Source organism: Papaver somniferum, chromosome 11, assembly GCF_003573695.1.
Source record: "Papaver somniferum cultivar HN1 chromosome 11, ASM357369v1, whole genome shotgun sequence".
NCBI lineage: Eukaryota > Viridiplantae > Streptophyta > Magnoliopsida > Ranunculales > Papaveraceae > Papaver > Papaver somniferum.
In genome coordinates this window covers 129519202-129586133 of record NC_039368.1, presented here as the reverse complement: position 1 = coordinate 129586133, position 66932 = coordinate 129519202, and the positions used below count along the sequence as shown (strand labels likewise).

Below are 66932 nucleotides of genomic sequence, written 5' to 3'. Positions count from 1 at the left end.
GATCAACATACTTATAATCTAAGTCCACGGTTCAACTACCCGTTTGAGGTGATCAACAAATGCACTATCTCCCTCCCTTTTATGCTACACGAGTCGTTTATCCAACTACTAACAAATGAACTTGGTTCCTTTTATGCCATCTCACCCATTTGTACTCGGAACTAGACACTTAATAAAAAGATTGAAAAAGCAGGAAGAATGTTAACCAAACTCACCACGTCAGGCCAAAGCTTAACACTTCTCGTCATTCTCTCGAACAACATCAAAGCTTCATCTGAGTCCCCAGATTACTAAGCAGCAACAATTGAATTACATGAGAATTTATCAGTCACACCCCTATGACACATTTCATCGAACATCTTCCGAGATTCTTCTAACGCACCACCTGGCATACATTGCCACCAAAGAACTACAAACAAATACATTCGACTCAAACCCATTATTACAAATAACAGCATCAACAATTCTACCTCTACGAATATCAGAAATCTCACTGCAAGCTTTAAGAACAAAAGGATATGTATAATGATCAGCTGTCCATCCAAGCGCGGTCATCCGAGAAAACAAACTCAAAGAATAATTATTCAATCCTAAATGCACTTCTATTTTTATATGACCTTTCCACCAGTAAACAAGAGAAGCAGATGGTTGTTGATGTTATAAGACAGTAAATGCATAACTAGGACATTCACATTATGAAGGAAGATGATGATGAAACTGTAAAGAATCACAAAATCTCGATTACTCCATTGAATGGAGCAGCTAATAATCTTTTTCCTCTTCTTCTCAATACAACGGCATCCATGGAAGACGACATAGATGGGAAACTCCTGTTCTTTCCTCCTCTCTATGGAAAAAAAAAAAATTCTCGAGGAAATATGATTTTAGAAAATAATGGGTTTCCAGGGAATTTTTACACCAAAAATGGGTGCGCACTTGAACTTCTCCGCCCGTGGGTTTCACGGTGGAAAAAAACTGAAAAATGGGTCTCCCTGTAGTTTTCACTTCTTAGAAGTCATAAGCAATTTCTTTTTTGCTTTACAAGAAAAAGTATAAGAATTCTACTAACTAATGTCGTATAGAACTAGTGTTGAAGCCGGACATTTTTTTCATGTGGGGAGCAAAATTCATATGATAGAAATCAACGCATACATTTGATAAGCGGCCGGAGGCCACGAAATTTTTTTCCGCATTTTAATAGATGTTCTAGTATGGTTATCGAATTACGAATCATTTTAATTAAGTTAAATATGGTGTGTATATTGTTTTTTTTTTTAATATTTAGGTCATACATCTGACATTTTTTTTTGTACCAGTTTTTATAACTTAGACCCCATTACCATGATTGCTAAAAGAGTTACTAGGATTAGCAGGGGTACAATTTGAGTGATCATCCAACAGTTAGGATCAGACGTAACTCTTTTGTCACATATGAAATGGTACCCACTGCTAATTGTGATAATCCCTTTAGCAATCATGCTAATTGTGATAACCCCTTTTTTTAGCATGCTATATTTGTTTTGTTTTTTCTGGATTGGACAATATCTGACTGAGATTGCCTGGAGCCAGACGTCTGATTAAGGGGAACTCAAAAATTTACCAGGAGGTGCAAGTAAGATAAACAGGCTTAGAAATATTAGGCTTATAATTTAGTTGGGTGGGTCTGCAGATGCAAACTATGCTTTCTCAACAGGCTCCGTCCCTACTCACCACCCCAGATTGAACTTCAAACTTTGCAACTCTTCCAAAAGCAGAAATAGGTTTCGTAAAAGTTATTAGCAATTTTTCTTTTGTTACAAGAAAAAATAAAAACTAAACTAAGAGCAGTTCCTATGGAATGAATAAACTTGAAGTTTGTTCATTTTGCTCCCACTATGGACTCAACAAATATGAAAAATGGATATTAAAACCAACAAATTTGTTGGTTTGTTCATTGATTTAAAACATGTAGCGCCTTCTTGATGAAAGGTCGGCGCGAGATTGGCACCAACGCTGGCGTTTGAGCCAAAAACGCTGGCGCTTCTCCTTGCCACGCCTTTTCTTGTTTCATGTGTCGACGTTCTTCCTTAAAGCGCTGAGTTTTACATAAAAGCGCCAACAGCTGAATCTGGACGGCTGAAAACTCTTGTGATCTAAGGGCTATAATTTTTGAGTTCTATAAATACTCCTCATTTCAACTCTAAATGCACATATTCTACACATTATTCACTCTCAAATCATCTACAAAAATGCCTCCCAGAGTTCGTGGTGTTAGATTCACTCAACAAGAGGATTTAGCTATTTGTAGAGCATTTGTTTTTCACACAGAAGATGTTGTCATGAGTAATGTAGACGATTCGACGTTGACTTTCTGGGAGAAAGTTTACAGAATGTTCACCGCTGAAACAGGGAACATCCATGGGCGTGATTCTCACGGATTGTTGCATCGTTTTAGTTTAATTAGTATGAATGTATCGGAGTTCGTCGCTCAACTAATGGAGAATCACAAAATATCAGAAATATATCGGAGTTCGTCGTTTTAGTTTACAGGAGCCAATGACACTATATGATACACGACCCCATAGTTATTCTATATAAATATCAGAAATGGCTCATGTAATTCAGACGTATATAGTTTTGGAATGTTGTTAATCGAAATTGCAGGTGGAAGAATTTTTTTGAAAAATTTATCAGATAAGATAACATAAGCAAATTATATTTCCAGTCGTGGATTTACAAATAATTGAACCAGGGGAACAATATCTTGATAGAGGATGCTACTCAAGAAGAAAATGAAATAACAAAAATAAATAAGCATAGTTTTTTTTTCAATGGTGTATACAACTGAATCTTATCGCTCATCCTTCCATGACAAAAGTTATAGTAATATTAGAAGGGAATTGAAAATACGCTAGATTCCAAATAAGTCGCATTCCATTGTAGATTTCAATGAAAATGATATGTCGACTTCACTTTTGTGGAGCGGAAATAAGTGGGGTGTTTTTTTCTTATGTTGAATAAAACATTAAAATCTTTGTATTCAATAAAAATCCTTGAAAATAAAAATTAAAAGAATAATCTTCACAATACTAATGTTTCATCTTGTATTGGTTATAAATGTTGTGCCGTTTGTTCCCTTTATTCTAATGGAATTAGGTTTTTTCTATTTAGATCAGAAAACACCATTAGTTCTCACGATGACATGTAATAATATTCCGTTATTTATGATATATGTGTATCTAGAAAAGGATTTATAAAAATATTTTCCGTGACAAAAGTCGTAGAAATGTTAAAGGAGAGTCGGAAATACGGCTCCGAATAAAAGGTTTCCAATGTAGATTGTGATAAAGATGAATATCGCACGTCAACTTCACTTTTACAAACTGGTATGTTTGAGCTCATGACTAAGCCGAAAATTTTCTGAAAGATACTTAGACGCCTCAATCTGTAAACTGCTGCAAGCAAATGTTTATTATCAAGAAAACAGGGTACCCTAATTTGGGATGTAAAGTGAAAATAAGATCTTTATTTTATTTTTTTTGTTCGACACCATGTTAAATAAATACAACACACAGTTTTGGTTTTCGATGGTGCAGATATTGCATGCACTAATTAAGCCACTAAGGAATTTTGTGAGACTAAATAAGCAAGAAGCTTCATGAGTCACGACCTCTTGTGTTTGTATATAATTCCTGATATAAATTCTGTAAGACTTTTATATAATTTATACATTTATGATTTTTAGAGTAAAAAATAAAAATACAATAGAAGAATTGAGGTGTTTGAGAAAATTGAACTCAATAATGGTGTGATCATTCTTGTAATAATCTAAATATGTCGGACGTATATCCGGTCCACTCTCGCCTTAAAAAACAAGATGTTAACATGAAGAATTAAATCAATATTTACGAAATAAAATATGTAAGGAAAAGAAGTAATAGTCAATTGACCACGCAAATACAAACGTAAACGCTTGTAGGAGCAGAGCTCTTAAAAAAATAACAAACAATGGTGATTCTTCTTTATTTTTGGAATTCTTCTTTCCTTTTGCACTTAGTAAGTAGTGATTTTTGTATCGATCAATATGGTGTGTGTCTTAATTCTTATCTTACTCATCTGGATCTGTGTCACATGATTTATTCTCAATAAGCCGAATGTAATCCAGTGGTTTATTCTCAATAAGTAAATTAAAATAACCACCATAGCCTCATCCACGATAGTTTTAAGAAAATTGTTTATAACGAGTATCGTAAATAAATAGTCACCGAGTATATAGAAATCTAAATACTGAGACCTTAATCCGACTACAAAAAATGCAATCAAAAAAATTAAACACCATAATATCCTCATTAGTGAGGGTTAAGAAAAAAATGTATCCTTTGCCTCCGGCTATTATAAAAGAAATATAAATCAAAGACTGGGTCAACCAATGGGAATGAGGCAATTACCAACCCTTCAGGGATAGATTCCAAGCCTAAACACACCTAAAAATGAGCACATTTACCTCACTATTCAATTAATCTCAATAATCTACGACGAGTCGCATGTGTAATCCAATCAAGGCAAAAAAATTCTTGATATCTGTATGAAATAATGACACGTGATTCGAGTTTTTTTGCCCTAACTTTTGTGAACTTGGCATTAGTCATACACCCTTGCTTAGAACATTTTTTTGTGTGAGATTAAAACACAAATAAGATTTGTATAGATACTTTATGCTATATCTCTTTTTCCTTTTTACAATAATATAAAATTGAAAAGGCTAAACTATCAATTTTCTTGAAATGAAGGAAATATATCTTATATATTATTGATCTACATTGTTAATTAAAAAAACCAAAATACTGATAAACTACAAATCTGTCAGTGCATTGTATATCTTATGTACTAAATATATAATAATTTTTATGTTGATGTTGAGATTTATAAATTAATAAGATGTTCGAGGACACTAAGTCGATGGAGCATGGTTTCCTTAGCCTTCGTTGCTGGGTAAATGAATGGAAATCAGACGTGCATATCTCGCTTCTACTAATTAATAAGAATTAAGAAGCAAATTTTCTAAGCGAGAAGTTCTACTACTAGTATTTAATGAAACACAAAAAGAAAATTAGAGTTATGTGACTGTCGTCTTAAAACTAATGCCGTGAGTATGACACAGGATGTTAAAAGCATACGAAAAGATATTACTATTTGATAACAAATTGTATACTTCAAATAATTACTTTCTTCTGAAATCTCAATTATGAGTTTTCTCCGGGCAGTGTATTCCCTTTTAATTTTTTTTGAAGCATTCCATGATTTTGCAATCAGTTTAGTGAATTTGATTTTGGATATAACTATTGTACAAAAAGAAAAATTCCTTGATTTTAAGAGTTTTATGCAATCTTGTTGTTGTTTAGACATGATAAATTCATGAACTTCTCACACGTAAATTCTGTTTCTTTTGGTATGCCCTAAGCCAACGCACTAAACAAATGCCTTGAACGAGTTACAAAACTAATAATGAAGAAATTTCAAATCATATTCTATATGTATATAATGAATAAAAAAACTCTCATACGCTCTGTAAAGTTTGCATTATATAGATTTCAGGAAGAAGAAGATATGTTCTAAATGTTCAGATGTTTGAGGAAATTGAGATGAATTACTTTTAATTTAATAATATGGATGGCGACTTTAAAGCGCTCGTTCTTTTACAATGGCTCAAAAAAGCTACGAAGAGAATAAGCACACATTGCTCATTGAACCACTGGTAGCTAAGACAAGTGATATACCTTCAAACACAAAACTAGAGCATAAAATTGTCCGAAGACACCTCCTCCTGTAAGCTGATGCAAGCCCGAACCACTAACCGTTAGCTGAATGACTACCCACCGCCTCAGTTTAGTCTTGCACCTTTGGAATTCTTCCAAAATAAGTAGTAAATTTAGAAGTCAGGAGCATAATTTTACTATTTAACCGCTTTTTTTTAATTATAAAAGTCATTTTGAAAGTCGATTTTTAAACTAACTTTTAACTGTTGACTTGTCTGTTATAGAAGATTCCAAATATTCCCTTATAACTTTTTGGCAATCAGAAACACATTAAATTATACTCTCTCCCTTCATCAAATAAAAAGTGAGCAGTTTTCTTTATAATTCGTTTAAAAAAAATAATATTGATAACTAATTTTCTATCATGCTTTCCTTAAAATTTTTGCAAATACTAAGAAGCACACAAAAAAAACAACAACACTAACATCTGCCCAGTTGGTCAAGGGTCGAACTCCCAAGTTATAGGTTTTTGATTGTTCGATTCCCATGCTGTCTGATCAAAGAAAAAACTAAAAACTCACTTTTTGTGGAACGGAGAATGCATTTCGAAATATAGTTTTTTTTTCTTTTGGCTTGTAGAAGTTAATATGAAATTCAATCGAATTTCTGACTGTTCAACGTAATTGCGCTGAAAGTGTACCCAAACACCCGTTTAGACCATCTCCAATGATGGTCATGTACTATCCCACCCATAAATTTACACGATCTGAGTTGACCATCAACTCATCCATCCCAATGAAACAGTCTTAAAATCTGTATTGTCTTGTCTTGCTTTCCAAACCTAACCCAATTTTTACCACAACCACCCCTTTTACCGAGGCAGGGAGGCGTTGCAAAATACATTTATTATGCAACGCGCTTTCCCAAAACCACCAATCCCCTATGAATTAATATATCCAATTCTCTTCCAGAATTGACAGTGACTTCTTCAAACAAGATAACATTTTTTTCTCTCATAATAATAGCCTATTTGGATCCCACTTTAAAAGTTATTTATCGACTTTTATAAGAAAAAGAAAAAGATCAAAAATTAGTGTGGGAACATGAAAATGATTTTTGGAAGCAAAAAGAATTAAACTTTTTTTTTCCGCTGTGATTTTTGGATAGCAGAAGCTCGAGCACTTTATGCTTCTCTTGAAAGTAAAAATCAAATCCAAAAATTTGAATTAAAAACAATTTCTAATAGTCATTATGAAATTGTGCTCACAATTAACTTCTAACATTTTTTTTTTTTTTTTTGCTTTTAAACCGAAAAATAACTTCTTACGTGATATCTAGACATGCATCAAGTTAGCATCAACTCATCCATCCAGCTCAATCTTACAGTCTTACACTCTGTCCGGTCTGATCTTTCTTTCCAAATCCGACCTGAAATCAATTTTTACCACAACCACCAACTTTTTACCAACGCTGTAAAATATACTTATTACGCAACGCGTTTTCTAATAACTCCCCCCTATAAATAAATAAACCCAATAATTCTCTTCATTATCTCATCTTTCCCAAAAACGAAAAACCCCTAATTTTCTTCTACTCTCGCCTCTCAGAAATTTGCCCTAAAATTTTCTCAATCCAAAGATTAATCAATCCTCCTTCCTTTCAATCAATCAATTTCTCAAGTTTTTCAGCTCATCTAATCGGTATGTAGTTCGAATTCATCAAAAAATCGATTTCTTTATTTCTTCGTTCTCGTTCTTTTCTAGGGTTTGTTCGTTGATATTGAATTTTTGTGATTTTGTTTGATGTTTGTAGATGGCGGAGACTTTAAAACCACTTACAAGTGAAGCGATTGCTCTTACAGAGAAGAAGATGGATATGACATTAGATCAAATTATCAAGATGTCCAAGAAACCAACACAGAGAGGAGGACTTAAAAATCACCGACTTCCTGTAAGTAATAATTTTTCGATTGTATTGGTTTACTGTATGTTTGAATGGAATTGGGTTTTAGTGAGATGTTGTGTGGGTGGTGGATGTTAGTGTGGGTGGGGATGAGAGTGGAGGTGGTTGATTCTGGTGGTAGGAGTGGTGAAGGTGGTGGTGTTGGATGCTGATGTGGGTGGTGAGAGCTTTCTGAGTTGTGTTGTATTTGTGTTGTTATACTTATGTGGAGTAATATGGTGGTTTGCAGAATAAAATCCAGAGATTTGGTCTTGGTAGTCTCCAAGGGCATGGTGGTAGAGGGAACCCTTTGAAAGTGAGGCAGTTCATGGATTCTAGGTCATCTCTTCGACAGGTATTGTGGAAGATGGGGCTTATTTACCCTTGTGTTTTTGTATTTTTGGAAAGTGTGTGTGTTGGGTTTGGGTTTTGTAAGGGGGTGCTGAAATTTGTTATCGTAAACAGGGAGCACTTGCTCAGAGAAGGTCAAGTTTCCAAGGGAATAACCATTTTCCTTTAGCTGCTGAGGTTGCGAAGAAAGCTGTAGCAGCTCCTGCTCGCAATAATAGACCTTTTAACCGTACCAGGCTGGGTAACTGGAATAAGCCAAGGTAAGACAATGTTCCTGGGGTTGTCTAGTTCGATATATCATGTAGTAGTTATATAATGGAAATTATTGGCTCGTCTTTTACACAGGTAATTGTGGGTTCCTTTTGCCACTGATGATATTATATCGTGTACTTCCGGTTAATATAGATTACTGAGGCTTTAAGAAGCCTTTTTAGCCACTGTGGTTTAGTTTGGGACCGCATGCTACATGATGATGGGATATTGTTATGACAAGTTTATGGGTTCAGGATATGATTCTTTCGCTACATACTGTGTATATGCAAAGAGATTCGATTCCTGTTTTTTTATTATTCTGGTGTTTGTGGCATGGAAAGTGATTATATAGTCAAGATTGCATGATGCTGTTTAGTTGTCTATGGAGTTGGCCGTTTTTAAGCAGTATATTATTGAGGTTCTTCGGGTTGATGGTACATCACATCATGGTTTTGCTAGGCCTGGTTTTTTAGAAGTCACTGGATGTTAAGATTTGCGGGTACCTTTAAATGGAATTTCAACATGATGCATACTAGGGTCAGCATTGCACATATTATTCTACTAATGCATCTGGGTTAAGTTAAATACTGGTGCTAATGTGAAAATTAGTTCGGTCGAACCCTGTGGTTGAGATATTGTTTGTCAAGCTTTATGTGTATGGAGTGTCAACTACCTTACTCAGCTGTTGGAACTGCTATTTCTTGCTCCCAGAAATTATTTACACACCATTCTCTTTACGGAGGTTTCCAATTGAATCAGTTTACCCCCCCTGCATTTATACCACAAGATTTCTACTCCTAACCACTCCTGCTTTCCCTGTTGGAACTGCTATTTCTTGCTCCCAGAAATTATTTACACACCATTCTCTTTACGGAGGTTTCCAGTTGAATCAGTTTACCCCCCCTGCATTTATACCACAAGATTTCTACTCCTAACCACACTCCTGCTTTCCAGTTGAAAAAATCCATCCTCTTTTTTCTTGGTTGTATGATTATATGTTGATCCCATCGAAACTTTTTCTGGTTTCTTCATACTCCCCATTAAGTTCAGTATCCTGTATGGTTGATCTTCGACATGGAAACATAGACAGCCTTGAATAGATGGACTTAACTACCTAAGCAGTTGATTAATTGATCTTAACAAGGATAAATGGGCAATCTTGAGTAGATGGGCACCTAAGCAGTTGGGTAGTATTTGGGCCTATGTCAGAAAACGAGTGTGAAGTCAGAGATAACTAACACAAGTTGATTTGGGAGATGGTTGTACTCACTAATAACGAACGCAAACACGTGGATGGCAGTTGGTCTGATTTCTTTTCATCAATCATGTCGGCGAGCTGTACTTTTAAAGTTTTCTTGTACTCTTGGGTCTTTTTTGCTTAAAAAAGTTCTAGTCAATTGGATCCCTTGTGAGTCCTTGGCTGATTTTACTTTAAATCACTGGGTTATATATGTTACCTGGATGGAGGATCCTGTTTAGTTCCACGTGGACAAGACGGCGTTCTCTCAGAGTTTATATTGGTCTGTGTAGTTTGTTTTTAGTTTTGAAGCTATATAACGTCCATTGGTGAGTTTGTTCCAAGCTTTGAACTGCAGTATCCTACAGTCGGAGGTGGTTCTGTTCATGTTATGCAGTATAAAAAGGTTAGTTTCCAACGACAATTTACTTCCTGTGTGCAGGACTGGAGCTCCACAACCAATTCAGAGGACTGCTGAAGTAGGCTTTGTCAATAAGGTACTAATTCTATCATGTTCTGTATAGATACTTACTGGTGATAGTATCTCTATATCCTGATTTGAAGTGCAAAAAGTTTAACGGTTGGTGCTATTGGTGTTTGGTGCAGCAACACCAAGGACAATTCCAGTTTCAGGCAAGGATGGTTGCGCAACCAAGGCAGAAGGGTACTCTAGACTCCTTGTTTGCAAACATGAAGGAACAGAGGATGAGAATACAGTCTCGGCAGAATAATACTGCTGGAAGGCGTGGAGGATTTGCGAGACGTTCCCCACAACAGCAGCAGTGGTCAGGCCGTGGGAGGAATTACTATGCCAACTGATTCATTCGGCCCAGGAGAAAGCTACACTTAAATAGGTTATCCTGCAGCAATTCAGTTGATTATGAAGGATGAAAACTCTAAAAGAATATTGCGGTGCGAAAGCATCTGATGGAGAAAAGCGATTATTTGGAAATATGTCTTTTTCAGTTTCAAAACTTTAGCAACGAGTTTAGCAACATGTGATATTCTTCACTTACCATATTAACGAATGATTGTAGTTGGTAGTTTTAAATCTCGAATCTGAGCCGCATCTCTGGGAATATATGTAAAATAGCTTGAGACATGAGAGTAAATACTTTCTTTTCTGTGGAGTAGAGTTGGCTGTCATTCCTTGCACCCCTTTCAGCTATGGTACAGTGGAACACTAATTTCCTTGCAATTCCTAGTTCGTGTTTCTGGAATATTAGCTATCTAGTAGCTGCTGCTGTGGAGGGTTCGAATCCTCGATCAACCTCCCAAGGAATCTATAAAACATATTACATGTGTTTCAGAAAAAGTGATACTTCCTTTTTTTTTTTTTTTTTTTTTTTCATTTTTGCAAAAATAGGACCAATTGGAAAAGTGAATCATTTTTTCTGAAACGGATGGAGCATTTATAGACATGTTGTCTTTCATTTCTCTCAAACAAACAACAATGTTTTTTCTCTCTGGCTCCTCAAAACCTCTGAAACTTAAGACATTTCTCTCTTCATCATTTCTTCTTAATCCTAATCAAGTTCTTGGATTCCTCAGAGGGATTCATGGTGATTCAAGCAAAAACACACACCCAATTCCTCCATATTGTACTAGGAATGATAAAGGCAGCAGCAGTAATAATCATCAACAAGACATTGATAAACTCTGTAAAATCCTGTCCAGGAATCAATACAACTCCCAGCAAAGCATTTCATTCAACAGGTACACTACACATTCATTACTAGATGATTCAGGTATCAAAGTGGTCTCAGTTGAATTAGTTGAACAAGTTTTAAAGAAACTAACCAATTCAGGAGCATTAGCATTATCATTTTTCCGGTGGGCTGAACACAAACAAGGGTTTGAACATACAACTGGAATTTACAATGCATTGATCGATTCACTAGGTAAAATCAAACAGTTTCAGTTAATATGGGACATTGTTTATGGTATGAAGGTTAGAGGGATTTTGACTAATGAGACATTCGGATTGATTGAGCGGCGGTACGCTAGAGCAAGGCGATCGACTGATGCGATCGATACGTTTGAGAAGATGGAGAGGTATGGGTTGAGACAGGAGTTATGTGATTTGAATTGTTTGTTGGGTACATTGTGCAAGTCGAAGAATGTAAGGAAGGCGCAGGAGGTGTTCGATGAAATGGTGAACAGAAGAAAGAGGTTTGTGGCGGACTTGAAGACGTATACGGTGCTTTTGGAAGGATGGGGTGAGGAAGGGAATTTGGTTATGTTGAAGGAAGTTTATAGGGAGATGAGAGATCAAGGTGGGTTCGAGCCGGATGTTGTGACGTTTGGGATTTTGATTGGGGCTTATTGTAGGTGTAAGAAATATAATGAAGCGTTGGAGTTGTTGCGGGAGATTGAAGCGAATGAGAAATGCAAGCCGGGTGCACATATTTACTGTACTTTGATTAGTGGATTAGGAAGTGGGATGAGATTGGGCGAAGCATTGGAGATTTTTGAACGTGCGAAGGCAGCTGTGTCTCCACTTGGAATACCCACTTACAATGCAGTTGTGGGTTCTTACTGTTGGTCGATGAGATTAGATGATGCATATCAGGTGGTGGAAGAGATGAGAAGAACAGGTGTTGGCCCGAATTCGAGGACGTATGACATAATAATTCATCACTTGATACGTTTAAATAAAACGGAAGACGCGTACTTTTTGTTTCAACGAATGGCGAGTGGTGATTTTGGGTGTCAGCCAAATCTCAATACTTACGCGATGATAGTGAGGATGTTGTGTCAAGAGGTTGAGAGAGTTGACTTGGCGATAAAAGTATGGGATCAGATGAAGGATAAAGGAGTCGTTCCGTGTATGCATATGTTTGCATCTTTGGTTAATAGCCTTTGCCATGAATATATGATGGATGATGCCTGCAGGTATTTTCAAGAGATGCTGGATTTGGGCATAAGGCCTCCAGGGAAATTGTATGATAATCTTAAAGAAGCTCTTCTTGTTAATGGAATGGTGGATGAAGCTATAAGTATCGGTGAAAAGTTAGATAAGATAAGGAACTGCCCATGGACAGGGTGAAAATAGAGAAGTGAAGGTGGTTCAGTGGTTGTAGCAATTTCCCATGGAGGAAATTCCTGGCAGTTTAAGAGCTTCCTCCTTTGGTTCACATGTTTGTGTACGAATATTAAAAAACGGAATTGCAGCTCCGGCTAATATTGGGCAACTTGGTGGAGGAGAATGTAAATCACAGATTCCTCGTTTTTCATTTACTGTGATGAGCCAATCCCAGATTCCCAGTTAATATGGTGCATTTTCCTCTTTTCTTTTGCATGACACCACCGAAATTTCTAATAATCCACACGACGAGCATTTGCTCTCTGCTTGAAGCATCTTTATTCCCAGGTATTTGTCTTAAATTGTCATCTTCGTATTGAAAACACAAAGTAGTGAGAATTTCTTCTTGTTTCTCTGTTACCACAGTCTTACTAAATAGAATTGCTGATTTGTTGCAGTTCACCTGTTGCCTGAACGAAGCTGAGTAGTCACGAACGATTCTAGAGATTGATTCAATTGTGGAGTTGTTCGGAATGCCAAACTGAGCATAACGTCATCAACAAACGTGAGGTGAGTTGCCACCAGTGCCCATCTATTTAGTTTATACCTCATATAAAATCGTTGGTTGATTGCAAGAAACAGTAACTGCGCTTTCTTCGATGTAATAAACACTCATAAAAGATTGAACCATAAAATAAAAATCAACAAAGTACTGCCTTAACTCTTTAACTCTCCTTCTCCCTATAAGAAATGAATTTTCTTTCCATTTGATTCTTCAGAAAAATCTATCCAGTTTCGTTTCTCTGGGTATACATAATTTTTTTTTCATTCGAGCCTTAAAATTGACAGTTCTTTTAAACTTTTTCTCTGTGTAGTAAAATTGGTCCCCCTCTATCCATCTATTCTTGTTTTCTTCTTTTGGTTGTTACAGAATGGCATTCTCTGGATTCCTTCCTGTATATACTAATGGATTCTGATTATATGTTTTCGGGTTTGAGGGTCCATCTCTATTTCTGCAATTCTTTAATCATATAAAGGTTCTCGCTAGTCTAGCATCCTTCCTGCCTTCCTTCTCCCCTCCCCAACAAAATTGTCGGTTTTAGACTTCTGATTGGATAGAGAAATATTTCCTTCAAGAGAAGCTTCAATTAAGTAATCATTTCGTATAATTTCGTTTTGTGATAGACTGAGACACCAGAGTTTTGCATTCTTCAACTAGAGATGCATCAAAGCCAGTTAACTTCCCAGGAAGTAGTAGTAATTCCTCCTGAATTCTTCTTCTATCTCAATTTGTTTTTGTATAATACTGATGATGTGGTGCATAGCAACAGAGATGCATCATAATAAGAGGCTATAAACCGGCCCTTGTCCAAATAGTAACACTCTTTTATGTACTTTAGAGTGTTTGGAAGCCAGAAATTAGTTTATAAGTACGATTTCAGATAATTTGACCTCAGCTTCTTAATAACAGTATTTCTTATTCGTACACTCTATAGTGACTTCTAGCACACACTTGTCTCTAGCTCACGGGTTGCTCTGCTTTTATTCTCAGTAAGAGATCACTACTGTAGTGTAAGGTTATGAAGATGATGGTGGTGATGGTGAGGAAATTGCAGATTTAAATGGCAGAAACTCAAAGAAACCCTTTTATGCCAGGTACTCGTCTTAAATTTCCACTTTCTTAATTAACACTGTAAGTAGTGAGGATTTCTTCTTGTTTTGCTTTTGCCACAGTCTTACTAGATAGAATTGCTGATTTGTTGTAGTTCACCTGTTTCCCGGACCAAGTATAGCAGAAGGATTCTCGAGATTGATTCAGTTGTGGAGTTATTCAGAGTGCCAAACAGCATAACACTGTAAACAAACATGAGGTGAGTCTCTCCGGTTTCCGACCTATTTAGTTTATGCCCCATGTTAAATCATTGGTTGATCACAAACAAAAGAAGATGCATCATAAAAAAGTTACGTACTGTATATTCAATCAAAATTCGATTTACATTTTTTTTCTTACATGAAGAAGCATCTCTCTATATGAAGTATAAAAAACATCGTAATATAACAATCCATAGAACTTTATTAGTCACAATGTCAAACAAATTGTTTCTGAACTAACCGTAAGAATTTCCACATTTGATCTTCTTTTTTTGATTACATTAGACCCAAGGAGGGTTAACCTAAAACTTTTGCCTTAACTCCACACTTGCTCGAAACCAAAGCTGAATTGACCTTTAACCCACTCTTTGAAACATCGCAATGAACTTTGAGAGTAATTATCCATGTCTTGATAGAACCAACCTTGACCTTAACAGGCACATTCAGATCTAACATAAATGGAACATTACCTAGTTCCTGGTGATCAATTAGCGATATGCGAGTTTCGTTTGACATCTTTACTCCGCTATTACTTTTCAACGCCATCTCAATAACCTTTGCATTTTTTGTAGGCTGGTAAAATGTTTCGAATGTACCAGTTGATAATTTGACATCAGAGTATGAAACAGTAACTTCACTTCCTTCCATATAATAAAAGAAACTGATTTGTCCATTAGGATTCTGGGATTTCACGGTGACGTTAAACTCCGGTGAGAGTTTCAGACTTGAAGATGATGATGGCAAAGTAAGGTTACCATCAAGGCCTTTAACGGAGAAATTCTCTACCGAATACTGCAAAGCTTTTGGGCGGAGCACGATGTAGAAGATACCTGAAGCGATGAGTGCAAGGAAACCAAGAAAGAGGAGGATACCTATAATCCAGAAGAGGCCACAACAACAACAGCTCGGGCCGCTTTTCTTCTTCCCCTTGCGCGTGTAATTCTCAAAGCGGCGAGCGTTTTCTGGCGGTGGGATGCGATAAATCTGATCTTTAGGGATCTGAACAACGTAAGTGCCAGGTGGAGCAACATGTTTTTGATACATTGGTACTAATGCTTGATTATTGTTCACCACAGGGACTAACTGGTTTTCTTCTTCGTGTCTGTTTCCAGATTCTTCACTTGAATATGAGTATCTGTGTTCATGTCTCCCTGACATGGTTGCTGTGTAAGGTATATGCAGATCTTTCTGATGAAACAAAAAAGTCAATTACCGGTAAGAAAAAAAAACGGTATATATACTTGCAGAAGGTATTGTTAATCAAGAAGAGTTACTGACAGACCTGAAAATTTGGCGATCGATTAACAAGAAACTCCGGGTCGATTTATCTTTTGATCTTCAGACTGTTTATCACTCCCTCAACAGAACTTGTGCTTGAATTTCTGGAATTCTGCCTGAAAAACTCTAAAAGGCAGAATTCCTCCGTGTTGTTGTATATTTTGGTGGATAACGCGGTTAGACTGTTTTTTTTCCTTTTTTCTTTGAAAGGAAATTTGGCTATGTTTTAGCTGTCGCATTGAGGAAATGCACTTACTTACTCTGATTGTGACCAACGTGACTTCCATTAAAAGTTTGTATTGTGAGATAAGAAAGCAAGAAAGAAATGGTCAATTGTGGAATTGTTTTTTGGAAGACTCTTTCTCTTCAAACTTGATTCCATTTGGTTGTTTGCCGTCTTATAGTTTTACCTGTGTCACAATTTATATATTAGACGACTCCAAATGCTCCGAGTCAGATTATAAGCCGAGACAGATCTGGAGTCAGATATTAGAAAATAAAGATAAATAAACGATACTCAAACGGAGTCACATGCTTGGTCACGTGACTCCGGACTACGAGTCAGACTATAAGCCGAAACGGATTTTAACGATACAACAAGTTTAGTCAAATTTAGATCGCTAGTCAGACCCAATCAAATGTGGAATTGTTCAGAATCTCAATCAGCCTTCCATGTTATGGATATATTGGATGCCTCTAAATAGATCACGCACCGAGGGATGTGCACCCTAGTCGTAGCCCTTGTATATTTTCAGTTGGATGTTGTCACGTTTTCTTACCACCAGGGTCAATAGGCAAAATGTCCCAAAATGAGGGGTCACCTTGCCAAAATGCCCGGTCATTTTGAAATTTGCCAAAACGCCCCAATCGGTTAGTTTAAGTAGTTAAAATTGGGCATCATGACCGGTCAATGGTGTTAGGAAATGACACTTTTACCCTTATTATAGATTATTAAAACGGTCCGCGAGTTATAATCCCAAAGGTGTCACCGTCCTTCCACAAAAAACCCGTCAAAACAAAAGTAACACAAACCCCATCAAAACAAAATTAACACAAAACCCCAAATTTAAATGTTGGTTTCTTCAAATTTTATTTTGGTTTCATCAGATTTTATGATGAAACCAAAATAAAATTTGATGAAACCAACATTTAAATTTGGGATTTTTGTATCAATTTTTAAAAATTTGGAGTTTTTGTATCAATTTTGTTTACGGTGGAGTTTTAATGGATCCCAACATTTGAGTGGGGTTTTTCTACCACAAGTTTGGTCACCTTGGGTTTTTATGACTAGTTTTTTTATTAAAAAGAGGGACATATCTGTTAAGATCATAGTTGATCACCACCACACCCCCACTTCCGCAGCCACCACTGCCACCACCCCATCTCCGTCGCTGCCGACACCACTGCCACTACCACCACCTGAGAAACCACCATCGCCGCTGCTACCACCACCCACTTGAGCCAAAGTTAGAGAGATAGTGTGGTGGTATTATTTTGAGCTCCCACACTATCGGCATGGGTTCAAATCCCACCCCATACATTTCCATTAGGGTATAAATATTATTTACTACATACTTATATTACATTAGTCCGACAACGGGGCCTTGGGAGGTCTGCTGATCCAGAAACTTTTTTTTTTGCCGTTTTTTAGCTTAAATTTTCAAAACGTATTTTAAGTAATTACTTTATCAATTAATTTTGTTAATTAAGTAATTATATTCTGACCGTTTTCTTTGTAACTGGTGCGAGAATTTTATGTGTGCATTAAAGCCTGATTTATTCTCATTAAAAATGTATTGATTATTTTCTGAGTTATAAAAGACAATTTCTGGAGAAGATGAAAATATATTGTTTTTCATCTATTGAGTTCTGAGAAAGTGTTATAAAGAGTAAGAGTTGGTTCGATTTCTTTACACCAATCGAACAAAAGAGTTATCAGCTGTTTTATTCCATATAGGGTTTTCGACAAGTTTTGACTGCTAGCACAATCAAGAGGCAGAGTCCTGAAACACCTTAAAGATAGCGACCCAGTCCGCGACTCAGCTGTTTGAGATTTATCTTTGTGAATTTTCTATATTGTTTCTAACAGTGTTGTAATGTTTTCTTACGACCAGGACTCTATGCGTTTATTCACTCAAGTTTTCAACGAGTCAGGTTTTGCTTTTGAGGTGGTTTTTTTCTATTTTTTTCTCTCTTTCTAATAGATAGCTTAAATGAGGTGGTTGATGGATCAACTGTTAGGTCTGTTAGTATTAGATACACGAGTCAATAGGCAAAATGCCCCAAAATGAGAGGTCACCTTGCCAAAATGCCCGGTCATTTTGAAATTAGCCAAAACGTCCCAATCGGTTAGTTTAAGTTAAGTAGTTAAAATTGGCATCATGACCGGTCAATGGTGTTAGGAAATGACACTTTTATCCTTATTATAAATTATTAAAAAGAGGGACATATCTGTTAAGATCATAGTTGATCACCACCACACCCCCACTTCCGCAGCCGCCACTGCCACCACCCTTATCTCCGCCGCAGCCGCCACTGCCACCACTATCACCAGAGAAACCACCATCGCCGCTGCCGCTGCCACCACCACCCACTTGAACCCTGAACTCTAAATTATGAACCATGAACCCTTTGAGCCTTGAACCTTAAATTATGACCATGAACCTGAAGAGAAATTTTGTCTTTTTCTACATCACAATGTGTGCCCAATTGACTACTTAACTGTACTTAACGGAATGGGCCATTTTGACTAATTTCAAAACGATGTGACATTTTGGCAAGGTGACCCCTCATTTCGGGGCATTTTTCCTAAGTTTCCTAGATACGAAAACGAAACAGGATTCATCAGATATGTGACAATTTTTAATGCAATGCCATGATTTCTTCCAGTTCGGGTTTTGTATTCATGTGCCTACTTGTATGAATGAGATGTAAGCCCAGTTCCTATGGGCACAACAAAGTGCCTTCTTTGCACCATTGTGGGCATGACAAATTGGCATATATACACAACGATCTACACAACTGGTTAAGTCGTAAATGTATCACTTAACCAGCTACGATAAAGTCTCCATCATACGATATTGATTGGTAAAGCAATCAAATATCCATCGCTGATGATGAAAACTTTATTTCCAGTTAAGGTTTTGGAGTCATGAATCACGAAGCGATTTTCCATTTTGAAAATCGAATCGTATAATGAATCGCGAATCGTAAATTCATGGCCGTTTTTAGTTTTACCCTGGAGAAAAAAGTGAACAAGTAATATTGGTATATTAGTCGCATTTCATAAAGTCACTTAAAAATGTATAAATAAAAATTTGCATGAATTATAAACAAGAGTCACCATGCCATAGTATCATGGTTTGCTACCACCAAAATGAACTATAGGTCAAGTGTTAAATTCCTTTAATTAGGATCCCACCATACACAAATAAATATATTATTTTTATCCAAGGTCCCACCAAACACAAATAAATATTCCCTTCATTTTGGAAAAAAAAGAAGATATTATCGGTTATCCAATTTAATCTATTTTATTATTTTTATTTAAATTTGTGAGGTTTACCATGACGGAGAAATGCATGTGGCATGGAAAAATAAATTCTATAACTCCTCAGAATAACCAGCTCAAGATACATAACAAAGCTCATGGAAACATCCATCACGCATGAAACAAACCTCTAAATAGTAAAACCCACTTGCATAATTTACCTCGCTAATTAAATTAGGGAATACCCATATAATTAGGGCTTAAGGATTTTTAACCTATGTAGGAGACTATGAGATCAAGATATGGAGCGTCTTTTGTGCATTAAAAGGCTTAAATATCCTCACTATTAAAACTCATTAATCTAAATTTATTCTCGTTTTCTCTCACAACAGAAACTAGCCATTTTCATCAGTCGATTAAGAATTTTATTCTTTCGTTTTACTTTTCAAACCAAATATTGTCAATCATTTCTTCGATTACAAATAAAAAAAAACTCATCGATAGATTATTCAACATAAATTGGAGATTTCATTCTTACGTTTTTCTTTCCAAACCAAACATTATCGATTATTTCGTCAATTACGATTCAAAAATAAACTCATCGATCGATTATTCTACATAAAGATGATAATAGAATTAAGCAAACAAATAAGAACCCTAGTCAAACCGGTACACGAATTGGCTATTTCAACAATCTAGAGAGCCGAATCGACGTTAATAAATATTGAAGAAGAAAAAGAACAATCTCAATCAACACCATCCGCCAGTATTTTAAGTGCTTTACGCGCTGAATGTTCCACATACACGATGGACACATGAGTTCTTCATGTACCTTCCAATTATGGTTCAATATCTTTGGGATAACTAGAATGAGCATGTGGATACATCCATATCTGTTGATTAATTATGAGTGATACGAAGTACAGAAAACCACGAAAAATTGATACTAGTGTAAAATAAAATCTATCTACTATAACCCCAAATTCCCTATCACTAACATTAACTTAATTTCTCTTATTTTCCCCAACTAAAACTTAACTTTTTTATTTTCTCCATCTTCTTCTTCTTTTTCGAACCTAAAAAAAAATCGCTTTTCGTCGATTACAAATAAAAAAAACTCATCAATAGATTATTCAACATAAATTGGGGATTTCATTCTTTCGTTTTTCTTTCCAAACGAAACATTATCGATTATTTCGTCGATTACGATTCAAAAATAAACTCATCGATCGATTATTCTACATAAAGATGCTAATAGAATTAAACAAACTAATAAGAACCCTAGTCAAACCAGTCCAGGAATTGGCTAAAGCAACAATCTAGAGATCCGAATCGAGGTTAATAAATATTGAAGAAGAAAAAGAACAATCTCAATCAACATCATCCGCCAGAAGTGCTTTGCGCGCTGAATGTTCCACATACACGACGGACACATGAGTTCTTCATGTACCTTCCAATTATGGTTCAATATCTTTGGGATAACTAGAATGAGCATGCGGATACATCCATATCTGTTGATTAATTATGAGTGATACGAAGTACAGAAAACCACGAAAAATTGATACCAGTGTAAAATAAAATCTATCTACTATAACCCCAAATTCTCTAACACTAACATTAACTTAATTTCTCTTATTTTCCCCAACTAAAACTTAACTTTTTTATTTTCTCCATCTTCTTCTTCTTTTTCGAACCTAAAACAAAATCGCTCTACTACAACTCTTAACTATAACTTAAATCTACTAAACTAATCTAACAAGTAATATAATTAGTTAACATCAAATAAGCAGAGGTGTTTTCTCCATAAAAAAAGAAAAAATGATACGGGATTTAGGAATTTCTATAAAATTTCTTTTGTCTTATTTGTGCTCTAACCGATATAGCAGGATGATTTAACTTTTACTTGTTTAACTTTTCTTTTTTGAATAATATGTTTGAGTAAATTAGCTTTTTTGCTCATGTAATGGATTATAAAAATTCAACTTGATAAGAAATAATTATTTTGCAGAAGTATTTAAGCATGTCCTGAAAGACATGAATCGAGTTATCATATACTTCTTTGTGTGCTTTCAAAAGAACAAAATCATAAATTTTTTAGATTAGAAATAGTCATAAGACTTAAATTAAAATTATCTTTTACAACATATCCGAAGTAATTTTTAAACATGTTCCAGTTGATCATCAAATGTTTTCAAGATTGGAAAACATTTGTTCGTCACTAAGCTTTGTGTTTGGGTTTTGGATCCTTAATCCTTTTTCATTAATAATCTCTTTCTTCAAATAAAAAAAAATCGTCCTTGAAGAAACAATTCAAGTGGCAACTAACTATTAATACTAATAAGATACTTAAATTTTGACGTAATACTAGCTGTAATTAAAAATAAAAATAAATTCAGCTTCATCCAATGAGGGAATAGGTGTTTACCCATGTTATAAAATCTAAATTCTTGTTTCCATATTAAAATTTTTTTATTTAACATTTACCCAAAATTTTTAAAAACCTAAACTTACTTTTAGTTTCGAATGTGCAGGAATCCGAATATGTCTAACGTTTTCCCACTAAAATTTATGATGCAAAATGATACACTAGGTTCTTAGTTTATATATACGAACTTTATGATATGAATACTCTTTTTTGCATATAATTTTTTTCAAATGAACATTTACTTTTTATATAAGTTTTCATAATGATATATACATTTTATTTTTTTTTGCATATGATTAATTGATGATAGTATATTTGTCATTATATAAATACTTTAAGAAAAATTATATCATGATGAAATATTATAGTGCTTTCATAATATCTTAAAGTATTTACGTTCTATATTAATACTAACTTAAATATGAAAACGTCTCTCGTCTTCTAAATAAAGAGTACAATACTTGTATCAAAAATATAATAAAATGAACAAAAAAGTATTTGTAATTATTACAAATAGATAAATAGTAATAAAATAGCAAACGTGGAATGTTATTTGGTTGGAAAAACATATATGCCCACACATGTAGTGATAACTACAACGATGCTTAAAACATAGATAAAAACATAGTTTGAAATTTTTTATATGTAGACTTACATGTTTTATATATGTGTAAACACTTTTTACTTTCCATTTTCAATACACAGACTACTACTTCCAACAACTCTAATAAAATAGTCTTAGATGATTCTGACAAACCTATAATTGTTCATTTAGTTGTAGGTTATGATTTATCACTATTAGGATCCATTTTCACAGAAACAATTGAATGAAATTGAGATCTTGAATATGGAGGCGGCTTTCTTTCTCAATTGCATATATATGTCGCCTCCCATTGCTAAAACACAAAAAAGGGGTATTTACATGATAAAAGAGGATTAAGAGACTGTTAAGAATAATGGTGATTAGAGTTCAGAGAAAGACTATTTGAATTACAAGTCTAATTCCCACTAACCCAACTTACATAAAAATCCATATTACTTAATTTCCCCTCACCAAAAAAGTTGTCCTTACTCTTTAGAAACCCTACCAACTTAGATTACCAGAATACCCTCAGTTGTCCGGAGTCGGTTGGTTTTGCTTGCACCCACACCCTCCTTTGCATATCGTAAGAATTACTAGTTAATCCACTATTTCCGACCCAGTTACTATTTCCAGAAAACATTTACTCACTGGTCCAAAAACATGTTTTTGGACCAGATTATTTACTCGCTAGTCCAAAAACTTTGTGGAGATTATAAAGTGTGTTTTCTAAATGCCTAAAACACCCTTCCAGATCTAATTAGTATCAACACATAATTGATATGTAGTATCATATCAATATTGTTACTTAACAATATCAATACATAACATATTAATATGTAGTAACACATGACATATTAATATGTTTGTACATATTAATATGTAGTAACATATGTAGTATTAATACATAACAATATTGATATGTAGTATCAATACATAACATAACACATATTTGTATGTAGTATCAATACATAGTATCAATACATAACATATTGATACTACATATGTAGTATCAATACATAACATATTAATATGTGGTAACATATGTAGTATCAATAAATAACATAACACATATTGGTATGTAGTGATGTTTATGGAGAGCATAAAAGAGGTTTTTACATAGTACTATATCTTAGGATTAGCAGAGTAATTTTACTCTTTTTAAACATTTTTTGGACTAGCGAGTAAATATCTTTTCTCACTGGACTAGCCATTAAACCGGGTCAGGTTTAGTGGACTAAACGGCAAAGTTCCCTTGCCTATTTCCTATTGGGCTTGTTAAGAATATGTGGTCCTAAATCACTGGCATGTATCCAACAAATAATTTCTGAATCTCATATGGTTGTGACGAATAAACAATATCCCCATATAATCATCATGTCGTGTAATAAGATGTTAATTTTTATTGTGCCTCATTCATTTGTATATTCCATAATCATTTTTCACGTTGCTCACATTCTTACTTTATTTTTGCCCATTTCCTCTTGCGGTGCTGCACACGCTTGTTAAGTATCAGGGGATTAAAGATGTAGAGGGAAATTTCAAGAACAAATCACGAATATTTTTTTAAAATCCGGTATTAGAGAAAGAGTGAAACCAATAACCTGATAGCTCATTAGCAACACCCCAAATGGCTAAAAAATCTGAAACAACTATGCATTGGACCGAGCATAATATATTTTGCAAGCAGACATTATTTTTAGAATACTTTTAGTTACAGCTTCGCAAAGCAACATTGAATGTGTACACACAATGAACTATTAAATCAAATGTTTCGGAAAAGAAAACAAACAAACAAAAAAAAGGCCTCTCGATTGAATTGATGTAAAAATGTTCCGCCGGTTAAATTTATGTCTCTCAATTTTAACTTTATTCCATGTTTATGAATTCTTTCTGAATCTAATTTTTTTTTGGTTCGATCCCACGTTGATTTCGCAAATTCGTGTGGGCTCATGGCACATCGATCGGTTGATTCGTCAAGAATCTCAACATGGCAAAGGTGTATAAAGCTAATCACTCTTTGGAATATGACTTTCTCCACAATCTCTGTTGTTTGTCGTATAATTTGTGTGGATACTAATGCTTTCTGAATGCATATCAATATAATGAAAATCCAAACGATAATGGCCTTGACTAATCTTACTAATCAGACTCGCAAAATCATTTCAAACTAGTATAGCACGCATGCGCGATGTGGCTGCCCTTTCGTTCATTCCGTAATTTGGATTTTTCGTGTATTAGCCAATGGTCAAAGTCAACAACATGTCAATGGTCAAAGTCAACGATCAATGCAAATGGTGAAAACTAATTTCACGCTAATCAGCAAAAATTAATTACGACTAAACTTGAATTTTTCATTTAATAATTTTTTCATAAATTTCCTTTTACGTCAAGAATGTGTATTCATAACTCGTATTTTTCCAAGACAGAAAGACTTCTTTATATACATCATTTTTCATGTATGTTCCCTTCTTTTTAGCAATGGTGCCTTTAGTCACTAAAACTTCATGTTTCTACTTGACACTCCTCTCGAGAGAGCAACATACAGTTTGTTAGAGCATAGCTCGGTCAGCCTCGCATGCGTTGCTATCTCAAGCATGTTTGTCAATGTTAGTGATCAAAACTATGAGTCTTGATTTCTGTCCTACATAACTAAGTCTCGGACTAGGATAGAAAAGTATGGTTGAGCTCAAGGACTTCATGGCGATTCATCATACAACGACGAAGATCTATACAAGGAACCATGGAACTTCATCAACAAAAAGGTATGTGGAGACTTGAACTTATCTATCACTCAAAAGTCTATCTATTCTATCTCCTACTTCTTATGAGACAAAAGTCTTATGCTATATAGACTAGATCATACACATTTAACATTTCGAGCTGAGCATTCATTGCTTATCCTTTTCTCGAAATCGTGTGTTGGTAAAGCATTTCGCTTTGATAAAGTTTATCTTCACCTAGTGACGAAAGTCATGAAAAGTTTCAATCACTTTGAGAATTGCTCTGACGTGAATCAGTCTGTGAATAACGGCTACATAACGTCCTCTGAGAATGTCTCAATGATTGAAATGAGAGTTTAGATTACATAACCATGTATTCCTTGAACCGAAGTTTTCGAACTTTATTGATCAAGAGAAATCGGAAGGATTGTGGAATTGGCTTGCCAAGTCCGCGAACTGTCGGAAGTTCTCGATCGGGAATTTCTGCTGGATTTTCCAAAACTCGTTTGTGTGCTTAGTCCGCGAACTGGCGGAAGTTCTCTTTCCGAGAATTTCTGTTGAGTTTGGAAAACTCAACCGATTAACTTAAGTCCGCGAACTTATTTGTGAAATTAAGAGGTTATGATCTAAAGATGTGCTCTGAACATGAAACATTAAATTACTAAGGAATGTTTTATGCAAACCGTGGCTATAATGTTCATGAGCCGATTCAATCGAATCGAATCATCTTTGTTTCAATTGTGTCTTGTGTTGTTATATAAGATCTCATAGCAATTGAACAACTCTTTAACTAGTTCATTTGAGTCAATTGAACTAGTTATGGTGAAGAAGAACAAGGTTAAATGCTCATATGGTTAACCTTTTGGGTTACTATGTTGAGCCAACATACACGTACACGTTTGGGCATGGTTTTTGCAAACCCCGTAAATGTCTACGCAAGTGTGTGTGACAAGTTAAGTTTTCGATCTAACGGTTGAGAAATATTAGCTTGATCTAAATCAGGTTTCATCTAACGGTGAATAAGGATTGCTTTGTAACTAAGGCAAAACCCTGATTTGAAGGCTATATAATGGAGACATCTAGCTTTGAGCAAAACTACTCCCCACACGTCCGTGTGATACTAGTGCGCTCGCTAGAGTCGATTTTCTTTTAACCTTTGGTTTTCTTCTCTAAAACCAGGTTAACGACTTACAGACTTCATTGGTATTGTGAAGGCAGACCGATAGTACTTTATCGTAGTTGTGTGATCTGATCTTGCATCTTCTATCATACGAGTACAATCGATTGATTGGCTTGAGATCGTGAGAGTTCTCCGATAGGCAAGATAAAGAAGTCACAAACATCTTTGTCTCATTGTTTGTGATTCCTCGACAAACAGCCTGTGTAGTCAGGAAGGATTGTAGAGAGGTGATTAATTAATCTATGATGTTCGTAGGGAATATAAGACCGAATTATCAATTATCAGAGGCGTAGGAGTACAACTGTACCTTGGATCGGTGGGAGACTGATTGGGGTTCAACTATAGTCCCAGTCCGAAGTTAGCTTGGAGTAGGCTAGTGTCTGTAGCGGCTTAATATAGTGTGTATTCAATCTGGACTAGGTCCCGGGGTTTTCAGCATTTGCGGTTTCCTCGTTAACAAAATTTCTGGTGTCTGTGTTATTTCTTTTCCGCATTATATTTTATATAATTGAAATAATACAGGTTGTGCGTTCGTGATCATCAATTGGAAATCCAACCTTTGGTTGTTGATTTATATTGATTGATAGTTGGACATTGGTCTTTGGTACCGTCCAAGTATTCCTTGTGTTTTGATTATGACTCGCTGATTTCTATTAGCTTGAGTAATATCAAAAACAAGAGAGAGATATTAACTCCTTGAGATACTTTTATCTAGATTGAGTCTGACTGTCCAGTTGATTCTCTAGCAAAGTATTTCGGAGTTAGTCCATACAGATTGCTAATCGAAATATTGGGTGGTGTTGTTAGACCCCCACTTTTTCAATTGGTATCAGAGCAGGCAAACACGTTAAAGACCTAACAAGTCTGTGTTTGTAGCGATCTGACTCTATGGATAGAGGTTCTATCTCTATTAACGTACCACCAGTCTTTGATGGATCAAAGTACTCAGCATGGAAAATTTCAATGTGTGCTTATCTTCAAGCATGTGATTTTCAAACCTGGATATGTATTGTTAACGGCTATAATCCCCCGGTTAGTACAAAAGACGATGTATCTATACGAAAGGAAGTTTGTAGTTATAGTCCTGAAGAATCTCTTGCTGCATTGCAAAATTCCTTCGGATTAAATGCTATCAGACAGGCTGTTACCTCAGATCTTCAGTAGTATGTTGCTACTTGCACTAAGTCTAAAGAAGTCTGGGATATCTTAGAAACTGTATTTGAAGACAAGAGATACGTTTATAAGAAACAAGCCATCAATGGAGGAAACAACGTCAACACTCCTTCCATGAATACCTCCTGCGGACAGGTGACAATTCGTGATCCAAATTCTGTTCAAACCTTTGCTTTCAACGTTGTTTCCGAGACAAGTAAATCCTCTAACTTATCTTGGGCTGATGAGTGTTGTTCATATGGTTATCGGTTCAATAAACTGTTGTTAACAGAAAGGATCAAGAAGTTCATAAAGAGGAGCGTTAGATGTGATAAACATCCACTGTCAGCTATTGCTTCTAAAAATTCTATGGAAGATAAATCTCCGTGTGTCGACGTTTTGAATATGTCTGCTGAATGTGAAGTTACAACTCTCGCAGCAGAAACCTCCATACACTCAAAATCTGATTCGGAAATTGAGTCTGACACAGAGATTTTCGATTTCTTGAACAAAGAGGTCCTTCAAGAAAATCTTCAATTAAAAGCTTTATTGAAGAAACTGGAATCTTTAATCCAAGTGAAAGATCTTGAGATAGATTGTCTTAATGATCAACTCACCAGGACCATTGTTCTAAAGGAAAAAGAGATTAATATTCTCAAAGATGATCTTCAACGATTATCTGGAAGTTCTGATAAAATCTCAGCAATGTTAATTGGTCAGAAATCCTTTGGAAACACCAATGGTTTAGGATTTAAGAGCAAGACTGCAGGTATCGTCAACTATGTTCCTAAGTGTCATGGGAAAACAAAGGCTGGCAGTTGTAATAAAGCAGAAGGTACTTCAACAAGACAAAGGACCGCCGGGTTGTTGGTTTTGTGGAAATGCAAATCATGTTCAAAACACGTGTTGGAGATTCAAGCAGAGGAACAAAAGAATTTATAAACTACAAGAGAACATGCAAAAGTTGAATATGGATAATCAAAGGTCGTGTAATATCAATGCTTCCAGAATCAGAAGAAGGAGGAAACCTGTTTTTGCAACAAGTTTTGACAAGCAAGGGGAGCATCTGGCTCACTTTGTCTCTGGTTGATCTCGGAGACGCCTGCATCCTCATTCTTAGCTTGAGAAGATTGAAGCTCTGCATCTTGTGGCTCAAGCATGTATCTTTAAATATCCTGCTAACAATATTGTTTTGTGGATCCTTAAACTTTGGAAGACTGTGTCAAGGGTTAGGGTTTGACACTTTTAAATCTTCTTATCTTCTCCTGTCTTCTCATACGTTTTCATGGCTCCTGTAACTAGAGGCACTTCTAAAAGTAATGCAGTAGACGAAGTCAACGTATATCTATGCAAAGGAATTACTTCCTCAAGGATGATAAAGAAGAAGTCTACAATCAATAAAAAAAGTTCTTCCTCTAACTGTCTCCTTTGTGGTTGTCGTGCTGATGATCATTTTAGAGAAATGGTGAAAGACTTCATCAGCAAGAGAAATGATTTGAAATCTCGAATCATTTCCTCTGTGGAAGAAATAACTCACTATGAACAAAGGTTGTCTTTAACCAAGAATATCTTGCGTGATCTAAAAAGGGAACTTAGTGAGTTAACTGATATTTCTGAAGATTTAGAGGAATTAAACAATCCCATAATCAATGGGTTTTTCAATAACAAGAAGGAGTTTTCTGTAGATTCCCTGAGAAAGATCTACAATACCTAGTAAGTCTTCTTTTTGAATTAGTTGGAAGAATAACTAGTGCTTTGAATAGCGATGATTGTGACTACACATAATTATTTTTGTTTTCATCTTCTTATGTTATTTTTTTTAGGTTTATTGGTATTAAATTCTAAAAATATTTGGAGGATGAGGTCATTGCAGTATTGATCTTTATGATTTTGTGATATTGCAATTTGTTTATGGGATATGTATTGTTTGCGTCCGTGAACTTGAAGGTCCCATATTGATTTCAAAAGTAAAGTCGTTCATGAATCGGTATTCGTATTGATGAAAGGACGAATGGGCGTTTGACAAATACAAAAGTTATGCCTATGCAGTCATGTATTTGATGTAAAATAGGATAAAATCTTTTGTTTGACAAGGATAAAGTCTATTATGTCGTTATGATGGAAAATAGAATAGATCCTTGTATGTTATCCACGGTATTGATCTTCATTAATCCATCTTGCTATGTTTTACCGTGAAGGCTCCATTATGTGTCTTATGTTGAGCACCTTACAACTAAGTCAATTTACCTTGGCTTTGTGGGTTGTTCCGTAAGATACTATATGTTGAGCATTAGGAACTAAATTAATCAACCAGTTTGGTTATTTAGTTTGTACTCCATAAGTTTTCTTTCTTATGTCGAGTACATGTACGGTTAAGGTTGTCATATTCTATGATGAACTTAGTCGGGGTTCCATAAGTTCTCTTATGTTGGGCCCAAAATAATTAAATTGATTACTTCGGTGATTAGTTTGATTTTTTGTATTCCAATTAGATTAATTATAGGTTCTCTTGTAATTAATCTAGTTGAGTTTTCATATATTCCACAAATTCTTGTGTTGAGTATATGAACGGCTACACTATCATGTTCTTTTGGTTAATATAGTCGTATATTCCTTAAGGTTTTCTTTATGTTGAGTATGTGAACGACTAAGTTAGTCATCTCCGTATGATTACCTTAGTCCTAGCTCCGTAAGTTTACTTATGTTGAGCACCTTCAATTAAATTGATCACTTTTGTGGTTTGATTTAATTGCGTATTCCAATTGAATTAATCATGGGTTTTCTTGTGATTAATTTGGTTGAGCTTTGGATATAGAAAATCATTCCTATGGTTTTTGGTGTCCAATTTAAAAATCCTTCTTTTCTTTCGAAATTAAGGTCGCTCTTGTTGTTCTTTTGGGAATGACATCAAATGCGGGAGAGTTCTTTTGATCTTGTGCTTAATGGTAATATCTTGCGGGGTGTGCGGCTGTGGAATTTTATAGGGGTTATCTTGTATCTTAAAACTCCTTGATGAATGCATTTAGCTTCTGCTTTATGATTGCATCTAAATTAAGCTGGTATGTATTTTTTCTTTTAGTCTATGAAATGTCTCTTGTGGAAATTTCATTATGATCCCGTTCTTGTACCTTTGCCAATTTTATTGACAAAAAGGGGGAGAAATATTGTAGTTCACACTACAAATACATATGGTTTTTGGATCATTGTGTAAGAGGGAGTGGTTTCCATGATCGATATGGAGTATTGACTAAGGGGGAATGATACATATCACCGTAGTGGTATTGTTAAAGTCGTGATACAATTGGAATTTGATGTTACATAATAATACCATGACACTGTATAATAATGATCGAGAATCTCGATTTCTCTCATTGTTATAGCTACGGATCTTCAACAACAGTGATGCTAAACTTACAACCTTTGGGATCATTGGAGTACTTGGAAGGACGAAGATTTCAGGGAACGTTGAAGATTAAACTATGGAATAGGAGCCACTAAAGTTTATCTTTTTTGTATTCCATATGTATTAATAGTTTTGTCACTAAAATTGACAAAGGGGGAGATTGTTAGAGCATAGCTCGGTCAACCTCGCATGCGTTGCTGTCTCAAGCATGTTTGTCAATGTTAGTGATCAAAACTATGAGTCTTGATTTCTAGCCTACATAGCTAAGTCTCGAACTAGGATAGAAAAGTGTAGTTGAGCTCAAGAACTTCACGACGATTCATCATACAACGACGAAGATCTATACAAGGAACCGTGGAACTTCATCAACAAAAAGGTATGCGGAGACTTGAACTTATCTATCACTCAAGAGTCTATCTATTCTATCTCCTACTTCTTATGAGACAAAAGTCTTATGCTATATAGACTAGATCATACACATTTGACATTTCGAGTTGAGCATTCATTGCTTATCCTTTTCTCGAAATCGTGTGTTGGTAAAGCGTTTCGCTTTGATCAAGTTTATCTTCACCTTGTGACGAAAGTCATGAAAAGTTTCCATCAATTTGAGAATTGCTCTGACGTGAATCGGTCTGTGAACAACGACTATATAGCGTCCTCTGAGAATGTATCAATGATTAAAATGAGAGTTTAGATTTCATAACGATGTATTCCTTGAACCGAAGTTTTCGAACTTTGTTGATCAAGAGAAATCGGAAGGATTGTGGAATTTGCTTGCCAAGTCCGTGAACCCAGTCCGCTGACTCAGTACGCGAATTGTCGGAAGTTCTCGACCGAGAATTTATGCTAGATTTTCCAAAACTCGTTTGTGTGCTTAGTCCGCGAACTCAGTCCGTGAACCCAGTCCGCGAACTGGCAGAAGTTCTCTTTCGGAGAATTTCTGTTGAGTTTGGAAAACTCAACCGATTAACTTAAGTCCGCGAACTTGTTTGTGAACTTAAGAGGTTATGATCTAAAGATTTGCTCTGAACATGAAATATTAAATTACTAAGGAATGCTTTATGCAAACCGTGGCTATAATGTTCATGAGACGATTCAATCGAATCGAATCATCTTTGTTTCAATTGTGTCTAGTGTAGTTACATAAGATCTCATAGCAATTGAAAAACTCTTTAACTAGTTCATTTGAGTCAATTGAACTAGTTATGGTGAAGAAGAACAAGGTTAATATGAAATGCTCATATGGTTAAACTTTTGGGTTACTATGTTGAATAAACATACACGTACACGTTTGGGAATGGTTTTCGCAAACCCAGTAAACGTCTACCCAAGTGTGTGTGACAAGCTAAGTTTTCGATCTAACGGTTGAGAAATATTAGCTTGAATCTAAATCAGGTTTTCATCTAACGGTGAATAAGGATTGCTTTGTAACTAAGGAAAAACCCTGATTTGAAGGCTATATAAAGGAGACATCTAGCTTTGAGAAAAACTAATCCCCACACGTCCGTGTGATACTAGTGCGCTCGCTAGAGTCGATTCTCCTTTAACCTGTGGTTTTCTTCTCTAAAACCAGGTTAACGACCTAAAGACTTCATTGGGATTGTGAAGGCAGACCGATAGTACTTTATCGTAGTTGTGTGATCTGATCTTGCATCTTCTATCGTACGAGTACAATCGATTGATTGGCTTGAGATCGTGAGAGTTCTCCGATAGGCAAGATAAAGAAGTCACAAACATCTTCCTCTCACTGTTTTTGATTCCTCGACAAACCGCCTGTGTAGTCAGGAATGATTGTAGAGAGGTGATTAATTAATCTATGATGTTCGTAGGGAATATAAGACCGAATTATCAATTGGTTCCTGTTCACCTTGATTTTATATCTTAGACGGAACAAAACCTAGGGTTTATCTGTGAGACAGATTTATCCTTTGATAGACTTTTCTGTGTGAGACAGATCTGTTTATTATCAAGTCTGTGATTTTGGGTTGCAACAACTCTTGGTTGTGGGTGAGATCAGCTAAGGGAATCAAGTGCGCAGTATCCTGCTGAGATCAGAGGCGTAGGAGTACAACTGTACCTTGGATCGGTGGGATACTGATTGGGGTTCAACTATAGTCCAGTCCGAAATTATCTTGGAGTAGGCTAGTGTCTGTAGCGGCTTAATATAGTGTGTATTCAATCTGGACTAAGTCCCGGGGTTTTTCAGCATTTGCGGTTTCCTCGTTAACAAAATTTCTGGTGTCTGTGTTATTTCTTTTCCTCATTATATTTTATATAATTGAAATAATACAGGTTGTGCGTTCGTGATCATCAATTGGAAATCCAACCTTTGGTTGTTGATTTATATTGATTGATAGTTGGACATTGGTCTTTGGTACCGTCCAAGTATTCCTTGTGTTTTGATTATGACTCGCTGATTTCTATTAGCTTGAGTAATATCAAAAACAAGAGAGAGATATTAACTCCTTGAGATACGTTTATCTAGATTGAGTCTGACTGTCTAGTTGATTCTCTAGCAAAGTATTTCGGAGTTAGTCCATACAGATTGCTAAGCGAAATATTGGGTGGTGTTGTTATACCCCCGCCTTTTCACAGTTGACCATGGTTGAACACATGTTCAGGGGAAAAAATACTTGTATTTTCAATCGTTTTCCCTTGCGCCTTGTTGACTGTAAAGGCGAAACACAAAAGGATCGGAAACTGTTTACGTTTAAACTTGTATGGAGCTTCATATTCTCAGGTGGCTCCAGTGGCATCATGTGAATGAAGACTCGTGTACCTATGTAATTCCCGCTAATTATTACAACATATATACAGTTTGGGAAGAACTCTTTGATTCTTAACCTGGTACCATTGCATAGATCATATTTTGCATCAACATTCCGCAATAGCATAATAGGCGCACCGATCTTCAGTTTCAAAATGTGTGATGGTAAACCTCCTGGAGCAATGTTGTTCAAGTATTCTTGCTGGTAAAGACCATAAGTATTATCATCCACAATCAAATGAGTAGAATAGAACTTCTTTTCCGGGAAAAATTCTAAGTACTCGGTCATTAAGCTTCTCGACGTACTCGTTCAACGGTGTGATCAATGCCCTATTAACCATGTAGTCTATATCTCTGGCATTTTCCACAAAGTTTGGAAATGTTACATCTATAAGCTGAGACAAAGAAGCATCACTAACCCATGGTATGCCCATCTCTTCTGGAACCTTTATCGTCTCATTAGCAACGCAAGGTTCATCCCCGTCTCCAACACGAATCAAAAACTTAGAATAAGATGCATCCTTGGCTACACGCATATTCTTCCTCAGATGTAAAACATGTACATCTCGTACAAATGTGACCTGTTAAGAATGTAATGTAACTCAATATCACTTCAAATTATCCTCTTAAAAGTTAATTAAATACCAGAGTTTAAGAAACATTAAGTAATCATATCAATATAAAATAATTTTTTTTATCTTGAAAGGAAAAAAAATGCAGTGTACCTGCTAAGACATGCATCGACTATCTGTAGTCCCCTTGTACTCCTTGGAATCACTGGTAGTACCTGACGAAAATCACCTCCCATGATTAGAATCTTTCCACCAAATGGTTCAACAATCCCTGTGATATCTCTCATTGTCCGATCAAATGCTTCCAAAGAATAGAGATTCGCCATTGTATATTCATCCCACATAAGGACGGTAGCATGCCTCAAAAGTTTAGCTTCCTCAGTATGTTTGTTCGTACGACACATTGAAGTTGATTTCGGTGTCATTGGAAGTTGAAACCTTGAGTGTCTTGTCCTCCCACCAGGTAGAGATATTCTACCTGGTGGGAGGACATGACACTCAAGGTTTCAACTTCCTCAGTATTTTTCCTAATAGTCACCAGAATACCACGATAGAGATATGTATTCCCCGTACCTCACGAACCATCTATGAAGAAGACTTTACTTTCCTTTCAGTCAATTGCTTCCATGATTGTATCGTAGTCCCTAGACTGGTCTTCATTCAACTTTTGGACAGAAGACAGGTATTCGTCTGATATAGGAATCGACAACTCCTCTTGAATCATACTTGAGATATCAAAATCCACACCCAATGTGCCTACAATCGGCGGTAGATCATACATGGATGCATCTTTATCATGCTACTTAAGTATCAAATTCAACTCACGAAGAAGACGATCTGATAAGAATGTCGAGCTTGTATTGCTTGAACTCGAGTAATCCTCGACCATGCTGTTGAAAAATTCATCCCACAATTCTCTCACGCCTGATGGATTACAAAAGTTCAAGATAGAGGCAAATTGAACCCCAGAATTACGAAATCCCTCAAAAGAAGAGGTATATATCTGGCGAGACAGGAAGCTTCTTCTCCTCCAGAACTGGGTCCATGCCCTGTGCTCGTAGGAAATTACAAGAATGGCAACGCGATTACAAGGAAAAGTTATTGCACGAGAACTGCTGGTCTTAAGTCCAATGCTGCAGGTCATCAAAAAAGAAGAAGAAAGAAACCTAAAGCTCATAGATTTCAGGATGTCGAAGCTTTCATGGCCCGTTATCACGGATATGTACATGCTCATAAAGCTGAGCTTCCACCAGCTGAGGTCGTTGAAGATGGGAAGGAAATTCCTCGTTTCCGTCCGTGTCTGTCTTTTGCAGCTTGATGCCAAGTTTTGAGGTGCATGCATGAAGAAGTTCAAGACGCATTCTACCATATTGCTAGATGTAGTTTTGCATCAAAGCTCCGTCTCAGTGTGCTTTTTGTTTCTTTCTTTTCTCCCTTGGAACTCTGTTAATTACTGTTATTGGGATTGTTATTTGCTAGAGAAGTGAAATCATTCTGGTCCATCATTAGGATGGGATTCAAACTTGTCTTTTGTAGCATGTATATATTGCTCGTCTGGCTGAGACTATTTTAGCACTATGTTTTGGTTTAATCCATTTTCAAATTTTCTTTTGTAACAACCATGAAGCAACCCCTAATCAGTAAGACCAATCTGGTTTCCCAGTGAAGTGTAAAAAAAATAACCATGGAGTACTTTTTCTTCTCGATAAGCTTATCTGCCGAGAAACATCCTTTTCTTTTTTAGATAATAATAATTGTTAGGTGCCATGTAAACAGATTCCTTGGAGAATATGCATAATAGTTAATACTTTTCGCACTTAAATATTTCTTTACAAGTTTAAGTTTTCTACTTCATTTTTTGTCCCAGCTTTGCGACCCAAGTCACCCAACTACTCCTGACTAATATAATTACCCAAAAATGGGTCATTTGTCCAAATATTTTTAAATCACGGTTCAAATGGACGAGTAAAAAATAGTTTGGGTGAAATGGTCAAAAAAAAAATTAGTAAGGATGAAACTGGTTTCATCCTAGCTTATATTTAAAAAATAGCAAGGATGAAACTGGATACATCCTGTGTAAATTAAAAATAAGAAAAAATATTTGAAAATGGGCACGATGAAACTGGTTACATCCTGCCTATTTTTACATTTTTGTCCATTTAAATAGTATCAAAATCTAACTGTCCATTTCACTCAGGAATTGTTGATTTTGGTTTTCTTAACCAATTTTGTGTATAATTACATAGGTTAGAATTTTCTAGTTGTAGATACCTTAGATTCGATTGAAACCACTGTGTTAGTTTGATTTCTATTGTTTAGTTAACTAAAATTTGTTTGTTTCAACAAAATATATTTATTGAAAAAAATATTGGTTAATTATTCAGCCAATGTGCGTAACCCATTGGTTAAGTTACTTGATTTCGTCATCTTCTTATTTAACATTCATTAAGTTGTAGTTGTAAGAAATCTTACAACTACACTCCACAATAACTGATTCAATCTCTAGGTAATTATTATGAGCTTTTATTTTATTAACTAAAGAATAAGAATGTTTACAAAACGGATTCAAGTATTACAACAATTCTACTCGAAACCTAAACTCATTTTTTCTCTCTTCCTATTTCTTTTCCAAGACTTGTCCTAGAATTCTCTCACAAACAATGATCTCTCTCCTTTATATAAGATTTTACATAGTGGATGATAGCTAAGAATCACATTATTTTTGGGATCACTAGGCGACATATTCGCTCATATACAATCGCTCATCTTCGCATAACATACTTCTTCGCATGATTCTTCACACTTTACTCGTGACTTTGCTGACATCATCTGGTGCGTTATCTCAATTTTTCTGTGTGCGATGCTCCTCGCGTATGTTGTATTCTTCACTTCGCCTAGTTATTAACGTGTGAGATATTTAACTCCTACATTTGCCTCTTCTCATGTTGCTTATTCTTCAGAGTGAGCGATATGAGAAATTGTCCTCTTGCAAATCGCACATGCTTGTCTTTTTTCATTTTACTTTGCCGACAATTTTCCATATTTCAAGCTCCCCTTATGTACGCGTGTCTTTTTAACCACTCATCTTTTGGCACGTCTCTTTTAACCGTAAGTTTTTATCCGTTCATTTCTTCGTGTTAATGAGAGTAAATCTTGAAAAACGGGTCGCTCTTTCCTATATATTCTCTTCTATCTTATTCCTTTTATCTCCTTCATTCTTCTTCACCTTCTCTGCAAATTCATATTCTTCATTCCCATTCTTCAATGGCTCCTGCTGGTAAAAAGATGGAGATCGAATTTAACAAAGTGAAAACTGACTTCAATCAGAGGGGTTACGAACTCTCTCTTCCTTCTTCATGTAATTTTGCATCCAAACTTAATCTTGATCTAATTTAATCTGAGCAATGGAATAACCGAAGAATCATCGTTTCGTTAGGTCAACTTCAATTCTTACTAATTCCTTTATATAATCCTGAGATTCCTCTTTTCTATAGAATTCTTGCTGATGAGAGATTCGCACGAGGAATATTTCAGTTGAGTGGTGATGCTATCAAGATACCATTAGAATATGCTCGTCGCGCAGCTGGTCTTGGAAGTTCTTATCCTGATGAAGTGCGGAAAGAGGATCATCGCTATAAAATTATAGATCCTGCTGAGTATACTCTTGATAATTTCTTTAAGAATTATTACGTCGCTATTATGAAGAGTAATGTGACTAAATGGGGTGTTCGCATAAGGAGAGTAGATGGTATCGCTGAAGATGAAAAGATTATGCGAGACGTTGATTGGAATTCAAACTCTAATCGCGCTGCTCGCAGATCCAATGACTCTAGTTGGCTTAATTGCCCTATTATCTTGGAAGGGTCCTTTATATCTGGTAGATCTTCGGATGGTTCTGAAAATCCTCTGCCCAAAGATTTCCCTCTTTACCATCCTTAGGAATTTAAATTACTCGAAAATGAGGAAAAGAAAGTAGCGGTTTGTAATCCTCTTAATCCAATTTGTAAATTCTCGTAACTTTCCTTCTTATATCTTATTTATTCTCTTTCGCAGGATGCCAAAAAGGTCAGTACTTCGCGCAAAGTATCACTTCGCAGAATAAGGAAGTAAGAAACACACTTTCTATTTTTAATAATATTGTTGCATCTGTTTCTTATCTTGATTATTCGCGTAGGTGAATCCTTTGAACAAAAAAACTTTACGCAAAAGCAAGAGTACTCCTAAGAAACGCGCATCAAAATCTGAATCCAAGAAAACCTCGTTAAAAGATGATATCTCTAGAAAGCGTGCGAGGTATGATTCTTCTTCAAGTTCAGAATCTTCAGATAGAGATACTTTTGTTTCTGAGGAAGAGGTGTCGATTGATTCGTATCGAAAGAAGTTTTCTGATTTTTTTATGGAGATGCTCTTGCTACTCTTGGGGATGATGAAACGGATCGTTCCTTCAAGATGGTCTCAGAGATCTGTACTGCTTCTGATTGGGGGGGGGGTCGATCTCTTCGTGGATATGCCTTTGTGATAAACCAGGTTTTCAATTTGCGATGAATGGTTTGGTAATATTCTGCAACATTTTCCTTTTATCCTTTCCTTATTTTTCCTTATTTTACTTATGATGCTTTTATTTTCGCAGAGTGCCCGCATATCTTATGCGATTTCTTTAGATAATGAAAGAAAAATTCGCAGGTTGCAGGATGAGAATGCCAAAACTGAAACATGAGAAATCTATTCTTTCGGATGTGAATGCAAATCTTACACGAAAGAATACAAAACTCAAAAATGAGAATTTAACTAATTCTCAATTGGTTCTCCAAGCTCGAGAAAGAAATAAGGAACTCATTGGTATGTAACTCATATTTTCTCACTCCTTTTCTTTTATGCGATCGTTCACACTTCTTATTTAACTGTCTTCGCAGACCTGTATGACCTTTCAGATGAAGCGGCTAACCTTCCCGATGATGAAACTATTTTAGAACACCTCAATTCCTCTTTAAATAATTATCCTACTCGAGGATTTGAAAATCTTAGCTTGGAAGAATTAAGATTAAAATATATTACCCTTAGAGAACGCCATAAAAATGCATTATCCGCTGCCAATAATTTTAAACGACGTTTTTATGAGGAAAGAGAAGCAATTCAAGTATTGGAGGCGAAGAAGAAAAAACTTATCATTGAGAAAGATGAAGTCGCCCTTAGGGGTGCGAAAGCACTAGAACAATTTCAAGAATCCATTATTGAGGTTAAGATAGAACGTGATTCAGCTTGTCGTGAGAGAGACATTCTTATTGAGGAAAGAAATTTAATTCGATCTCAACTCCTTATAGAAAGTGAAGCTGAGTTTAACTGGGCTGCTAGGGTTCTGAACGATGCTAGAAATAATCTAGGTGTAAATGTTAGTCTTCACACTGAGCATTCTACACTGGTCGCAGATATTATTTCCAATTATGAAGGAAATTTGTTGTTCTTTGATCTTCATTCATATTTTCTAAGAATACTTGTCTGTTATCTTAACTCTTTTGTTAATGCTTCGCAGAGAAAGAGAAGGAATATCAAAAGAGAATTTCAGAGCTAGAAACTTGCTTGGCTGCTAAGGAAGAAGAATTTATATGCTCGTAACTCAAAGTATCAGCAACTGAAGCAGAATTAGTTTAACTTAGTCCAGAACAACAATAACGATGCTAATCGTTCTCGTGAGGCTGTTGTTAAAAGAGTTTGTCTAGAGAATGGTATTCCTTTGTCGAAATACAACTTTCCAACGATTCCTGAAAATGTACCCATTCCTGATATCCAAGTTACTGATGGAGAAGAAGATTCTGAAGAAGAAATTAGTGATTCCGAGTCTGAGCGAAATGAAGAAGATGAAAGTTGATTGCTTCTTCTTGTTGTAATATACTTGTAAATTCTTGTAAATTCAGTTTTCATCTTTTTAATATGATTCTTCTTTCCTTCGCTTCATATTTATGACTTCTTCATATGCATGTGAGACTTATCAAAATGGGGCGAATAACACTTCCTTTGCATTCCCATTCTTGCCTCGTGTTATTTGGCATATTTTGATAAACCAAAAATTAATTTCGCACCAAGAATTTTTCTTGGTGCGAACATTATAATTAATTTTTTTCTTGTATTATCTAGGAGGTCTTATTTTTGCCTTCTTATGTAAAGGTCTTATCTTGCCTCATTTTTGTGCGACGAGATCGCAAACGGTCTTTGTATTTTAGTACATCGACCCATTGATCTCGTCTTATCTTTTTCGCTCGTATTATTTCCTCTTCAGGTTTGTCGTATAAATATCACAAGTCTTAATACTCCCATGAGTAAAATCCTTATAATATTTACGTCTTTTGACACAATTCAGCTCCCTAATGGAGGGTGCCGTCCTTATCTTCCCCTCTGATTGACCCTTAAAGGAAGCTTACCTCTATCTGGTTAAGATTATGTCTCTTCCCATCCCGCTTTTCAACAACCAGTTGATTTCGCAATCTCGCATACACTACCTATAGGTTTTATGGCAACAAGATCGCACCCTAGGTGGGGTATCTTCGGACCGAGTGCATCATAGTCAGGACTTGTCAAGAGCGGCAAGGTACGCTCCAGACGTCCCATACACTCTTGACTCAACCGTGTACCTCGGCGCCCCATCGAGTTTCTACACTCCTTGGGAGAGCCTTTCTCACCTTAGGCTCTCAATCTAAGATTTCTATCTTAGATTGAAATTTTAAGGTATCTCTCTCGGATGGGCATTATTGTTTAATTCTCACCCTAAATCTCCACAACTCAAGTTCCGGGGTCGGTGTAACCTTCCCTTGAGTCATGCCTTCTAGGTCTTTCCAATTATGACGTGCGATAGGTCTTACTATTTTTCCTCTTTCATATGACCGAACTAGGGTGCACGCCATATTTGGATTCCTAGCCAATCTGATAATAAATATCGTTTTCTGTATCCTTTTATAAAGATCTTATCATAAAGATTTCTCTTTGTGTGTTTCTTATTATGGATTTACCATATGAAACTAAAGTTTCTCATTCCAATCTTTTAACTCGTACAACTCTAGTACATAAATTTTTTTATTGAATCACCTTGCTCAAAGAAAATCATACACATTCATTCTACGCATTTGTCTTCTTCACTTTTGAATATTCGTAAATTCGCATATGTTGATAACCATTCAATTGGTATTGTGCGAAAGTCGTTGTTCCTTCCACCTTTTGATATTTTGTCTCCACCTAGCTTCTCTCTCTTCCTCATGATGATTCTTGATTTTAAACATTCTCATCTAATAAATTCCAGCACTTCGCATACTTGTTTCTCAACTTTGTACACCACATCAAACATCAACCATTAATCTCTCTGCTCTCTGACTATCTGCTGCATACTTTTTCCAATTCCTTCTCTTGGATTCTCTTGCTTCGCATCTATCAACATCAATTTCTTGACAATTTTTGCTTTCAACTGTGTCCCCTTTTATAATTCCAACACCCTGAGGTAAAGGAAACTTGACGCGCTGATGAAATGTTGATGCAACAGCGAGTATACCATGCAGCCATGGTCTTCCAATGAGAGAATTATATGGTGATTCAACATCCACTACACAGAATGAGATATTTGTTGGTAAACTTTGTAGAAGAATTCACATAGTCACCTCTCCTTTTGGTTTGTTCGCAGAACCATTAAAATCATAGATTTTGTATGTTGAAGGGATCAACTCATCATCTCTTTCACCCATTGTTTTATATGTGTGATAAAATAGAATATCCACAGAACTTTCCAGTGTCCATAAGAATTCTATTTATCGCCCAGGTGTTTTTCTCATTTTCTTCCTCATCTTCTTCTAACGGTTTTGGATTAATTCCCAATCTCACCACCAATGGGCACTCATGTGATGCTTTTCCTTATGGTATTTCATATGCGCTGAACGATATTTTCTGCCTTTGCCAGTCCTTCAAAGATGATATTTTTGCCAGGTTGAAAATTTCCCTTCCTTCAACATCTCTTGCATATACTCGACTTAAGACATTATCATGAAAATCTTATACGTTTTTGAACGAATGTATGATCGAGTTACAATATAGATTCTTTGCCTTCGCTCCCACTTCAATAAAAAATGTACTCCTGTCCTCCTTTTCATATTTATTTCCTTGAAGTGGTGGTGGTGGTAAATTTCTTGGCTGATTCAGTAAGAAATGGTCCAACTTCCCTTGCTCGATCATTCGCAATATAATCTTCCTCACATTTCTGCAATTGCTTGTTGTGTGACTGTGTATTTATGAATGCAAGTTATGGCATTTGAGGTACGAGCATCTCAACTATAGATCCTTGAAGGTTCTAAAATCAAAGAACATGGTAATTGGTCTTCCCAATATCAACGGTGGAGATAAAATATTTGAAGGTTGTATTCTTGGAAAGTTACATAGATTTCCATTTACAAATAAATCGTGGAGAGCAAGAAGGCCCCTCGAATTGGTGCACGCCGATATCTGCGGTCCGACAAGAACAACTTCACTCAACAACAGAAGATATTTTCTCTTACTCGTGGATGATTATACAAGGATGATGTGGGTGTATATTCTCGAGCAAAAGTCCGAGGCATTCCCTAAATTCCTAGAGTTCAAGGTTTTCCGAGCAAAAGTCCGAGCAAAAGTCCGAGGCAGAGAAGAAAAGTGGTCACCAACTAAAGGTTTTCCGTACATACCGTGGTGGAGAATTTACCTCAAATGAGTTTATCAACTACTGCAAAGAAAACGGTATTAAGAAGGAGCTTACCGTCCGATACACTCCACAACAAAACGTCGTCGAGGAAAGAAAAAATCGTACGATCGTGGGAAAGCAAGGAAGCTACCCAACAGTTACTGGGCAGAAGCAGTCAACACGACGGTCTACATCATTAATCATTCGCCAACAAAAGCAGTTCTCAACAAAACTCCATATGAAGCTTGGCATAAGAAAAAGCCCGAGGTAACTTCTTTCAGAATTTTTGGTTGCGTAGCATACTCACATATTCCATCCCAACATAGAGAAAATTTCGATGAAAAATGAGAAAAACTAATATTCATCGGATACAGTGAAGAGTCTAAAGCATATAGACTTCTAAAGCCAGATACAAAGGAACTGGTAATTTCAAGAGATGTTATTTTTGATGAATTCAAATCATGGGATTGGAATGATGAAGCAGACAACTACGAGTTGCCACTACTCATCGAAGATGAGCCAGATCAGCGACGTCAAGAAGAAAGTACTCCACCAGCAAGCCCGCGATCTCCTAGTCCAACACAACAAAGTCCAAGTTCATCGGAAGCAAGTGCCCCACCTAGAAAGGTGCGTTCCCTAAGAGATATTTATGATACATCTAATTGTGCATTTATAGCACTAGAACCTCAAAAATATGAGGAAGTGGCAAAAGAAGAAAAATGGAGACATGCCATGGACGAAGAAATGTGAGTGATCGAGAAAAATAAGACATGGGAGCTTGTTAATCAGCTAATTGATAAAGAAATAATTGGTTTGAAATGGGTCTACAAGAAAAAGTATAATGAAGACGGTTCAATTCAAAAACATAAGGCAAGGCTAATTGCAAAAGGATATTCCCAGCAACCAGGAATTGACTACTACGAGACATTAGCCACAGTCGCTCGCATGGAAACAATCCGAATGGTGTTAGCTTTGGAAGCTCAGCTAAAAATGAAGGTCTACCAATTAGATGTAAATTCGGCGTTCCTAAACGGAGACTTGAAGAAGAGGTGTACGTCGAACAGCCTCAAGGATATGTCTGCAAAGAAAAATAAAAAATGGTATATCGTCTCCGCAAAGCACTATATGGTCTCAAGCAAGCACCGCGTGCATGGAACAACAAAATCGACAAGTATTTCCGATATAATGGATTTGAGAAAAGTCCAAGTGAGCCATCACTCTACATCAAAAAACAAGGTACAGATTTTCTAATCGTCTGTCTCTACGTCGATGATTTAATTTATGCCAGTACAAAACAAGAGATGGCAGAAAAATTTAAGAAGGAGATGATGAAAGAATATGAGATGACAGACCTAGGAATTATGCGATATTTTCTTGGGATTCAAGTAAAACAATCTCCAGAAGAAATATTCATTTCCCAAGAAAAATATGCAGAAGACTTACTGAAAAGGTTCAACATGATGGATTGCAAACCAATTGCAACTCCAATGGGTACCAATGAGAAATTGGTAAAAAATGATGGAGCGACAAAAGTTGATCCAACCTTATTCAGAAGTCTAGTTGGCTCACTGATCTACTTAACAAATACAAGGCCAGACATCGTCAATGCTACCAGTATTGTTTCTCGGTTTATGAGCGAGCCAAGCAAGTTACACTATGCAGCCGCAAAAAGAATTCTTCGATATATCAAGGGAACAAAAGATTTTGGCATCAAATATACAAGAGAAAAAGATAATGATTTAATTGGCTTCACAGATAGCGATTGGGCAGGTTCTATTGAAGACCGAAAGAGCACATCAGGCTTTGTTTTCTGTATGGGAACAAAAGTTATCTCTTGGCGTTCTAAAAAACAAAGTACGCTGGCACTATCGTCAGCCGAAGCATAGTACATAGCATCAAAAAGTGCAGCATGTGAGGCAGTATGGTTGAGAAGAATAATGACCGACCTACAACAAAGACAAAAGCAGCCGACGACTATCTACTGTGACAATATGTCTACAATTGCAATGACAAAAAATCCAGTGTTCCACGGACGGACGAAGCATATAGAGCTACGACATCACTTCATCAGAGAGTTGGTAGAGAACAAGGAAATCGAGCTCCAATTCTGTCCGACGCAAGAACAAAATGCGGACATTTTCACAAAAGCAGTCACGGTGGATAAATTCAATCATTTTAGAGAAAAACTTAACATCACAAATTAAGAGGGGGTGTTAAAAACATAATTTGTGAAAACCCAATATGTAAAGCCCAAATAATCATCTACACTAAGTAAAGCCCAATACTAGAATCTTCTAGGCCTTCTTTACATCAAGTATTATCTAGAGAATTCTTTTCTCTAGAATTTTCATGTAATATCTAAGTTGAGAGTGTAAAGAAGAGTCTAGATAGAACTATCTAGAGAAGTAAGTAGTTGGTCATGAAGCCTATAAATAGGCATAGGATGGATTCATTTGGGATCATCCAACAACAATCAAAAACTCAAGTGAGTAAACAAGAGTTAGAGTGAGAGCTAGAGTTTAGAGTAAGAGCCAAAGTGCCTCTTTGTAAACAAGTGTAAGCCAAAGTTGCTACACAAGCCTCTTGTAATATTTTCATTTTCATATTAATATAAGCCTCACCTTTCAATTAACCAACCTCTCTTCCTAAATTCATTTCCATAAACCCATCACATTTCCGCATTGCGCCAACAAGAGTCCCGTGTATTGGATCCTAGGTGAAGTTTTCTACCGGTGAGACAAGTTCATGAACATATTGTTGGGGAAAAATATTTGATAGTACTGGATGATGTGTGACCGAGAATGCTGAAGACTGGGAGAAGCCTATGGGTTTGTTAATGGTGGGTGCTCCGTGGAGCAAAATTTTAGTAACTACACTTAGTGACCGTGTTGCATCTATCATTAGGGGTACGGTCAAGATTGCTGGAACTAGATGTTCTGGTTTACAACTTCAAGCTAATTTTCTCGGAATACCGAAACGATGACAAAGATTGGAGAGGATATTGCAACAAGATGTTGTGGTTTACAACTTGCAGCTAATTTTGTCGGAAATCTGATGCGTTTGAAACGTAAGGAATGGGACTGGTTGGCAATCCGAAACATGGCTTTTTGAATGCACCAGAATTCTCAATGTCTTGAATAATGCACCAGAATCCACAATTGTGAGTGCAAGTAAAATGGAAAATCATGCATCTTATATTCGCCGTGTACAATTAGTTCTCGACCAAAAAACATTCCCTAATGTCTTGAATAATGCAGAGAAGCTGCGTACAGTTTTTTGCAAAAAAAAAAAAAAAAAAAAAAAAAAAAAAAAAAAAAAAAGCTGATAAACTACAGCTCGGTCCAATTAGCAACAAGCGATTACGAGTAATATATTCTCCTGGTTTAGAAATTCCATCCACCCCTTTTAAGTTCAAGCATTTGAGGTACCTTGATCTCTCATCTCCTACAGCTGATAATTTTCCTCATGTTTCTTCTATCAGACAACTCTACAATCTGCAGGTTTTGAATCTTAAGGGAAATATAGTCAAAGAGATTACATCTACGTCATCTTGATCTCTCCGGTCGGACATGGAATTGCTACCTGATTTTATCCTTAGGATCACCAATTTGAAGTCTTTGGTACTCAGATAATTGTCATTTGTTGACGTTTCTTATACAGCTATCAAGTACTTACCCGATTGGATCACTAGCCTCTAAAATTTGAGGTTGGAATTTTATGGTTTCAGGATGTTAGAAACTTTTCCCCGTAACCTTGGAGCCCTGACACAGTTAAGGGTACTTGATTTGTCAAATACTCGAGTGAATGAATTGCCTAACTCTTTCAGTAGTAACATCTGCAATCTGGAGATAGTTTCATTATGAGCAACACGAAAGCAGCAAAGAGAGCGCCGACTGCGACGATGAAACAATAACGTTATCATTTTTCCCTTCGTTGGTTTATTTGGAAATCACATAAATGAAGAATTCCACCTCCACCATTTTATGTCATTTTCTTACCCTTCCTGTAGGATGTGAAGATCAGTTAAAATCTTAACCGAATACATCAAGGAATAGTTCTGGCCCGTCATTTAAGATTGTGAGATGCCATAAATTGTACAACGGTCACCGACAGGAGATCGCGTATTTAGGTTTGCAATTTTGGTTCCCTTCCTGCACAGCACTTGTCTGCAGGCAGTTTCAGTTTCAACAATTCTGTAGAGGCCGGTTTCAAAAGATGCAAATCCCATTAGCTAATTGCCAGCAGAGGCTGGAACTCTATAAATGAGGAGTTATTGTCATATATGGCATAGCATAATTGAAATGGACATACATTTATTCATAGATTTTACAAAATAGAGGAGGAGCTAAATTTTTCAGGAATTATGCTAATCATTCATCAAGCCCTATATGTACATCAAATTGCTTATGGACTGTAAGAACACAGCAACTATAAGTTTGCGACTATAAGTACCTAGCTTAGGTTCTACAACCTAAATAAGATCAATTAGGGAGGAAAATCTAGGTGATTTCTTTCGCCGATTGGAGATTTGGTATACAACTACTATTGATTCTTCTCCGCAACACCCTGGCCTACAATTCTTCGACTAACTGTTTTACATGGTTTACTTTTTGGAATGTCAGTTTCTTCAGTCTTTGCAAACCTTCCTCTCACTCTTGGTTGATTATCTGCCAGTGCTTTCCTGCATGCATACTGAATACAAGCAACCGTTAGCTTCGGTTGCAGGAATTATAAACACGTAATAGTTGTACATGAGCAAGCGGCAACTGGCACAAAGATTTGAATAGTCTTACTTTGATTGTCCTGCCAAAGTTCCTTTTGGCCTTCTTAATTCTGTATCTAGAAAGCTTTAGCATGCGCTCATCAGTGGTGCAATTTCCAATTGTTAATGTCCTCTCATAAGGGGAAGCCAAGATGTTGATGTTATTCTTGACGTTGTAGAGAATCTGCAACAGAACTCTATGGTGAGTAATGAAACATAAAAAAGAATAGTACAACTGACGAATCTTTGCAATTTTGCAATGTATTAACGCCTCACATATTATGGCAGACACAAACATATGCAGTGTATCAATTTTTCAGGGAACGAAGTCATCGAAATGATATAAGTTTACAGAGGTCTTTTTAGTTTTCATTCGTACATAGTGAGAAACTGAGCAGCTAATAAAATCAACTCGTACCTGTATGTCACCCTCACTGAATGCTCTTCTCATTCCAGCAGCTCCAAAATCTACTCCATTAAAGTCAGCAAAGTTCGGCCTCATAAAATCTCTGTGTATCCAATCCATTGAGCTCAAGCTGTCAGAGCTAACACTGTTCTGTTTCGAATCCTCTAGAATCACCTTATCCCTCTCTTTGAACGGATCGTCCAAACAACTAGAACCAGCAGCAAAGTTATGTTTCAAACCTCCCAAATTCAACTTATCTTTCGCCTCAACTTCATCATCCAATAACTTGGAACAAGCAGCTTTCTGTTTCGCTCCCTCCCACATCAGCCTATCTATTTCTTCAATAGGATCCTCCAAACATTGTGATAACTCGGTTTTCTGGATTAAAGCATCAGAAATCAACCTATCAATCTCCACATCTGGATCCTCATCCATCTGTATTACAGGAACTTTGACATCTAGGTCGTCAGCAACATAATCTTCTCCAATGGCAGATTTCTCCATAAGTTCCTTCTTGCATTCATAGTACACCTCATTCAGTAATTGTTCATTTTGCATCGTCTCCATGTCCACCACATTCATCGTCTGAGACGACATCTCATTGTTTCCACCTGTAATCATTGATATGGTGTCTGACATGTTACCAAGTCCCATGAGTGGTTCTTGAAGAATTGGTTCAGGCGCTTTGAATAAATCTCCTTCACCTCCCATATCATATTCGAATGACGAGGTGGCCGATAACAAGTTCCCCTAAGAAAAACAAAAACAAAAACATTTCAATAATGCAACCACCAAGGTCTTTAAAGCTTCAACTGCTAGAGAGCAAAAGGGTCCATAAGTAATTAGACAATTGCGATCCATTTAAGTGCATGAATTACGCTCTACAGTGTGTCATAAGGTAAACACAACTGCATTCACAGAAAGACGACATAACATGGAAAGGACTCTTGTGCCAGTTAAGTGACATAGTACTACTACATTTACTGCTTTGATTGGGGGCATCTTCCCCTAGTTGAATTACACACAATTGAGCAATATCGGAATGACTTCCCCAATGACCAAATTACCCAAACTAGAAGAACTAATCAAAAGGTAAAGAAGATGAAATTCAACTTTTCTAGGGTTCTCTTTACTTTTTTTTTTCAGATCAAAGCAAAGGGGGATTTAGAATCAAATTGGGCAAAAAAACACCACTTTTTTCTTTTCATTGTATCCATACCACTAAAATTAAAGTGATTCCACAAGGACCTCAATAGTAGATGTTCACACAGAGACTGGAAAACCCAAAATCAAAAATCAAAGATTGAATTTTTTGGGGATTTTTTTTCCTTCAATTTATCCAACACCCATGATAGAAAACTCAAAAAGGATTCATTTTTCTGACAGAATTGAAAGATTTAAGTACTGGGTTTCACTTAGTAAACCTCAAATTACACCATGAAGAACAGACACAGAGACACAAAGAAAACCCCATCAAAAAAGGGTTTAATTCATTATTCATGAAATCAAAATAATTGAAATTACCATAGAGTTGGAATCACTGGGTTTCTGATGATGATATTGTTGATAATGATTTCCATAGAATTCCTCTAGTTGTTGTACATCTTGTGTAAAGCTTTGGAAATATGGATACAAAAGCCCTGTTTCTCCATACATTTTCTAAGTCTTCTTCTTCAATTTCAACTGCTTTGCTTCACTTATGGTGTATTGATGATTCAATCTCTCTCTGGTTTTAATGGAGATGTGGGTTTTTGACAGTATATGCTTGTGAAGAAGAAGGAATCTTTAGAAAACCAAGTCCAATTTTGAGTCCTTTTTTTCATTTGTCTGCACTGGGGTTTGGTGTTATTATATAGTGTAAAATAATGAGGGGAAGATGATGTCATGAACAAGGACGGAATCCTACCTTGGGGTTTCTAAACCATTAGATTATCATCTGATGAGGTTGATGTTGTTGATGATGAAATTTGGACTTTTGAAGTAGGGTTTTGTTGAAAAACAAAATTGTGATGAGCCAAAAGGCAGAAGGTCGCACTTACACATGGTGTGGCTTGGCAGTGGCACATAACTTAAAAGGAGTTTTACGTGTTACATCTTACAGTACCACATAATCATACATGGATCATAGATTGAGGAAAAAAAAATCCCCACTCTACCCTTTTCTGCGTGCGTCTATTTTGGACTGGATTTGAGTAGATTTATTCACTATTTTTTGTTTATCTTCGCTTTAATGACGATTTTTGATTGTCGGATAGGGATTTTAAGATCGATATTGATGTTCTCCAACGATGAAATCTTCATATGCATCGATGATTTATTTGACGACGGAGGCTTCATCACTTGTAATTTGAACAAATCATTCCTATTTTGGGAGCATATCTTTCTAAAGAAGAAAAATAAACTAAATGATTGGGATTTACTTCCGAACCATCAGGGGTTAGGCCAGTTGGCCAGGAGCCTGATTCTCAAGTAGGAGGTCAGCGGATCGAGTCTCCGCTCACAAGTTTGGAGATCTCATGAAATACTCCTCTTATGTAAATCTAGTTTAAGTTCTCAATGTACCTTCTTTACTATTAAAAAAAACTTGGCTTCATTGGGGTATACCCAAATCTAAATGGACATAGTGATCTTGCTAAGGGGTGGTCAAAATTGGTGATTTTACTTTAATACCCTTGAACTAATTAACTGAAAATTAAACCCTAAAATTAAAGAACTCTTAATCTTCCCTAATCTCTCTTCTCTAATCTTTCTGCTCTTCCCCTTCATCTTCTTCCATTTCTTCCATCAATCGAAAATCTTCAACATTGATTTTCCAACATTGGCAGGCGAAAAGAAGACTTTAAGTGATGTCTAAACTTAAACCCATCATTGTGTTGTGTGATTTGGTTGTTATATAATTGTTATATTAGGTTAGAAATCAAAAATTATGATTGTTGTGTCTTCGGCCAGCAAGGTCGTGACATGCATATCTTGCCGACTTTTCATAATAGCCATGGCGACTGTAAAAAAAATTCAACAGCCGGCAAGGTATTTTTTGAAGACCTTGCCGGCCAATACAGCCGGCAAGGTCATGACATGCATATCTTGCCGACTTTTCATAATAGTCATGGCGACTGTAAATTTTTTCAACAGCCGGCAAGGTATTTTTTGAAGACCTTGCCGACTAATAAACAACCGGCAGGGTATTTTTTGAAAACCTTGCCGACTAATACATTTTTCTCAACAGCCGGAGGGGTATTTTCAACAGCCGGCAGGGTATTTTTTGAAGACCTTGTTGAGTTTTTTTCTGTCGTCTCCTGTATGTCAAAAAAAAAAAAGTCGGCAAGGTCTTCATCGTCGACCTTGCCGACTTTTCATACTTTCAGAACTGAAAGTGTTGATTTCTGATCTAATTTTGAGTATGATTTCATACAACATCTTTGCAATCCCCTCTTTAGAAGTGTTAAGGTAGTGTGCTTTCATTTCCGTTCCAAAAGATTTTCTCAAAACAAATTTTTTTTCATCAAAAACCTTCCCAAATAAGTTCACTCAAAAACAAAATTTCATAACTCAATTTCATATTTTGAGAAGTTTTAATCTACTTAACTAATTAACCTAATCAGAATTTTTAATGTTAATTAAACAAGGACATATTAGCCATTTAGAAAATACAAGGTTAAGGGGTGGCTTGGTTTTACTTCATAATGACCAGATTTTGTCTTATTGGGTATACTCCAATTAATCTGGGTATACCCCAATCTCGCCAGGTAAAAAAAATGAACTTCAGAGAAAAACCATTCTTCCTTCGATTTAATCGGATCTTACTCATACTTGTATTTGTCTTACTCATATAATTCTTCTCTTTCTCTTGTCATATTTCTTGGTATTGTACTCTTACGGTTTGTTGTTGTTACTTTGTATTCTCTTATTTTCGACCTTACACTTATTGTAACCTCGAACTTTCGTTGATGAAAAGATTCATTGTATATCAAAAAAATAAAAATAAAACCATGTATCAGGTGTGTGTGCTGGTTTCTTTTTTTTTATACACCAACGCCATACCCAAGTCCTTATTCGAAACCAGCCGCTCGGATTGTCCTCATTATCAGACCTGACTTATCAACTAAAACTATACATCTAACCCCTAACTTTCTCTTTACTGGAGCTGATCGAATATCACTGAGCCAAAAAAAAAAAAAAGCATGTTTGACCTGGTTGAATTTCGGTACCCAATTATTAGGGCAGAGATCTGAACCCAACTATTCAGACTGGTCCCATTGTCAGACAAACTAAAAACCTATATTAATACAAACTGTCATCGGAGAGATTGAACCCTTTACGTCCTCTTTATTGGAGTAGATCGGAAATCACTGATAAAAAAAAAAAAAAAAAAAAAAAGGTGTGTTGACCCGGCTGAATTCATTTGAACATGAACTTGAATCTAGTCTGATGCATCTAGTAAATCGGCACCAAAAACATTAGATTTTATGCTCAATCATTGGGGACAGATCTGAACCATCAGATTATACATATGTACTGATGATCTAACGACTCCACACTTTTATGCTCTAATCATTGGACCGAGAGAATTTGAGTTGGGGAAATTAGGCTCAGGCCCAACCCATGGATAACCCATAATATGAGGCCCTTAATTAAAAAAAGTTTAAATCTAGGCCCCGAGTTTTTAAAAGACCTTGATACCCTTATGCATATTGTCAAACCCATAATTAAATAAAATTTAAATCTAGGCCCAAAATTATTAAATCTAGGCCCGAAATTATTAAAATACAGTGCGAAGGTGTAAACAGAAGTTACACATGCATATGGCATGTGTAACCAGAAGTTACACATCCTTATGATATGTGTAATGCAAAGTTACACTTGTATATATATGCAAATAAATAGACATAAAAAAAAACACAAAAAAAAAGTTATTACTTTAATATTCATATACAATAATTTCTTAGCATGTGTAACTAGAAGTTACACACGCATCTGTTTAGTGTAATTGAGAGTTACATATGTGTCTATCTAGTGTAACTGAGAGTTACACATGCATCTGACTTGTGTATTCAGCGTCAACTCCAGTTCCAGCGAGACCATTACCACGTTTAAGCAATTAGCTTTTATGAAGTTATCTAAAACCTGAAATATAACAACAAGCAATCAGTATTTATACGATTAAAATGAACAGTACATAAAACAATGTATATTTCAGTTTCACAAGCATCTGACTAGTGTAGCTAGCGGTTACACATGCATCTGAATTGTGTAACTGAGAGTTACACATGCATATAACATGTGTAACTAGGAGATACACATTCATATGGCTAGTGTAGCTAGCAGTTACACATGCATATGACTAGTGTAACTAGGAGTTACACATACATATTGATATGTGTACCCAAAATCAGTATGTGTAAGTAAAAGTTACACATCTAAGTAGAAACTACACATCTAATTTGCATGTGTAACTGGTATCTACACATCTAATTAGCATGTGTAAATAATAGTTACACATGCATCTCACTTGTGTAACTAAGAGTTACACATGTATCTAATCAGTCTAATAATCAGTATTATCCTACCATTCTGTAATCTGGAGATAATGCATCATTATTATACATTGTTTGAGGCATGTAATTGAGATCTAAAATGTGGTTTTCAAGAATTATCATCTCATATGAAGGACAAATGATTAAGTCAACAGGGTTGAGCTTTTACCTCTGAGGTGGCAACGACACACTATTCCCAGATATATGAATCCCATGCTTCTTATGAAACAATTCATCACCCTGAAAATTGCAGCACAGTAGTCAGTACCAGACAATACAAGATCCCTAAAATTTTCAAAGTGAAAACCAAAACCAAAGTGACAATACAGGGTTTATCAGTTGACTTCTACTTCTCAGCACTGCTTTCTTTCATATATGTCAACACATATGAGCCTGGTGATAAGGATGAATCAGAGCTTTCTAATTTCTCAGAAAAGTACAACAATTGAGCAATCAAACTCTTTTGTGATTCAAGAGTGTTTTCTGTTGTTTCATCTATAGCCACTTGGATAAACAAACTAACCAATGAAGCAGTTCTCATTCAATTTATCAATTCTGATATCACCAGTGTAATTTATCGACAATTACACGCATCTGTTTAGTGTAATTGAGAGTTACATGTGTCTATCTAGTGTAACTGAGAGTTACACATGCATCTGACTTGTGTATTCAGCGTCAACTCCAGTTCCAGCGAGACCATTACCACGTTTAAGCAATTATATTTTATGAAGTTATCTGAAACCTGAAATATAACAACAAGCAATCAATATTTATACGATTAAAATGAACAGTACATACAACAATGTATATTTCAGTTTCACAAGCATCTGACTAGTGTAGCTAGCAGTTACACATGCATCTGAATTGTGTAACTGAGAGTTACACATGCATATAACATGTGTAACTAGGAGATACACATGCATCTGGCTTGTGTAACTTTCAGTTACACATGCATATAACTAGTGTAACTAAGAGTTACACTTGCATATGGAATATGCCATTTAAAGTGGAACGTTATTCCTACTAACCTTGTTTTTCAGATTGACCAAGACTCGCAGATGGCTCTCAGTACCACCGGAAACAAGGTCATATCCCAATGCGTTCAAGGTCTTCAAGAGTTAACATGTCATAACATAAGAAAATAAACGTTAAGAGAGAGCATGGTACGTATTAGTTTTTAATTTTAAAGGAATATAACCATGTAAAAGCCTTACTTCCACAAACTGTGAGCAATTTTTGAGAACATGTTCTTGATATTAGTTCAACCTAATCGACCATCAATTGATCTAAAAAAAGGCTAGTGTCTTGTCAGTGCGCACAAAAAACGTCGAGACCTGCATAGACATCAATTGATCCAAAAAAGGCTACAACTATTCAGAAATTATTGTCATAAAAATATTAAGATGCCATAGTCTAAACATTCCAAAAAAAAAAACATGTGTATTCAGCTGGTATACATACAAAATGCATGTGTAATTGGGAGTTATATATGCATATGGCATGTGTAATTGTGAGTTACACATGCACCCGTAATACACAAACTACTCAAAAAGTGAAAACAAATAACACTTTTCTGATCAATTAAAGGAGATTAATCAGTTTGTCTTACTACAACATATGGGACATAAGTATCCAAAGTATTGATATCATGAAGAATATGTATTAGCAGTTTAACACGGATATCAGTAAATGGAGAGATCTGTTTTGTGCAAGGCGTATGACATAAATGATAGAGAATAAATCGCGTTTTCGGTACAAGCAACAGAAATAGGGAAACTTACTGTTTTCAGTGTACCCTTCATATGAAGGAACCTTCCATCTTGAGAAAGGAACCAGGAAAGGAGCTTTAAGATACATAGCTCAAATAACACTGTTTTGCCGCTTCCAGTTGGCGCCAAAATGACCATGTTCATGTCAGAGAAGTAACAACCAGAAAAGCGCTCACTCTGCAACGAATTGAAATACCTGCATCCGCAAGAATAAGATAAACTATTAAACACCTTACTAGTTCAGATCAAGCAAACAACCGAAGCTGAAAAGTATATAACAACGGCGTATCCTCACCTCAGGAGTGGCTACAGAATTACAGACTCAACAAAGTAAATTTGACACTCAGCAATTCCGCCGACCACCTAATCTGCCACTTATACCTATACCTCCAACATTCACACCTTAGCTCCAACTCCAACACCACCACCGGCTCCAAAGCATGCACCTATACCACCACCGGAACTTATTAACCATATAAGATCCTTCATACAAATAATTTCACTAACATAAATATAAAAAAAAATATTACTCAAGACGAACACGCTAACTGAAACAGTTGGTTTCATGGTGCTTAGCAGGTACACATGTAATGGCTTGTGTAAACGGCAGTTACACATGATATGACTTGTGTAATCTCCGGTTACACATCCATATGTCTTGTGTAATATCCCGTTACACATCCATATGCTTGTGTAATATCCAGTTACACATGCATATGCTTGTGTACTCAGAGCATATAAATTATCTACATGAGCGCTAGAAGCAGTGATATGACATAGAGCTACTCAATAAATAAGATAAAATGACACTTACAACATATGATGTATCTCAGCTGCAGCTTTCTCCTTCTCACCTGCAACATTACATCCAAGCCACAAATAGCACAACCACATCTCCATCTATAACTCACAGTAACATATTCATTCAAATCCAATGCTAGCCTGCATTTTTGCCTTACTCACCATCATATCTTCACTCCCTTCTTCTGTAAATTTCATTTACAACCAACCATATCACCACCACTAATTTACAATAAATAATACTAGGATAACAAATTCGATTTCATTGACAGAGATACATCAAACTATATAGAATTAGAAGTAAAGTACACAAGATTAAGCAATTCAATCAAAGTTTATAAAATTCATAACAAATACATGGGTAATAGAGATGATGATTCGCTGATTTCGAATCTGAACACCAATTTTCAGTCAAGTCTTAAGATAAACAGATCGATTGATATTCAGTAAGGAAACCTAGAAAAAAAATTGTAACATCTTTCAATATTTTCATCTTAAAAAGCTAAAAAACGATTAAACTGTAACAGATCTGAACTTTGATCATGAGTTCATAGATAAAATTCAGTGAAATCATAACTTCGAAGATTTCGAGAGAAAAAATTCAAAATTAATAACATATAACTTCAATTGAATTAAGAGATAATGAAAAATGAAGCTTATCTGCACGTCGATTTGATTTCGTAGATGAATCTTCAGATGCAGGATTAAACAAATCATCTTCATCTTCCATATGATCTATCTTTTGATCATATGCAATCGATCTTTGACATAAGTGAAATAACAGAGGCATAGACGAAGAAGATGTGATAGATCGTCGTTGTTGCAGTCGAAGATTTGGATGAAGACGAAGAAGATTTGATGCAGTCGAAAATGAATCTCAGGAACCCTAGAAACCATTGTTCTACAACAGAGAGAGATAAAGATGAAAGAGAAAGAGAATAGAGAAATGAAAAGAAGCTTCTGGGATTCCCTTGTATAAATACTAAAGGGCAATGTTGCCATTATTAAAGTTCGGAATAATTAATTATGGGCCTGATCTAAAGATAATTTGATTTTTCGGGCCTAGTAATATCATTTTATGAAAGTGTGGAGTTGAGGGTGGAGGATCCATTTTGTGGGGCTTCTATATGTTTGAACCCATATAGTAGGGGGTTCTAGTATTTTTCACATTTGAGTTATTAGATTAAAACATCATTTGGTAATGTAACAACTCCTCTCTTTACGACCCGACCATACATTAAGCACAATGCGCCAAACAATTCGTCGTATATGATGATTCAATCTCAAATCACCGTAAGAGTTACACAAAATTGGTTAAAAAGACTAAAATCAATAATTTCTTGATGAAATGGACAAATAAATTTTGATACTGTTTAAATGGAAAAAAAATGTAAAAATAGGCAGGATGTAACCAGTTTTATCGTGCCATCGTGCCCATTTTCAAATATTTTTTCTTATTTTTAATTTACATAGGATGTATCCAGTTTCATCCTTGCTATTTTTAAAATTTAAACTAGGATGAAACTGGCCATTTCACCCAAACTATTTTTTTGGCCATCCTTACTATTTTTTTTTGGCCATTTCAGCCAAACTATTTTTTACTCGTCCATTTGAACCGTGATTTAAAAATATTTGGACAAATGATCCATTTTCCGTAAGAGTTAGGAGCTGGTTCGAGCTGGCGTGGAACCAACTGGGAAGTTAAATTTGATATACCACAAAGATTAGCATTTGTTATGAATGTCATGAAGTACTAGTAGATACTCCCTACGTCCTAAATTATTAGTCCGCTTTGACTAAGTCAAGATATTAAGGAGACCAGAAGAATTTACAAAACTATCCCTACTAAATGATATATTATTACTAAAATTAAAAGGAGTATATGGAGTATGTAAGAAAAATACATTGGTAATTATAATATTTATAGAAATGTTTAAATAGAAGATAAAAATAAAAATCTTTATGGATTGATTTAGTAGATTTGTTTCCTATTGAGGAAGATATTATTTAATATTTAGATTGGTGATATTTAAAATAATTTTATAATTATAAAAATTTGAAAAATATATTTGAGAGTTTGACTAAAAAATATGACTACAAACAGAAGCTGGACAATATTTTAGGACAGACAAAAATAGAATAGAGGACAGAAATTTTAGGACAGAGGGAGTAGTTAATACTTGACAGTGGAAAAGTTTGGGGAAGTTTTTGAAAAACATTACGCTTTCAGGTTCGGTTAGGATATGATTGTGACTTTGTGAGTCTTTGAATATAGTGAAGAGGATATTTATGCATAAATAGTTTTTCAATAGTGAAGAAAAGGAGAGAGGTCTGCCTTTTGATAGAAAAAAAGTAGAACCAATTTTAAATCTTATAAATAGATCAGGATTAGAAGACTTAGGATATAAGGAAAATATTTTTACTTGGAATAACAAAAGAAAAGGTGCTGCTAATATCAAACAGAGACTTGATAGAGGATTAGCTAATGCAGAATGGAATATAGAATTTCAGGGAGCTACTCTAGAAAACTTAGTTGCAATAGGTTCTGACCATGGACCTATTTGTTTAACTCTTAACTCTAACAATATAGGTCAGAGTCACACTTGATACCTGGCTTAAGGAACCAACCTGTCTAGAAGTTATAAAAAACTCCTGGAGTCATAGTTCTTCTTCCCCTACTGAATATTTACTGCAAAACATTTCAATTTTGGGAGAAATCTTGAATGAATGGAAAAAAAATGTTTTTGGGAAACCAAACAAAAAAATAAAAATACTCTTAAAACATATTGACATCATTTCATCTAAACCCTTAGACAATAATAGTACTGACCTCCTAAACAAAAAACTGTTGTTAGAATTAGAAGCCTTGTATGAACTCATGAGGAGATTGCTAAACAACAATCTAAAAATAATACCATTGCTCTAGGGGAGAGAAATACTAAAAATTTTCATGTAACTACCTTGAAAGAAGAAAAAGAAACAACATTGACTGCATACAAGATAGAGATAACAAGGTAGTTTCTTCTAGGAAAGACATTGAAGAAGTGTTGACTTCCTATTTCTGATCTCTTCACCGAATCTTCTAATAATTTAGATAATGAAATCTTCAAGCATGTGCAACCTTGCATTTCAGTAGAAGAAAACATTTCTTTAACTGCTATTCCAAGTTCAGAGGAAATTGGAATGTGGTTAAGAAACTAAAATCTAATAAAGCTCCAGGACCAAATGGTTTTCCTGTGAGTTTTTTTAAACATAACTGGGAAATAGTTGGACCACAATTGATCTCAGTGGTTCAAGATTTTTTAGGAATGGAATACTTCACAAAGATTTAAACCAAACTTTTCACTTTTTGATTCCTAAAATTAAGAATCCCAAAACTCCTGCAGACTTCACACCAATTGGTCTCTGCAACACCCCTTATAAAGTGATTGCAAAACTGTTAGCCGATAGATTCAAAAAATCTTTAGAAAATATTATTTCCCCTTTGCAGTATGCATTCCTATCTTCCAGACAAATCTCAGACAACATTATTGTTGCTCATGAGATAGTTCATTCTATGAAGAAAAGTAAAAAAAAAAAAAAACAGGGAACATAGGAGCAAAAATAGATATGTCCAAAACTTTTGATAGAGTAAATTGGAAATTCTTAATCAAACTTTGCAATCCTTTGGTTTTTCGGAACAATGGTGTAACTAAATATTCCAATGCATCTCCACCTCTTCTATTTCTGTTTTGTTGAATGGTAGTCCTGGTAAGGAATTTAAACCTTCTAGGAGAATTAGACAGGGAGATCCTTTATCTCCCTATCTATTCATTCTTTGTATGGAAGTTTTCTCTAGGATTCTCTATCACATAGAAACAACTAAACAGGTCCCAGGCATAAAAACTAACACCAAAATCCCCTCCAATATCTCACTTGTTTTTTGCAGATGATTTACTGTTCTTCACTAAAGCTGATTTAGGTAGTTGTAAGAATCTTTTAGAAGCCATAAACTTATTCAATATCTCATCTGGGAAGGTCATAAACTTCAATAAATCAGGGCTATTTTTTAGTAAAAAGGTTCATTGTAAACATCAAGGAATAATATGAAGAATGATGAAAATAAAAAAAATCAATATCAAAGATACCTATCTAGGATTTCCTCTTTTTGTAGATAGATCCAAACTGAAGTCCTTTGATAACATTATAGAAAAAATGGAACATAGAGTCAAAAACTGGCTAGCAAAGGTTCTCTCAGTCTAGTAAGATAGTCCTCAATAAATCGATTTTGTATGTATGCCTATATTCAGTATGGGTGTTTGTCTTTCCTAAAAAGATTACTAAAAGAATAAATGACAACAGAGGATTTTGGTGGGGTAAAAATAAAACTCCAAAAGAATTTATATCAAGGCTTTTGATTTCCTTTGTAAACCAATCAACCAGGGAGGCTTAGACTTTAAAGAGGCAAATAGGTTAATCAATCCATGATTAGTGATAGCTTGGAGACTAGTTAGTAGTCCTGATGATCTTTGGGCTAAAATCTTAAAAGGAAAATATTTCAAAAAAACAGGTGCTTTACATTCCAAGAAGAAATTATCAGCTTTTGGATTTGGAAGTGTATCTTGCAAGGTATTGAACACATAAAAAAATATTCAGTTTGGGAAGTTGGAAATGGCTTCTGCATAAACATCGGGAATGACAAATGGGTACCTAATGAGAACAACCATAGTCAACTGCACTACCTTCAACTCCAATATAACATTGTGTCTGACTTGATAAATCAAGACACAAAGAAGTGGAATTAAACTTTATTACTTCTCTTTTTGACAGATCTTTAGTGTCCGAAATTATGAATAAGATGGCTTCTCACCAGAAATGGTGAATTCTCAGTTAAATCTTTGTATGCAAAACTGTTAAATCCCATGGGATTCATTGCACCAGAAACTAAAAGTTTTTGGCAAAGTTTATGGAAAATGGACATATCTCAGAGAATCAAATTATTTACTTGGAAGTGTCTCCAAGATACACTACCAACAAGACAAAAACTACGTTCTCATATGGATGTAGAAACACAATGCATATTCTGCAAACATGTGGTAGAATCAACTTATCATTTGTTTTTTGAATGTGATTATGCAACAGCAGTGTGGAACTTGGCCCCAATGGCTATACAGGGAGTAAATTCTAACTCTACTAATGCTTCCTTTTTAGATCAATACAATGTATGGCTTAAAGGTGATATTAATTATATTTCCATGACATTAGCTGCAACCAAATGTTGGTTCATTTGGAAAGAGAGATGTTTCAGGGTGTTTGAAAAAAAATAGTGAACACCTGAGCAACTTGCAACTGATATGCTGCGCCACTTCACATATTTGCATCCACATAACAGTAGTATTAACCAGCAGAAACACAGAAAAAAACTGCACAGAACATCCAATGGATTTTTCCTAGCAGAGACAGCATTAAGCTAAATTGTGATGCCTCTTGGGTGTCAAAACATACTAATGCAGGTTTTGGTTTTGTGTTGCGCAATTGGCTAGGTACATGAAAAGGAGCAGGAATGGGAATCTTCAGGGCTTCAACAGCAGAAGAAGCAGAAGCTCTAGCTCTTTTGCACACAACAAGATGAGCCAAAAAACAACCTGCAGAATTTGGTCATTAAAGGCGATAATCAAGTGACTTTTAACTATTTACAAGGAAATGAAGTTTCAGTACAATGACAGAGTTTAGCAATATTAGAAGAAGTAAAATTTGCAGATACAAAACTAGTATCTTTTTGGATTTTCATCATGTAGACAGGTGCGCTAACAAGGTGGCTGATTTGTTAGCTAAAAAGGGAAGACAAGAAGAATTTGGCAGACTTTTGGTTTAATGATGTACCTATGTTTTTAATTCCTTCAATGTCTTTAGACACTGTCAAAGCTCAAAATGTGTGTAATTTAAACTCTGTTGTACTCACTTCAGATGGCGTTAATTCTGCAGATTCAGTCATCGGAGGAACAAATCTAACTGATTTGATTTCCAATGAGCCTAAATCAAAGAATTAACCCTCTGCCTTTGGTAATCTATGCTATTTTCAAAAAAAAAAAATAGTTTGTGACTTTTATGCTTTTACAAGATGAAAATTTACTTTGGAAAATGTATCCAAACACTCTCTTAATCATCGCTAGTTTAAATTAAAAAAAACTCATTTGACATGGTGGAAAGTAGTTTTTAATTTATAAACATTTTTATGTGAGAAAGTATACTACCTGCAAGCCTAGATAGCTAGATAAAAAAGCAAAAAATAATCTTATCACCTTAGCGCAGAGGAGTTCAAATCTCAGACCTCTTGGTACAACCACCCAGTTTGTCACCAACTAGATTGCTAGAGACTCACACATGGAGTAAACTACAAAAGGTAACAACTAAAAATAGAAGGGGAAATGGAAAGTATTTTTCTATGTAAAAAAGAAGAGGAATTGGAAAGATTTTTTCTTTTTTAGGTTTTTTTTAAGTCATCCAAGAATTAGTTTCCATGCTAATTTTTGGTTTTTCGACTTTAACTAAGCCGAAAAACTATTTATGCATAAATATCCTCTTCACTATATTCAAAGACTCACAAAGTCACAATCATATCCTAACCGAACCTGAAAGCGTAATGTTTTTCAAAAACTTCCCCAAACTTTTCCACTGTCAAGTATTAACTACTCCCTCTGTCCTAAAATTTCTGTCCTCTATTCTATTTTTGTCTGTCCTAAAATATTGTCCAGCTTCTGTTTGTAGTCATATTTTTTAGTCAAACTCTCAAATATATTTTTCAAATTTTATAATTATAATTATAAATTATTTTAAATATCACCAATCTAAATATTAAATAATATCTTCCTCAATAGGAAACAAATCTACTAAATCAATCCATAAAGATTTTTATTTTTATCTTCTATTTAAACATTTCTATAAATATTATAATTACCAATGTATTTTTCTTACATACTCCATATACTCCTTTTAATTTTAGTAATAATATATCATTTAGTAGGGATAGTTTTGTAAATTCTTCTGGTCTCCTTAATATCTTGACTTAGTCAAAGCGGACTAATAATTTAGGACGGAGGGAGTATCTACTAGTACTTCATGACATTCATAACAAATGCTAATCTTTGTGGTATATCAAATTTAACTTCCCAGTTGGTTCCACGCCAGCTCGAACCAGCTCCTAACTCTTACGGAAAATGGATCATTTGTCCAAATATTTTTAAATCACGGTTCAAATGGACGAGTAAAAAATAGTTTGGCTGAAATGGCCAAAAAAAAATAGTAAGGATGGCCAAAAAAAATAGTTTGGGTGAAATGGCCAGTTTCATCCTAGTTTAAATTTTAAAAATAGCAAGGATGAAACTGGATACATCCTATGTAAATTAAAAATAAGAACAAATATTTGAAAATGGGCACGATGGCACGATAAAACTGGTTACATTCTGCCTATTTTTACATTTTTTTTCCATTTAAACAGTATCAAAATTTATTTGTCCATTTCATCAAGAAATTATTGATTTTAGTCTTTTTAACCAATTTTGTGTAACTCTTACGGTGATTTGAGATTGAATCATCATATACGACGAATTGTTTGGCGCATTGTGCTTAATGTATGGTCGGGTCGTAAAGAGAGGAGTTGTTACATTACCAAATGATGTTTTAATCTAATAACTCAAATGTGAAAAATACTAGAACCCCCTACTATATGGTTTCAAACATATAGAAGCCCCACAAAATGGATCCTCCACCCTCAACTCCACACTTTCATAAAATGATATTACTAGGCCCGAAAAATCAAATTATCTTTAGATCAGGCCCATAATTAATTATGGGATACTTAGAAGAGATAGCATATAGGGTTAACATTAACCAAATGCCATGGTTGGTCATAGGAGATCTCAACATTATATTCAATAGTGAAGAAAAGGAGAGAGGTCTGCCTTTTGATAGAAAAAAAGTAGAACCAATTTTAAATCTTATAAATAGATCAGGATTAGAAGACTTAGGATATAAGGGAAATATTTTTACTTGGAATAACAAAAGAAAAGGTGCTGCTAATATCAAACAGAGACTTGATAGAGGATTAGCTAATGCAGAATGGAATATAGAATTTCAGGGAGCTACTCTAGAAAACTTAGTTGCAATAGGTTCTGACCATGGACCTATTTGTTTAACTCTTAACTCTAACAATATAGGTCAGAGTCACACTTGATACCTGGCTTAAGGAACCAACCTGTCTAGAAGTTATAAAAAACTCCTGGAGTCATAGTTCTTCTTCCCCTACTGAATATTTACTGCAAAACATTTCAATTTTGGGAGAAATCTTGAATGAATGGAAAAAAAATGTTTTTGGGAAACCAAACAAAAAAATAAAAATACTCTTAAAACATATTGACATCATTTCATCTAAACCCTTAGACAATAATAGTACTGACCTCCTAAACAAAAAATTGTTAGAATTAGAAGCCTTGTATGATACTCATGAGGAGATTGCTAAACAACAATCTAAAAATAATACCATTGCTCTAGGGGAGAGAAATACTAAAAATTTTCATGTAACTACCTTGAAAAGAAGAAAAAGAAACAACATTGACTGCATACAAGATAGAGATAACAAGGTAGTTTCTTCTAGGAAAGACATTGAAGAAGTGTTGACTTCCTATTTCTCTGATCTCTTCACCGAATCTTCTAATAATTTAGATAATGAAATCTTCAAGCATGTGCAACCTTGCATTTCAGTAGAAGAAAACATTTCTTTAACTGCTATTCCAAGTTCAGAGGAAATTTGGAATGTGGTTAAGAAACTAAAATCTAATAAAGCTCCAGGACCAAATGGTTTTCCTGTGAGTTTTTTTAAACATAACTGGGAAATAGTTGGACCACAATTGATCTCAGTGGTTCAAGATTTTTTTAGGAATGGAATACTTCACAAAGATTTAAACCAAACTTTTCACTTTTTGATTCCTAAAATTAAGAATCCCAAAACTCCTGCAGACTTCACACCAATTGGTCTCTGCAACACCCCTTATAAAGTGATTGCAAAACTGTTAGCCGATAGATTCAAAAAATCTTTAGAAAATATTATTTCCCCTTTGCAGTATGCATTCCTATCTTCCAGACAAATCTCAGACAACATTATTGTTGCTCATGAGATAGTTCATTCTATGAAGAAAAGTAAAAAAAAAAAAAAAAACAGGGAACATAGGAGCAAAAATAGATATGTCCAAAACTTTTGATAGAGTAAATTGGAAATTCTTAATCAAAACTTTGCAATCCTTTGGTTTTTCGGAACAATGGTGTAACTAAATATTCCAATGCATCTCCACCTCTTCTATTTCTGTTTTGTTGAATGGTAGTCCTGGTAAGGAATTTAAACCTTCTAGGAGAATTAGACAGGGAGATCCTTTATCTCCCTATCTATTCATTCTTTGTATGGAAGTTTTCTCTAGGATTCTCTATCACATAGAAACAACTAAACAGGTCCCAGGCATAAAACTAACACCAAAATCCCCTCCAATATCTCACTTGTTTTTTGCAGATGATTTACTGTTCTTCACTAAAGCTGATTTAGGTAGTTGTAAGAATCTTTTAGAAGCCATAAACTTATTCAATATCTCATCTGGGAAGGTCATAAACTTCAATAAATCAGGGCTATTTTTTAGTAAAAAGGTTCATTGTAAACATCAAGGAATAATATGAAGAATGATGAAAATAAAAAAATCAATATCAAAGATACCTATCTAGGAGTTCCTCTTTTTGTAGATAGATCCAAACTGAAGTCCTTTGATAACATTATAGAAAAAATGGAACATAGAGTCAAAAACTGGCTAGCAAAGGTTCTCTCTCAGTCTAGTAAGATAGTCCTCAATAAATCGATTTTGTATAGTATGCCTATATTCAGTATGGGTTGTTTTGTCTTTCCTAAAAAGATTACTAAAAGAATAAATGACATACAGAGGGATTTTTGGTGGGGTAAAAATACAAACTCCAAAAGAATTTATATCAAGGCTTTTGATTTCCTTTGTAAACCAATCAACCAGGGAGGCTTAGACTTTAAAGAGGCAAATAAGGTTAATCAATCCATGATTAGTAGGATAGCTTGGAGACTAGTTAGTAGTCCTGATGATCTTTGGGCTAAAATCTTAAAAGGAAAATATTTCAAAAAAACAGGTGCTTTACATTCCAAGAAGAAATTATCAGCTTTTTGGATTTGGAAGTGTATCTTGCAAGGTATTGAACACATAAAAAAATATTCAGTTTGGGAAGTTGGAAATGGCTTCTGCATAAACATCGGGAATGACAAATGGGTACCTAATAGAGAACAACCATTAGTCAACTGCACTACCTTCAACTCCAATATAACACTTGTGTCTGACTTGATAAATCAAGACACAAAGAAGTGGAATTAAACTTTATTACTTTCTCTTTTTGACAGATCTTTAGTGTCCGAAATTATGAATAAGATGGCTTCTCACCAGAAATGGTGAATTCTCAGTTAAATCTTTGTATGCAAAACTGTTAAATCCCATGGGATTCATTGCACCAGAAACTAAAAGTTTTTGGCAAAGTTTATGGAAAATGGACATATCTCAGAGAATCAAATTATTTACTTGGAAGTGTCTCCAAGATACACTACCAACAAGACAAAAACTACGTTCTCATATGGATGTAGAAACACAATGCATATTCTGCAAACATGTGGTAGAATCAACTTATCATTTGTTTTTTGAATGTGATTATGCAACAGCAGTGTGGAACTTGGCCCCAATGGCTATACAGGGAGTAAATTCTAACTCTACTAATGCTTCCTTTTTAGATCAATACAATGTATGGCTTAAAGGTGATATTAATTATATTTCCATGACATTAGCTGCAACCAAATGTTGGTTCATTTGGAAAGAGAGATGTTTCAGGGTGTTTGAAAAAAAATAGTGAACACCTGAGCAACTTGCAACTGATATGCTGCGCCACTTCACATATTTGCATCCACA

The 66932-nt window shown here is 35.5% G+C and overlaps 5 protein-coding genes across 5 annotated transcripts; 2 read left to right on the top strand and 3 right to left on the bottom strand.

The window, feature by feature from the left end:
• The first annotated feature begins 7285 nt into the window (after window positions 1-7285).
• On the top strand, window positions 7286-10662 carry LOC113321868. The gene is made up of 6 exons (XM_026569812.1): window positions 7286-7435; window positions 7548-7685; window positions 7927-8031; window positions 8142-8287; window positions 9959-10013; window positions 10123-10662. The coding sequence occupies exons 2-6, from the start codon at window positions 7548-7550 to the stop codon at window positions 10333-10335; spliced, it is 657 nt and encodes a 218-aa protein (XP_026425597.1). The 5' UTR covers window positions 7286-7435; the 3' UTR covers window positions 10336-10662.
• A 307-nt stretch (window positions 10663-10969) lies between these two features.
• LOC113325154 (pentatricopeptide repeat-containing protein At1g71060, mitochondrial-like) lies at window positions 10970-15103 on the top strand. The gene is made up of 5 exons (XM_026573375.1): window positions 10970-12889; window positions 13000-13111; window positions 14094-14197; window positions 14308-14412; window positions 14986-15103. The coding sequence occupies exon 1, from the start codon at window positions 10970-10972 to the stop codon at window positions 12563-12565; it is 1596 nt and encodes a 531-aa protein (XP_026429160.1). The 3' UTR covers window positions 12566-12889; window positions 13000-13111; window positions 14094-14197; window positions 14308-14412; window positions 14986-15103.
• LOC113320926 (NDR1/HIN1-like protein 13) lies at window positions 14489-16026 on the bottom strand. The gene is made up of 2 exons (XM_026568831.1): window positions 15696-16026; window positions 14489-15601 (listed from the first exon to the last, which is right to left on the bottom strand). The coding sequence occupies exon 2, from the start codon at window positions 15569-15571 to the stop codon at window positions 14711-14713; it is 861 nt and encodes a 286-aa protein (XP_026424616.1). The 5' UTR covers window positions 15572-15601; window positions 15696-16026; the 3' UTR covers window positions 14489-14710.
• Window positions 16027-18114: 2088 nt separating this feature from the next.
• LOC113325153 lies at window positions 18115-34309 on the bottom strand. The gene is made up of 4 exons (XM_026573374.1): window positions 34199-34309; window positions 33693-33992; window positions 33496-33613; window positions 18115-18335 (listed from the first exon to the last, which is right to left on the bottom strand). The coding sequence occupies exons 1-4, from the start codon at window positions 34307-34309 to the stop codon at window positions 18115-18117; spliced, it is 750 nt and encodes a 249-aa protein (XP_026429159.1).
• Window positions 34310-46962: 12653 nt separating this feature from the next.
• Window positions 46963-49659, bottom strand: LOC113323074. The gene is made up of 4 exons (XM_026571321.1): window positions 49362-49659; window positions 47850-48587; window positions 47463-47615; window positions 46963-47361 (listed from the first exon to the last, which is right to left on the bottom strand). Exons 1-4 carry the CDS (start codon window positions 49491-49493, stop codon window positions 47212-47214), a joined length of 1173 nt encoding a protein of 390 aa, XP_026427106.1. The 5' UTR covers window positions 49494-49659; the 3' UTR covers window positions 46963-47211.
• Between the last annotated feature and the right edge of the window lie 17273 nt (window positions 49660-66932).

What these genes read in the sequence shown, in the direction of transcription:
- LOC113325153 (XM_026573374.1), bottom strand. Translation starts at nt 34,309, where the DNA reads ATGGCGAATCTCTATTCTTTGGAAGCATTTGATCGGACAATGAGAGAT. An exon ending in TGGGAGGTGATTTTCGTCAG is followed by an intron (nt 33,993 to 34,198) that starts GTACTACCAGTG and finishes CATTCTTAACAG; the next exon opens with GTCACATTTGTACGAGATGT. An exon ending in AAAATATGATCTATGCAATG is followed by an intron (nt 18,336 to 33,495) that starts GTACCAGGTTAA and finishes TCATAATTTAAG; the next exon opens with GTTCAAGGCTCAAAGGGTTC.
- LOC113323074 (XM_026571321.1), bottom strand. Translation starts at nt 49,493, where the DNA reads ATGTATGGAGAAACAGGGCTTTTGTATCCATATTTCCAAAGCTTTACA. An exon ending in TCAGTGAGGGTGACATACAG is followed by an intron (nt 47,616 to 47,849) that starts GTACGAGTTGAT and finishes GTTCTGTTGCAG; the next exon opens with ATTCTCTACAACGTCAAGAA. An exon ending in ACTTTGGCAGGACAATCAAA is followed by an intron (nt 47,362 to 47,462) that starts GTAAGACTATTC and finishes GCTTGTATTCAG; the next exon opens with TATGCATGCAGGAAAGCACT.
- LOC113325154 (XM_026573375.1), top strand. Translation starts at nt 10,970, where the DNA reads ATGTTTTTTCTCTCTGGCTCCTCAAAACCTCTGAAACTTAAGACATTT.
- LOC113320926 (XM_026568831.1), bottom strand. Translation starts at nt 15,571, where the DNA reads ATGTCAGGGAGACATGAACACAGATACTCATATTCAAGTGAAGAATCT.
- LOC113321868 (XM_026569812.1), top strand. Translation starts at nt 7,548, where the DNA reads ATGGCGGAGACTTTAAAACCACTTACAAGTGAAGCGATTGCTCTTACA. An exon ending in TTAAAAATCACCGACTTCCT is followed by an intron (nt 7,686 to 7,926) that starts GTAAGTAATAAT and finishes GGTGGTTTGCAG; the next exon opens with AATAAAATCCAGAGATTTGG. An exon ending in CTAGGTCATCTCTTCGACAG is followed by an intron (nt 8,032 to 8,141) that starts GTATTGTGGAAG and finishes TATCGTAAACAG; the next exon opens with GGAGCACTTGCTCAGAGAAG.